We start from the raw sequence: 64,299 nt of genomic DNA on the forward strand, positions 1-64,299 counted from the left end.
GGCAACACACCAGGATAGGTAAAAACCTATGATGTAACTCTTGGAACTCTAGTCAAAATTTAAATTTTTAAAAAATTGACAGAATATTCATTAGTCTGGAAACTGTTCAGGGTACCTAACAGTTTTGTGCCATAACTGCCTCATATCTGAGAAGAGCCCTGTGTGCCTAGAAACTTAATAGGCTATTTTTTGTTGCCTTTTAGATTAACCAAGGTAGCCAACTTCAAGAAGTTCCTGACACAGAGGGGGCCTGGATGGCTCAGTTGGTTGGGTGTCTGCCTTCAGCTCAGGTCATGAACCCAGAGCCCCTGATCAAGTCCTGAGTTGGGCTCCCTGCTTAGCAGGGAATCTGCTTCTCCCTCTGACCATCCCCTCTCCCGTGCTTTCTCTCTCTCTCAAATAAATAAAATCTTTAAAACAACAACCAAAAAAACCCCACAAAATCAAAAAAAGAAGTTCCTAACACCAGACACTTCACAGTGCTGTCCACAGTACTGATGATTGTTTTCTGCTCTTCGAGTGGAAAGGATCAACATTGAGAATATGTCCATTGAATATTTTTGGAAATTAAGGTTTCAGAAATTTTTAAAACATTTTTAATAGGTAATATATGTGGTTAACCCACGCTACTAAAAGTAAGTCTCCCATTTCCACTTTTTCTTTAAAAAAGGTTTTAATGTGGTAAAATATATGTAACATAAAATTTGCCACAAACATCACCATTTTTAAGTATACAATTTATTACCATTAAATACATTCATGATGTTGTACAACCACCAATACCATCCATCTCCAGGACATGTCGTCTTATAAAACTGAAATTCTGTGCCCATTAAACAGTGATTACTATACTCTCCCCTGCTTTCAGCCCCTGGCAACCACCATTCTACTTTCAGTCTTTATGAATTTAACTACTCTTTGGTACCTCATGTGAGTAAAATCGAAGTATTTGTCTTTTTGTGACTGACTAAACTTTATCCTTGTGCTTTGATGCACAATTTTTAGAGCTTTTCCTGTAAGCCAATTGGTGTATTTTGTTGTTGTTGCCTGTGCCTTTGGTGTCACATTCAGTAAAATCACCACCAAATCCAGCGTCATTAAGCTTGGGTCCTATGTTTTCTTCTAAGAATTTTATGTAGTTTTAAGTCTTAGTTTTAAGTATTACCTTTAAGTCATGGATCCATTTTGAGTTAAATTTTTTATATGGTGTTAGGTAAGAGTCCAACTTTATTTTTTTGCATGTGGATGTCCAGTTTCCCCAGTACCATTTGTTGAAAAGACTGTCCTTTTCTCATTGAATAGATGTGGTGCCTTTGTCAAAAATCATGTGACGGTGTATGTGAGGGTTTCTGGGCTTTCTATTTATTTCCATCAGTCTATGCATCTGTCTTTATACAAGTACCATACTATTTTAATTACTCTAGCTTTGTAGTAAGCTTTGAAATTAACAAGTGTGGGGGCGCCTGGGTGGCTCAGTGGTTGAGGCCTCTGCCTTCAGCTCGGGTCGTGGTCTCGGGGTCCTGGGATCAAGTCCCGCGTCGGGCTCTCTGCTCGGTGGGGAGCCTGCCTCCTCCTATCTCTCTCTGCCTGCCTCTCTGCCTACTTGTGATCTGTCAAATAAATTTAAAAAAAAAAAAAAAAGAGAAATTAACAAGTGTGAGTCCTCCAGGTTTGTTTGTTTGTTTGTTTGTTTCAGGGTTATTTTGGCTTTTCAGAATCCCTTTTAGATTCCATGTGGATTTTAAGATTAGTTTCAATTTGTGCAAAATCGTCATTGAGATTTTTATAGATTGTATTAAATTTGCAGATCACTTGGGGTAATATGAACATCTTAAAACTATTACATCTAATCTGTGAATATGGGGCATGTTTTTGTTTAGGTCTTTAATTTTTTAAAATTTTTCATTTTTTTTCAACGGTGATTTGCAGTTTTCATTGTGCAAGTCTTCAGTCTCCTTGGTTATTAATTCCCAAGTATTTTATTCATTTTGATGTTATATGGAATTGTTTTTGTAATTTCCTTTCCATATTGTTCATTGTTTATGTATAGAAATGCACTGGACTTGTGTGTTGACTTTGTATCCTGCTACTTTGGTGAATTTATTTGTAAAGTCCTACCAGTTTTTGTGTGTATTCTTTAGAATTTTTAACATAAAAGATCATTCATCTGTGAACAAAGATAATTTTACTTCTTCCTTTCCAGTTTGGTTGCATTTTTATTTCTTTGTTTTGCCTAATTGCCCTGGCTAGAACATCCAGATCTGTTAAATAGACGTGATTAAAACAGGCAGCCTTGCCTTGTTCCTGATCTTAGAGGAAAACCTTACAGTCTTTCACCATTGAGTATGCTGTGGGCTTTTCATATGTATATGGCTTTTATTATATTGAGGTAGTTTTTTTCTATCCCTAGCTTGTTGAGTATTTTTTTCATAAAGGGTATTTCATTTTGTCAGATGCTTTTTCTTCATCAGTTAAGATGATTAAATGGTTTCCTTCATTCTATTAATAAGGCATATAACATTGGTGGATTTTTGTGTTTAACCATCCTTGCATTCCAGGAATAAAGCCCACTTTGTGATGCTGTATGATTCTTTTAATAAGTGCTGAATTTGATTTGCTACTATTTTGCAGAGGATTTTTACAACTTTGTTCGTAAGGATTATTCTGTAGTTTTCTTGTAGTGCCTTTGTCTGGCTTTGGTATCAGGGTAATACTGGATTCATAGAATGAATTACAAAGTTCCCTACTTTACAATTTATTTGGGAAAGTTTTAGCATTGGTATTAGTTATGTAAATGTTTGGTGGGATTCATCCATATGAAATCATCAGGTCTAGAGCTGTTAGTTTCCAGGATATTTGATTACTGATAAAATCTCCTTTCTAATTATAGAGCCGATCAGATATTCTATTTCTTCATGATATAGTCCTCATAGGTTTTGTGTTTATTTTATTGATTTTTTTTCTATTGATTTTCTTTCTTTCTTTTTTTTTTTTTTTAAGATTTTATTTACTTATTTGACAGAGAGAAATCACAAGTAGGCAGAGAGGCAGGCAGAGAGAGAGAGGAGGAAGCAGGCTCCCTGCCAAGCAGAGAGCCCGATGCGGGACTCGATCCCAGGACCCTGAGATCATGACCTGAGCTGAAGGCAGAGGCTTAACCCACTGAGCCACCCAGGCGCCCCTCCTATTGATTTTCTATTCTGAATTTCATTTGTCTTTAATCTCTTTTATTTTCTTCTATAAGTTTTGGGTTTACTTTGTTTTTTTGGTTCCTTAAGTTGTAAGGCTAGGATGTTGATTTGATTCTTCGTTGTTTCTTTTTTTTTCCTTAGATTTTTAAAATTTTATTTATTTATTTGACAGAGATCACAAGTAGGCAGAGGAGCAGGCAGAGAGAGGAGGAAGCAGGCTCCCTGCTGAGCAGAGAACCCAACTCAGGACCTTGAGACCATGACCTGAGCCTAAGGCAGAGGCTTTAATCCATTGAGCCACCCAGGCGCCCCTCGTTGTTTCTTAATATAAGTATTTATTGTTGTATAGCTTCCCTAACACTGTTTTCACTATGTCCCATAAGTTTTGGTATGCTGTGTTCTTGTTTTTATTCATCTCTAAGTATCTTCTGATTTCCCCTGTGACTTCTTTGGTTGGTTATGTTAATTTCCACAAATTTATGATTTTTTTATTCCAGTTCTACTTCTTTTACTGATTTCTAATTTCATCTTGTAATTGGAGAAGATGCTTTGTGTGACATCTATCTGTTTAAATATGTTGAGACTTAATTTGTGGCCTAATATATGGTTTGTCCTGGAAAATGTCCTGGTGTGTGCTTGAAAAGGTGTGTATTCTGTTGTTGGGTAGAGAGTACTGTATGTCCGTTAGATCTAGTTGGTTTATTGTGTTAAGTCCTTTATTTTCTTACTTCCTACTGTCTGGTTCTGTCCATTATTGAAAATTGATATCGAAGTTCTCCCACTATTATTATTGAACTGAATTTCTGGGGCACCTGGCTGGCTTTCTTGGAAGAGCATGTGGCTTTTTATCTCAGGGTCAGACCCCCATGTTGGGTATAGAGATTACGTAAATAAATAAAAGTTAAAAAAGAACTGTATTTCTCCCTTCAATTTTGTCAGGTTTTGCTTTATGTATTTTGCTAACCTGTTACTAGGTGTGTAAATGTATATAATTGTTATACTTCTTGATGTATTGAACCTTTTATTAATATATAAGGTCTTTCCTTGTCTCTTTTTTTTTTTTTTTTTTTTTTCAATTTAAAGACTATTTTTTCTGCTGTTAGAGCCACCTTTGCTCTCTTTTGGTTTTTATTTGCATGAAATATCTTTCTCTGTCCTTTCACATTCAGCCTATTTGTGTCTTTGGGTCTATAGTGAGTCTCTTGTAGACAGCATATAGTTGAATCCTGTGTTTTATCCATCCTGCCAATCTCTGTCTTTTGATTAGAGAATTTAATCCATTTACATTTAAACTAGTTACTGATAAGGAGAGACTTCTGTCATTTTGTTACCTATTTTCTATAGGCATGATATCCTTTTTGTCTCATTTCCTGTATGTTTCTGTCTTTTGTGTTCTGTTTCTTTTTTGTAGTGAAACATTTCAATTCTTTTTTCATTCCCTTTTGTGTATATCTATAGCTATTGTCCTTGTGCTTACCATGGGGATTACCTTTAACATCCCAGTTATAACACTCTAATTTAAATTTGTACCAACCTCAATGACATACAGACTGTTCCTTTAAACAACTCTATCCCTACTTTTCCCTTTTAGTTGTTGTCACAAAATTGTCTTTATATATTATGTGCCCCAAAACATAAATTAATAATTTTTTTAGGTTTATTAATCTCTTTAATTATGTAGAAAAAAACCCACTCACCTATCCATGGGGCCCTCCCTCTTTGCTGCATGCAGTCTCTGGCACCTGGGGTGCATGGCTCATTGCCAGCAACAGGATGCTACTGACAGGTTAAGGGTAAGGGTTAGAAAGGGAGTCAGCATATTTTCAAAAGTACCTTGGAATATGTCTAACTCAGGGTTTCACAGAAGTAGCAAGAATTTACTGAATCCAATAGAGTGGGTAGTATTGTGGATTTACAAGTATAAGGATATGTGGCTGGAGTAACTGAGACAAAAGGAAATGGCCAACTTCGAGCATGAATGAGAACCAGCTCTGATGGGGCAGGAAATGATGGAGAAGACTCAAGTCAGAGGAGCTCCTGTTTAGCAGCAACAGCTAGTATTCTAGCTGGAGTTGGAAATGCAAGAAAAAGACCGGAGATTAGGAGAACTGCAGAGAGCTCAAGAACAATTAAGAACAATTAGAGAAGGAGATGAGTGGGGCACCTAGATGGCTCAGTTTGTTAAGTATCCGCATTCAACTCGGATCATGATATCAGGGTCCTAGGATCGAGCCCCACATCAATCAACCTCCCTGCTTCTCAGGGGAGTCTGCTGCTCCCTCTTCCTCTGTCTCACCCCCCCCACCATGCTCATGCTCACGCTCTGTTTGTCTCAAATAAATCTTTAAAAAAAAAGAAAAGAAAGGAGATGAGAATGAGTATAGAAAATAACAGTGAAGATGTTTCCCATCGGGAGGATACAGCAGCAGTCTTAGGCAAAACACTAGTTGAAATTAGTGTTCTGTATGGGGCAGCTCACTTGAGCAGAGTGGAAGAACATGATGAACCAGTGCTATCTGATGTTTCACAAAACATTGATCAAGATTTGTATGATCAACCAACCTAAGAGCAATATTTTTTTCTGCTTGTTTCAAGTTTAAAAAAAAAAACTGTAGAAAACAAAAAGTGGAGTTACAAATCATTGTTACAAGAGTGCTCACTTTTTTTTTTTTTTTTTAAGATTTTATTTATTTATTTGACAGAGAAACAGGGGTAGCGGCAGGCAGAGGAAGAAGCAGACTCCCTGAGAACCAGGAAGCCGGATGTGGGACTCGATCCTAGGACCCTGAGATCATGACCTGAGCCGAAGGCAGACATTTAACTGACTGAGCCACCCAGGCACCCGTATTCATTGTTTTTATTTGGGGTTTTGTTACTGTTCTCATAGGCTGTCTCTGTGTTAAGGATCAGCCTGAAGTATAAACTCAAGGTCTCAGGTCTTTTCTGGGCCTGTGCCCTTCCCTGGACATACACAGTCACTTTCTTTTTCCCGTCGGTGTTGTAGTCTTTAGTATCTTAATTCCCAAATAAGGGAAAAAGAAAAAAATAAAGGGTTGGAAAAAATGGCTGTTGGCCCTTTAAGTCCTCTGGAAGTAATTTGGCTGGAGGAAGAGGGGCTTGTAGCAGTGGGGGGAGGTGCAGTAACAATGGCCATCCTGCTTATCTATACCTCTGTGAACCGAAGCAGCAGTCAGTGATGAGAGCACAGATCCCTGACATTTGGAGGATGAGGCCCTTTTTGTCTGCTCTTATTTTCCCACAAGCTGTATATGCGCTCCTCCAGGATCGTGTGCACAGCTGCCTGCCCCTTGAGAAGGGGTGGGGGGAATGGGTAGTTGTTAAGAGCCGAAATTGACCAAAATTAACCAGAGTTTACCATCCAAGGCTTTAGTAGGCTCTAGATTTCCAATAATTATACCAGGCAGATTCTGCCATTGCAGTTGTTGTCTAGGTGGGCCTACATATTTCAGGTGCTTCCTACTCTTCCATTTTCCCAGAATCCTCCACCCCTACTCTGATTTTAAGTTCTTGTGATCTTGGGGCACCTGGATGGCTCAGTCTGTTAGGCACTGGACTCTTGATTTTGGCTCAGATCTTCATCTCAGGGTAGTGAGATCAAGCCTGTTAGGTTCTCTCCCTTTCTCTCTCTCTCCCTTCCTTCCCCCCCCACCTTCCCTAAATAAAGTTCTTGTGGTCTTGAGGTGCTTTATGACTGTATGTTACAATCATTTGTCTCCACTCCCACTTATTAACACAAAGTGCCAAACCCTGCTTTATTTCATTTTGAAACTATTTTAGAGATCTTTCCTTATTAGTTTATGTAGATCTGCAACATCCTTTTCTCTTTTAATAATTTTCCACCACTCAAAATTAATTTAACACAGTCACATCTGCTTCCGATTTTTTTTAACTTTTTTTTTTTTTTTTTTTTGGTCAGAATGAGCACAGGCAGACAGAGTGGCAGGCAGAGGCAGAGGGAGAAGCAGGCTTCCTGCTAAGCAAGGAGCCCGATGCGGGACTCGATCCCAGGACTCTGGGATCATGACCTGAGCCGAAGGCAGCCGCTTAACCAACTGAGCCACTCAGGCGTCCCCTGATTTTTTTAATATAGCATAAATTAAGCTCACATCACCTATAACCACATCTTCCCTCCTCTCACAGTCCCCTTGCCAAAGACAAATCACTATGGCCTAGGCTACTTCCTATACTACTTAACACACCCACAAGATTAACACTGTTTAATGCATGTATAAGACACTGCCAGTCTACTTTCCACATACATACACAGCACTGTGTAGGATACATACACAGAATACCATGTATTGTTACCTACATGTCTGTGAGAGTCACAGTATATAGAAATTTCTACATGCATAGTATCACAAAGCTGGTAAGATACTTGGCTCTGGAGCCAGGCTGGCTAAGTTTGGTTTCTAGCTTTTCATCTTAACCTTAAGCTAGTTAGCCTCTCTGTACTTCTGTTTGTTCATCTCTAAAATAAGACAAATAAAAGGACTTACCTCATAGAGTTCTTACAGAGATTAAATGAGACATTCTCTGTATAGTACTTAAAATGCAAACTACTCAATAGATGTTACCATGGTGATTTTGATCTTCTCTCTTTAACTGTTACTTGGTATTCCTTTGTATTAATGAACCGTATCTATTTCCCTCTGGGGAAACATTCAGGTTATTTCTGGTTTTCCACAATTACAAACTGCAGCAGTGTATGTATCTCCTTGTATATGGCTGTGAGGTTCACTTGTTGGTTTGGTGGATCTTATATATAGTTCGGATAAATTCAGTTGATCCGAAGTAGGCCTGGATATGAATACTTCTATTTTCAGGCTCTTGTCACTTGCACCTGGGATATCAAACTGTTGCTCTCCAGTGCATACTGAAAAGGGCAGTTGCTGGATTAAAGGGAACAGGCATTTTCAGTTGTCCCAGGTGTGAGTGTGCTTATGTGTGCACACCTTCAATGACACCGTATTAGGTGCTGTTTATCAACATTGTCTCTCATGGTTTCAGTCTGTATTTCACTTAACTTAGGCTGAGCATCTTTTCATTTGTTGTGAACTGTAACTTTCTTAGTGCAATTTTAATTTGGGTTTATACTACTAAAAATCTCTTTTCCACATTATTTAGTTCTGCAGGTTATAGTATGTTGCAAGAAACGGTGGTCCATATCAAAAATCTTTATTTTAGGGTATTTTGATTTATTCCAGTTTGAGAACTGTGAAGCCCCCTGGGGATACTGGGGCCCTCTCTTCATTTTCATAGATTATATTGGTTTTGTAATATTGCAGAGTTTGACAGAGACAGTAAAGCTACCTCTAGCCCTGCACTGTCCAAGAGATTACCCACTAGTACATACAACCATTAGATACTTGAGTGTGGCCAATCTAAAGTGAGGTATGCTGTGAATATATAAAGTAGGTTTCAGCGATTTACTACAAAAAAGAATGTGATGTATCCCATTAATAACTTCTTAATATTACATAATGAAATGATAATATTTTGAGTATGTTGGGTTAAATAAAATATTAAAATTTCACCTGTTTTCTTTTTTGATGTGGTTACTAGAAAATTTGAAATAACATATATAGCTTGCATTTTATATCTTTTAGACAGTGCTACTCTAGGTTGACTTTATAAATACCTTACATAAGTTCTAGAACTATGGTGGCAGGTGGGTAACATGCATACTTTGTACAAAAACTCCCTCTAAACTGCTGGTTTTGAAACTGAAGTTCATGAAAGACAGAATGAACAGATAGTCACCAGTTATCAGTCTGCTCACCCTGTGATCCTTCTGATATCCGCACTTGGCAAATATAAACCCCACTGGGAGAGGGGTAATGGGGAGGAAAATACTGGTTATTTGACTTTATTTTAAAGTGGCAAGAATTTTTTTTATCTTTCCCAATACCCCTAATAGTAAGACACCCTACCCTGTATGTAAACTATCAAGGCAGGGACCAAGTCTTCTTATTTGTATTTCCGTGTATAATCAGTGCCTATTAAATGCTGATAGATTTGAACTCCACCTTTGGTTCCTAGCAAGAGAATTTCTGAAGCACCATGATGCTTTTGTCCTTTATGATGGGGATTGCTACTGGTCTCTTGTGGTTCATCCTGATAAATACTTGAAATAAGATCCAACTAAGATAGTGATAGACATAGTTTCAATTCCCATGTCAACTGTTAAACAAGGCCATGGAGGTCCAAAGGACTTTTGAGACAGTTTAGAAACTGGAACTGTGGGAAAGTTCCCCAGCACTCCTGCATGGATCTGCACCTGTAATTCTCGCCGGTGTGCTCCCGGAAGCATTTCCCATCGTAACCCTGACAGGCCCATTACTGACCTGAATATAGGACTCAGGAAAGAGAACATCACACTTCTCTAATCCTCAGGAGTAAAGCTCAGAGAAGCTAGCTGTCTTTTTGGAAAGTGGAGAATAGAAGCAACAGTCATTGAGTGATAATTAGTAAACCATACCTAAGAAGAGGCTTAAGGTTTCTCAGTTTGAACTATTACTTACGAAGACTTCCTTTTCTTTCTCTTTAGGGGCAAGCTGTGTGTGATTGACTGGAAGACATCGGAGAAACCGAAACCTTACATTCGAAATACATTTGACAACCCGCTGCAGGTTGTGGCCTATGTTGGTGCCATAAATAATGATGCCAACTATAGCTTTCAGGTTGGGACACTGAGCCTCTACTTACATAAAGCCTTGCTCGATGCTTATTCATGGCTACTTAACTCCTTGTGATTTTTATTCTGTTTTGGTCCCATTATTCACTCTGTTCCTTGTCCTTCTACCCTTAAAAAGCACTTCCCCTGTTCTGAGCTTTCTGTCATTGTGAATAGTGCTTTAGTGTTTACAGTCCATTCTTCAATATCTTACTTGTCATCTTTGTGTTCTTACGTATCCTGGTATAATCTTTCACCAACCCCTCTTAGAAACAGGAGTTATTACTGTAGATTGTTTTATTCTGAGTTTGCCCTAGAGCAAAAAGGAAATGAACCTCAACTCTGGTCCTACTGTAGAAATATTGGAACTGCCCTGTGTTTCTTCCTAGGTTCAGTGTGGCTTAATCGTGGTGGCCTACAAAGATGGATCCCCTGCTCACCCACATTTCATGGACACTGAGCTCTGTTCGCAGTACTGGGCCAAGTGGCTTCTTCGACTAGAAGAATATACAAAGAAGGAAAAGAACCAGAATGTTCAGAAACCAGATTAAGGGACAGAATGATGTCTGGGAACATTCAGTGGTTCCTCACAATTTGGGAAGATCTGTTGGCTGCTTAAGGTAGAGATGCCACAGGATCTGAAAGCTACATAACCCAAGTGGAAGTATTTGTTGAAATCTATAACAACCAAAAAGATGGAAAAGCCAGAGAAATTTGGATGTTAAGGGTTGGACTTGAGCACATAAAAGAAGCACAAGTAAGCATGGTCTATCATTTACCTAGAAAAGCAAAGCAGGATTCTCACCATGTTGGCGGCTCTTGGACTCCTCTCTATAACCTGTTCCTGAGAAGGATGTCCAGTCCTTGAATTGAGATTGGAGGGCTTGAGGCTTGGCATGCTAGAAGTTCCCAGGGTACCCCAGGAGGGAAGGGGTCACAAGCCCCCAGCTATGTGTGGAGGGAGAAATCGCATCGGCCCACTCCTGCTGCCAATGTGATTTCCTAAAACTAGTTTTATATGTTGAGGTTTTCTGTATATTTCACTTAGGGGAAAAAAACTTCCATTTAATATTTTTGAAAAAATGTTTTTGTTTTTTTTTTTTTTCATACATAATGTGATTCCTTAGCCTCAGGTAAAACATTGCTCTCTGGAAAGATGGAGCATTTTTCACATGGTTGACAATCCCGCTTAACATACCAGTGAATAAACCTTAGGAGTAGCCAGACCCCAGTCTGAGCTTTGTAATTACGGATATTTTAGTAGCTCTGTTCTGATTTGAGTCAATGAACCATGTACATAAAGAAAAAGTATCATTTGTGAGATTCTTCAGCTAGGGAGAACAGTAAATTTTGTGTGTGTGATAAGTAATAAAAAGTATTAGTTGTCATTGGGATCGGGAAACTTAATAAATAAATGCCCACTATAGCTTTGGGGGAAGGGTCCCTGTTTTATGGAATGGGATAGCATTTAAGTTACATTTGTGGTCTTAAAATAGTAGGGTGCTACAGTTTTTTTTTAATTAGCCATTAATTATAAGAAATAAAATATAATGTGAATAAAGTAATGTTTTTGAATAAAGGCTGTTGTTTCAGTTTCTTTTTACTTAGATTAGTGTGTTTATAGAGTAATTTCATAAACCTGGAAATTGTTTAGATTTTGTATTTAGAAGTTCAGAATTCAGCTTTGCCACTGGCCTAGTAGCCCTGGTGTGAATTCTGTGTAAGTACGTACAGGAAGGAGGCATCCTCTGCGATGGCCACCTGGCAAGGAAAGTAAGCTTCAGGTAGGAGGAAGGAGGATTGCAGGGGAACTTTCATACACACCTCTACATTCTCTTCAAGCAGCAGACATTCACATAGCCTGTCATTTCCAAAGTCAAAAGTCAAGTGAGATCATTAAAAGTTGGAAGAGCATGGGGCACCTGGGTGGCTCAGTGTGTTAAAGCCTCCGCCTTCGGCTCGGGTCATGATCCCGGGATCCTGGTATCGAGCCCCATGTGGGGCTCTCTGCTCAACAGGGAATCAGCTTCCTCCTCTCTCTCTGCCTGCCTCCCGACTACTTGTGATCTGTGTCTGTCAAAAAAGTAAATAAAATCTTTAAAACAATAAAAAATAAAAAATATAAAAGTTGTAAGAGCAGATTTTTCCCACACTGCTTTAATAAGCCTCCCTCCAGAATTAAGGAGACTAGGCCCAGCAAGACAGCTTTTTTTTTTTTTTTTAAGATTTTATTTGGCACAGGGAGAGATCACAAGTAGGCAGAGAGGCAAGGGGAAGCAGGCTCCCTGCTGAGCAGAGAGCCCAGTGCAGGGCTTGATCCCAGGACTCCGAGATCATGACCTGAGCCAAAGGCAGAGGCTTTAACCAACTGAGCCACCCAGGCACCCAAGACAGCATTTTAATTGTTTCCTAGGGTTCATAGAAATGTACCTTGGACCTGGCGCTTTGCACCAAATCTCCCAAGCTAATGGCATTAAGAGTCCCATGGAAGACCCTCAGAGTCTGACCAGGCAGACAAGGTTGTATGAGAACAACCAAAGTTAATCCCTGGGCAGACTTCCCAGAAAGACATAAGAACACCAGTGTCTCACTACAATCCTGAAAGTCCTCAGATCTCACCCATTTAAGAAGTCTCAATCCTCTTGAGAGGGAAATGTCAATGAAAAACTATTTTCCTGGCTAAGTCATAGGAGGAGAAAGCCAAATCTGAGTTTCTAAATGAGACAACTTCTTAAGAATTACCATGTATATCACTAAGTTGTGGATACCACCTGTTTCCCTAAGTGATGTGGCATATTAAAATCCAGTGAAGGGGCGGATAACCCACTGGGTGGCTCAGTGGGTTAAGCCTCTGCCTTCAGCTCATGTCATGATCCCAGGATCCTGGGATCGAGCCCCACATCAGGCTCCCTGCTCAGCAGGGAGCCTGCTTCCCCCTCTTTTTCTGCCTGCCTCTCTGCCTCCTTGTGATCTCTGTCTGTCAAATGGATAAATAAAATCTTAAAATAAATTCTAGTGAAGTGAAACACGATTTGTGATGAGGGATTCTCTAAATGAGGATAATTAAAATATATTTTTTAAAATGTTTATTTATTTGAGGGCTGCCTGGGTGGCTCAGTCAGTTAAACATCTGCCTTCTGCTCAGGTCATGATCCGAGTCCTGGGATGAGTCCTGCATCAGTCAGGCTCCTTGCTCAGCAAGAGCTTGCTTCTTTTTCGTGCCACTCTCCCTGCTGTCTGCGTGCTCTCTCTCTCTGACAAATAAAAACCTTTAAAAGGAGCAAGAACACAAGGGAGGGGGGCGGGGAGGCCAGACGGAGAGGGAGAAGATTCCTCAAGTGAGCAGGGAGACCAATATGGGGCTTGATCCCAGGACCCCAGGATCAAGACCTGAGCCCAGGCAGACAGAAGTGTAACTGACTGAGCCACCCAGGTGCCCTAAAATATTTTTTGTGAAGAGGCTCCCTCATAGCCTAGGATATAGTATTACAGTCTTGGGCTTTGAGACAATCCATTAGGTTCAGAGCTATCCACATGCCCTTTTCCTCTGCAGTTCTACACATTCTTAGTGCATTCAGCCACTGACAAAAGCTCCATGCTGGCTGGCACTAAAAACCAATTTTCAATTTTATACAAAGAAGTTTTATCTTCCCTCTTCCCATCCACCCCCCACCCCCCAGACCTGACCTCTTGCTCAGAGCCATTATCCCCTTTTAATTGGAGAGCATTAACCTCCATAAACCTATTACAGTTCTAGGAAAACTTGTCACCATATAACCCGTGATTTCATATGTGTTGACTCTGGTAAATACAGGAAGAGGGTTAGTTGTAAGTCATTGTGTTTCTAGGTAACGAATTTGCCTACTGGCTTTAAATGGAGTTAGAGAGGGGTAATTTGTTTGAGTCACTGTGTCTTTCCACCTGAGCAATTAAACATTTGATTATAACCTGCCTTCCTCTCCACCACCACCCCCCCCCCCCCCCCCCCCCCCACACACACACACACACACACACACACACACACACACACACTCAAGTAAAGCAAAGGAGTAGTTGGAACTTTACTTAAAAAGAAACACTTCAGGGCGCCTGGGTGGCTCAGTGGGTTAAGCCTCTGCCTTCGGCTCAGGTCATGGTCCCAGGGTCCTGGGATCAAGCCCCACATCGGGCTCTCTGCTCAGCAGGGAGCCTGCTTCCTTCTCTCCCTCTCTCTGCCTGCCTCTCTGCCTACTTGTGATCTCTCTCTCTGTCAGATAAATAAATAAAATATTAAAAAAAAAAAAAAAAAGAAACACTTCAATGGTTTGGAGCTGGTGTCCTAAAGAGAACCACTGTCTTAAGTCAGTCACTAAGCACAAGACAACGCTCCCTGCCCCCTCCTCCTTCCCTTATTTCCAACCTCAGAGGCCTACAGGTTTGTGCTGCTGCAGGAAGTCTGAAGGTATGGAACCTCAAGTGATTTACACTATAGAAGGGAGCTTGAGAAAAGCTCTCTGGGGAGATGGCCCTGATGGAGCAAAAGGTTTGTATGGTTGCTTGACAATAACAGTTGTCAGGTTTGAGGAACGAATTTGTGAGGATCCAATCATAAAATGATGTTCTGGGGGTGCCTGGGTGGCTCAGTGGATTAGGCCTCTGCCATCAGCTTGGGTCGTGATCTCAGCAGGGAGCCTGCTTCCCCCTCTCTCTCTGCCTGCCTCTCTGCCTACTTGTGATCTCTTTCTCTCTCTCTCTGTCAAATAAATAAGTAAAATATTTTTTTTTAAGATTTTATTTATTTATTTGACAGACACACCAGGAACACAAGCAGAGGTATTGGGAGAGGGAGAAGCAGGCCTCCCAGAGAGCAGGGAGCCTGATGTGGGGCTCGATCCCAGGACCCTGGCATCATAACCTGAGCTGAAGTCAGACGCTTGACAGCTGAGCCACCCAGATGCCCCAATAAACAAAATCTTAAAAAAAAAAAAAAAAAAAAAGATACTCTGAATTAGAGTAGGGTTTGAGCTTCTGCATTTTTGCTCAGGATACAGAAGGAAAGAGAAAATAATAGCACATTACAGATAAGCTTAAAAGTCCTTGTCTTTTGTTTCCCTCCTCAACCCTGACACACCATTATAAATTTGGTATGCATCTTTCCAGTGTATCCTTTAACAGTTTGAATCTCCATGCTGGTCCCCATAATATGCAGATTTGCTTCCTGTCTTTTTGATAGTTGCTTGCTTTATCTCCACATTTGTTTTTGCCAAGTTGACCACTTGTAGATCTAGTGCGTGGCGTTACCTGCTCTCCAGTATTCCCTCAGGCTTTCTTGTCTCATCAACAGGGTTAGCCTAGCAGACATTGCGGCAGTAAACACCCTTGTGTGTGCGTGTGTGTGTGTGTCTTTCCTGGCGTACACGAGGCACATGCCCTGTACTGGAAGCAGGGCGAGCATTGGAGCTCTGCCACTTACTAGCTCTCTAACCTGAGTCAAGGTGCCTGAACTTTGGGTGCCTGGATGTCCCCTGTATAAAGGGAGAGGGAAATAACCGTGGCTGCCCACATGGAGTTGGGAGGGCTGGATGATGTAAGCACTTAAGGCAGGTCCTGCAGGGCGCATAGTCAGGTCAAAATAAACATTAGCCATCATCATCCTCAAATCCAGATCAAATCCATGATCAAATCCAGACGTGTTGGGGCTGGGTCACATGGTGTGTGCCGCGTGAAAGTGACACTCAAATTCCTCCAAAATAGTGCTATCCATTTATGCTTCCACCAGTGCTTGCTGACATTCACCGCTTTCCCACATAGTCACTAACAAGAGTTTTAAGACTTTTTTCCCCCCTTTTTTTGCCAACATCATGGGGTGAAAACGGTTACTTTTTATCTTGAGCTGCATGATTGCGCGAAAAAAACTTGCTTTAAAACAGGACTGCCATCTAGTGGTGGGAAAAGTAAACTGCACTTATACGGCACAAGCCAAATCTGGGAGTACCTACATGTAGCTTGGGGTACTTTGTCATTAAGGCGGGTCTGGCTGCTTTAATTCCACTGTGTGAGGGTTCTATTATCTTCCCCCATTTTTAAGCAGCTCGTGATTTCCTCCTCATTTTTTCCAGTACGGCAACATGGAGACCCGTCTGCACAACCCTGTGCGTGCGGCCTCACAGCCCAAGGAATCTGGGTCACTGGCTCAGAAAAGAGGAACGAGATAAATTAGGAACGAGACTATTTACAAACTGGCAGGAGACTGTGGCTCCTAGCAGGGCGAGCTTTCCTTGAGCAATCCTGACTCCCCAGTGGAGAGGTGGTCAAGTGCCTGCATCAGCCTCATTCCCTCAAACCCCCACAGAGGGCTGAGCAGGGTCCCAATGACCATCCTTCCAAACCCAGGACTTGGACTGTCTGCTGTGAAGACTTTTCAAATCAACGTCTACAAAGATTTAAAAGTGCATGGCAATGTTAGAGGTTAATCATCAAAGACCTAGACACTTCTTATTTATTTTTTTAAAGATTTTATTTATTTGAGAGAGAGCACGAGTGGGGGTAAAGGGCAGAGGAAGAGAGAGAAGCAGGCTCCCCACTGAGCAAAGAGCCCTATGCAGGGCTTGATCCCAGACCTGAGCTGGCTTAACCGACTGAAGCAGCTAGGCATCCCACATAGGTACATTTTTAAAACTCTGTACAAAAATGTTCCTTGAAAGATAAAGGTATAAATAAAGCAATGTCACTGAAAAGTTTATACAACATGTATTTAATTAAGTACCGTTACTAAAATAATGGGATATTACAAGTTGAAGAAAGAAAACAGTCTCGACAACAAGGAAAGGTGAGTTGTGATTAGAAACACCCACTCGGGCTGATCTAGACTATTCCTCAGCACCAGGCTCCTGCCCATTTCTAAGCTGTTATTCCTGTGGATACCTTTGCCTGAAATAACTTCCCTTCCTCTGTTCAGCCAGATCTTCATCTTCGAAGTGCTTGGGCCTGAACCCCTCTCTCCCCTTAAGTCTCACCAACGCTACAGGGGAGGAGACAAAGTAGTGTAGAAAGCACAAGTCTCAGAATCAGGCAGACATCGAATCTGGCCTGCTGCCTGTTTCTGTTCAGGCTGTGCGCTAACAATTGTTGCTCACATTTTGAAACGGTTGAAAAAAAAATCAAAAGTGGACTCAATGACACAAGAAAATGGTAAAAATTCTAATTTCAGTGTCTAAAAATAAAGCGTTCTTGGAACACAGCGACCCCCACTTATTTACATGTTGTCTAGGGCTGCAGAGTTAAGTATGTGCAGAGAAGGCTTATGACCCACAAAGCCTAAAATATTTGCTATCTGGACCTGTACAGAGGTTGGCTGACTCCTGGTCTGGACGAGAGCTGATGGTGGCTGGGGCAAGAGAGGTGGCGGAGATGCTGGCTAACAGCCAGATTTGAGATGTACTTTGGGAGGCTTGCCTGGCTGCTGGGATGAGTAGGGTTGAGGAAGAGGTGTAAAGGTAGCTCCTTGCTTCGGGGCTGGACAGGTGGGTGTTATTTGCTGGAATGGGAAAGATGAGAGTGAGAGAACAAACCAGGTGAAATCCTAGCTCTTCCCCCATTGCCAATACCATCAGCTAGCTCTGCTGTGTTAAGAATCACCCCGACAGGGGCGCCTGGGTGGCTCAGTGGGTTAAGCCTCTGCCTTCGGCTCAGGTCATGATCTCAGGGTCCTGGGATCAAGCCCCACATCGGGCTCTCTGCTCAGCGGGGAGCCTGCTTCTTCCTCTCTCTCTACCTGCCTCTCTGCCTACTTGTGATCTCTATCAAATAAATAAATAAAATCTTTAAAAAAAAAAAAAAGAATCACCCCGACATTAGTGGCTTAAAACTTATTTCTCATGAGTCAAGGACAGGTTCTGGTGTAGGGACTCCCCTGGGGGCAGGACCCTGGGGGCAGGACCAGCTAGGATGGCCCATGGTTAGCTCAGGACCAGTTGGGGCCATGGAGATGCCCGGCCCTGAATCTCCTGTCCTCCAGCAGCCTGGCTCACTCAGAAGGCAGTGGTGGAAGGGTTCCCAGGAGCCACAAAAGATTATGCTCCAGTGCACTGTACTTTCCAAGCCTGTCTGGGCTATGTTCCCCGATCCCCCAATGCCCAAAGCAAGTCATGTGACCAAGCCAAGATTCTGGAGGGGCGTGGGGGGATGAGCAGGGGAGCTGTTAATTACACTTATCACCTCTCCATGAGAGAAGCCAAAAAGTCACATTGCAAAGAGGGTGTGGATCCAGGGAAGGGAAGACCTGGGTGCATTTTTACAATCTACCAAGCTGACCGGGTGACTCAGGCAAATTACAGGAAGTCTTTGAGCTTTGGTTTTCTCATCAGTAAATGGACAACACAACAACAACTTCATAGAATTTTTATAGGGAATAGAAATAACAAATTTAGGGGAGCCTGCGTGGCTCAGTGGGTTAAGCCTCTGCCTTCGACTCAGGTCATGATCTCAGGATCCTGGGAAATTGAGCCCCGCATCAGGCTCTCTGCTCAGCAGGGACCCTGCTTCCCCCTCTGCCTGCCTCTCTGCTTACTTGTGATCTCTTTCTCTGTGTCAAATAAATAAATAAATAAAATCTTTAGAAATAACAAGTTTGAAGCCCCTGGCATAGAATAAATACCCCGATAGTAGCTATTTTATTGTGATAATGAACAATGATCAAGTTTAATTCCTATTGGGTACTAAGATTTCCTATACTTAAGTCCCTTGCAGCCACTACCAGGATTTTTGCTGTCTTTGAGGACCACTTAGACTCTTATTTACACAATATTTTTCTTTAAACAAGTTCACTCTTTTTATTTAAAGAATTTTATTTCGGGGGCGCCTGGGTGGCCTCTTTGGTTAAGCATCTGCCTTCAGCTCAAGTCATGATCCCAGAGTTCTGGGTTCAAGTCCTGCACCAGGCTCCTTGCTCAGCGGGGAGTTTGCCTCTCCCTCTCTACACCCTTCCATGCTCTCTCTTGCTGTTTTTCTCTCTCAAATAAAATCTTTAAAAAAGAATTGTATTTCAAAGGCAAACTTTATCTCATTACCACAATAAAAACAGGCCGTGCTTGCCATAAATTGAAGGCAACCGCAAAATACAGTGAAAACGAAGCAGTGCTATTAACCCTAACTCAGCTCTCTTGCTTTCAAAAGGCCAAATCTGAGGCCTGCTATCTCTTTGTTAAAGATCATGTTCGAGGGACACCTGGGTGGCTTGGTTAGTTAAGAAGCTGATTCTCTGATTTCGGCTCAGGTCAGGGTTACAGGGTTGTGGGATCAGGCCCCTTGTCAGGGTCTGGGCTTAGTGGCGTCTACTTGGGATTCTCTCTCTCCCTCTCTCCCTCTGTCCCCACCTCTTAAGGAAAAAAAGGCGGGGGGGGGGTTTCCAAGGAATAAGGTGCTGAAGAAAATCTGCAGAGGTTTCCTTCCCGTACAACCAGCAGGATGGATGATTCTTCCGCTGTTCTCTCCAGAGCAGCACATAAAATGTGCGGTACAGAAATGGGTCTGAAGTCATTTAGGAAACACCAGGGCAGACCAGAGACAAGGAGAGACCTGCTTCCCACCCTCATGAAGGCCCAGTGGGCTTCCGAAGGGTAGGAAGAGGAGGGAGACACACGGGACCTGGGGCAAAGACCCAGGGGTGCCTCATGGACCTGCCACTTCCCAGCCATTTAACCTTGGCCCAACTCATTGACATTCGGGGGACCGTGGTTTCCTCAGCTGTAGTCAGGAACATCCTACCTACCTCACAGAGTTGCTGTAGAGACAATCATGAGCCTGTATGTCACAGTGCTTCTCCATCTATAAAGTACTATCTAAACAGAGCAGATAATAAGCATATTCCCTGAGACTAGGCATGAAGAGGTGGGCACGAGGAGATGGGCTGCTGGGCCGTAGAGGAGGGGAGAGGTGGCCTGTCAGCCACTGGGCACAGGGCAGGTGACAAAGTGTTGTCACACTGCTCTCCCATGTGGTCTTAAAATCAAGGAAACAACCAGTCGTAGAGCCCGGATGGGGAGAGGGGGCCAGGGGCCTCCCAACCACCTTCCAACTCCAGGATCCTCTGATCTGTCACCAGGGCCATCAGCCAGCTCTCCCTTCTAGCCTGGCACCTCAGGAGTAACCGCAGCATTGACTGAGTGGCCTCAGCCCCCTTCCAGTGTAGCCTTCTGTGCTGAAGACCTGAGCACAGTTCACAGAGTGGAATTCCAGGCGTCCAACACCCCCGAAAGCAGTCACCACCATACGAGTGCAGTAGTACAGTATGTAACCCCAAATTCATATCTGGTTCTCAAGACTCCACTGCTATTCCCTGCTCAACAAATGTTCCAGTATCCTCAGTGGTGACCTGCCCCCCACAGCCTTCAGTACAGGCCTTTGCATCTGTGTTCACCAATCCACTTTGTAACCATCTTCCCCACTAGACCATGAGCAAGGGTCCGGCTTCATATGCACAACACCTGACTGGGGCAGGCGATAGGCAGTGCTGCTTGGGGGACAGCAAACGCCATCTGGTCCTGCCTGTGCTACCTCAGTGCTTACTGTATGTGATGGGCGCCATGGGCTGGATGTTGGTGTCCCCTGCCCACAAATTCATGTGTAGAACCCTTAATCCCAATGTGATGGGATTGGGAAGTGGGGGGCCTTTGGGAGTGTTAGGTCACGAGGGTGGAGCCCCGTGAGTAGAATTATTAGTGCCCTTCCCGGAAGAAGCCAGAGAGCTGGCTTGCCCTCTTTCCACCAGAATACGAGAAGTTGACAGTAGCCTGCAACCCAGGAGTGGGCGCTCGCTAGAACCCAACCATGGGAGCACCCTGATCTCAGCCCTCCAGCCCCCAGAACGGTGACAGAGAAATTCCCATTGTTTACAAGCTCCCTGGTCTATGGTGCATTGTTCCAGCAGCCCAGACTCAGAGGGCTTCTAGAAACCTGAGAACTGCCTGAAAGTTTGGTCTAGCTGCAGGGCAGGCCTAAGTTCTGTGGACTGAGGGCCTCTAGGCAACCCCCTTAGGCAACAGGAGAAACAGGAGTTGGTGGATGAACCACCCAGGTTCCTCACCCCTCGGATGGGACAGCTCTGGGGCGCACCGTGCCCAGGTGCCCACAGCGGTCACCTGCTCTCGTGGCCACACCACACCCCGTGTAAACTTTCTCCTCTCCCCTGGTTCACTTCCGCGCCACCCAGTCACACTCCCTGAAGTCAAATGAACCAGTCTTAGGGTCTGCTTTTGGGACAGTGGGTGAGCTGGCTGACTGGAGATAGAGGGGGACACTTAGCCGCAAAGAAAGAAATGGAATCCAGCTCGCCCGCTGTCCCTGAGCACATGCTGCAGCTTCCGCAGTGTCTAGACTACGCTGGAGCACGTGCACAGCCAACAGCTCTGGCACAGGAAAAAGCCTTCGCAGCTGTCCCCACCATCCTGCTATTTGTCATCCCATCCATCTGCTGTCCCCACGAAACGCTCACCCACGTCAGCTAAAATGGTGCACTGGGCTTGGAATCAGTTGAGAAAATGTCAGGCCGATGTAACAGAGGAGAGAACCAAAATAGCAACTGTATGGACTGTGGGGACCACACCAATCTGCCCCTTCGCCTGGGAGGAAGGACTCCCTGAGCCCAGAGGCCCCTCCCGGGAGGTTGGCACAGAGTGGAGGGAGCAGGGTTGGGCGGGGCAGGGCGGGCCCTGGGAGTCCTGAGGAGCAGGGGCGGGGCCCTCCCCTCAATCCTCCCACCTGGCCCCTGGGTGCTCTTTGCCCTTCCTAAGCTGGGCTTTGCGTCAGCTCCTGCTTCTTGCCCCCTCTCTGGGGACATGGGGGGGGTCCCCAAACACAGAACTGGAGTTGTTTAAAGTTGCTGCTTATTTTTAAATGTTCATTTTAGTCTTCCAATCAGCATTTCCTGTCAAAAGAGTTCAACAAAAATGTGTCGATTTCATGCCCGGTCAATGGCAGGAGGTACCTCGTGGGACAGCATGTGTCCCCCTGTGCTGGGGAGGGGCTGCTCTTCCTCAGAGGAAAAGGGCCCTTCTGAAACCAAGACTGTTCTGATCTCAGAAGAGTGGATACTTATTACGTTTCATTCAACACGTTCATTCATTGTTATTTGTTCATTCACGAGTTATTCATTCACGGAGCGCCTGAGACTAGCGAGGCACCATCTTGAGCTCCAGGAATAAAGCCGTGAGCCTAAGGAAGAAGATGTCCCACCCTGTGGAGATCATGGTGGAGGGGAGGGAGAGCTGGCAGTAAAAAATGCCCATACTAATGTCAGGAACTGGGAAGGGGAGTAAAGGAAAAGCAGAGGCAGGGAAGGAACAGAGATCATGGCTTGAGCTGGGCGGTCAGGGAATGTTCTGGGTGTCTACTGCTGCATGACAAACCACCTCAAATCGAAGTGCTTCAAACAACAATCTTTGCCTTATCTCCCGAGATGCTGTGGACTGACTGGGCCCAGCTGGGTGGTTCCTCTGTTCACCACAGATTTTTGCTGGGGGTGTTGTCTTCTGAGGTCTATCCCAGTGGGAACGTCCAAGATGACTCACTCACATGTCTGGTGTCTCCACAGGGATGGCAAGAAGGGTGGGCCCCGCTGGGATGTCAGCACAGCCAGGCCCCTGTCTCCAGGTAGTCTCAGAGCCTTTCCCTGCCCTGGTGGCCTGTCCAGATGGCCCTTCCACCTGGCCTTGCCAGCAGAGTAGCCAGACTTCTCCCACAGCATCCCAGGGCTCCCCAAATTCAAAAGCAGGTGCCAGGCCATCTTAAGGCTCAGGCCCCGAGTTGGCACGGCCTCCCTTCTGGCACATTCTGTAGGTTACTGTGGGCCATAAGCTGACATAGATTCAGTGTGTATGTGCAGGGGGCTGCACAGGGGCGGTGGGCACTGGGAGGCAGGGCTCGGTGGCCAGGGCACAAGGGAGCAGACCCCAGAACTGAGGGGATGAGTGAGACAGTCAGCGATCTGCCGCCATACAAAGGCCCTGAGTCAGGAGAGGGCTTGGGGTGTGTGAGGAGAGTAGAGTCCACCATGTGAGGAGCAGGGCAGTGAACCCTGGGGCCCACAGGCAACTGGAGGCCAGACCACCTCCGTGGGGCAGGCCCTACAAAGGGACTTGGGAGCAGCTGTAGTATGACAGGAAGCGTGCAATGTGAGGCCATGGCGGTCCTGACTGAGTCAAGGCATCCCCCTAGCTTCTCACTTCGGCCTTCTGGGATCACACTATTTAACTGTGGCCCATTCCCTTGCTCTCTCCCTGCCACTTCTCTGTCCCAGTGATTCTCTCCCCGCTTTCAGCACATCTTCATCCCGGACTTAGACTCATTTCTCTTAGCTACTGTCCCCCTCTCCCTCCTAGCACGTACACTCGAAACACGGTGCGGTTTTTGTCCATTCTATCTGCGGGCCTGCTGCTTTTATTTGCCACAGGAAGGATAATCAGTGAATCTAGCACACGGCCCCCGGGGAGACCATTTGTCTGATAAATACTGAACGACTGGATTGATTTGGCAACCAACTAACTTTTAGAGCTGGACTGCGCTTATCTAGAAGTTACCTTCCAGTAAGCAGTTATCCAGGGAAAAAGAAGAAGAAAGGGGAAAAGCCTTCAGAGCAGCCTCAGTAGCGACTAAAGGTCACAGGACAGCCCCTCATTTTACGATTCTAGTGAGCTTGTTAAGCCGGTTATCGAGCAAGTGTGGCCCGGAAAGATCTGGTTTGAAGAGAGAGGGCCTCTGCCAGGACAAGAGGGAAAGCAACACCTGCCAACAAGGGGAGGCAGAAAACTCCAAATGCACCGAGCAGGTGTGGAGCCCAGCAGCCCCAATGTGGGCCCGTGACCCACGGAGGCCACGCCCCCCACATGGTCTGATGACAGGCCACCTGTGGAATGACAGCTAAGTCACTTCCAAAAGGTCAGACTGTGCTCACTCTGGGCTCTGTTTAAGGTGAGGAAGTACACCCGAGAAAGATTTCTGTTCCAAGCACCCCCACCATCTCTCACCATCCCCCCTTTCCTAAGCAACTCCTTCTTCTTCTTCACTGGGCGGGGGTGTTTCTTCTTCGTGCAGCAGCTTCTGCACTGGCTTGCTTGCCCAGGTCTCTTCTCACGGCCACAGATGATCGTGGCCAACCTCCTGGATTCATCTTTACTCATCTTGCTCTGGTCAAGCAACATCACATTCCACCTCCACCCCAGACACCCCACCATCTACTCATCTTGTCCTCGTGCTCACGAGACCTGAGGCCATCTCTGATTCCTCCCAACCAGCGAGCGATGCGCAGTCACTCCATCTCAGTAAATGGCACCACGATGCTTCCAGATGCTCGGGCCAAAAACTTGAAAGCCGTTCCTGACTCCGCGCTTTCTTATCATAACTAGAGTGCCATGCCTTTCATGACATAAACTAGAAGTGTCCCAGACAAGCCAGGACGTGTGGGCTGGCCATTAACCCACATCCGGTTCATCAGGAAACCCAGCTGGCTCTATCTGTAAGTTCTTCCCACCTCCTGCTCTACAGCCCTGCCCCAAGCACTCCTCCTGTCCCATCTTGATTTTTGCAGTGGCCTCCTAACTTGTCTCTCCACTTCCACCAGTGCCTCCCACCTCCAAATCTGTTCTCACAGCAGCCACAGCAAGCCCACTAAAACCTAAGTGAGATCACGTTACTCCTCTGCTCAAAATTCTCAATGGTTTCCCAGTTCATTCAGAGGAAAAGCCTCAGTCTTTCCCAGAGCTTTGCCTTTGCTGTTCCCTGTGCCCGGAACGTCTCCACCGGGGAACCACAGTGCATGCCCCCACACTTCTTCCAGGCACGTGTCCCTGCTCCCAGCGTAAAACGCCAATAATCTCCACCACCATCACCTGTGCAGCCCCACCCCAGCCGTCCTCGCCCAATGCGAGAGATTGCATTTTCTAAAAATGGCCAAAGCAATTCGTATGGTCTCACAGACTCTTCTAGAACCACTCCTCCCATCAAAAGGGAGTTTAACTCCCCCTCCCCTTCAATATGGACCCGCCTTAGGAACTCACTTTTAACAGATAAGATGTGGCAAAGTGACACTATAGGGCTCTGGAGGTGGGCTCTTCTTAGGCCATATGTCCTCCTGACTCTGTCTCTCAGGACCTCCTTCCTGGGAACCCACCGCACCAGAGGAAGCCCAAACTAGCCCGCCCAGAGAGACCAGATGGGAAGGAACCAAAGCCGCACAGCCACTATTAACCACCATTAACCAGGAGTGAATAAATATTCCAGGGGTTCTCGGGCCCTGGGCTTCAATTCTTCTAGCTCAGGTTCTGGACATCAGAAAGCAGAGAAAAGCCCCCTTCTCGCCCTGTTCTGTGCCCTGTCCAAAGCTCTGACCCACAGCACTCCTAAGTTTTGGCACTGTTGGCTACGTGGTCATAGTAACTGAAATATCAAACTTGATTTTTCTATGAGCTACCACTGTATACAGTTTTGCTTATTTCTTGTGTCTCCCGGAAAGAGAATGGGAACACCTGGAGGGCAGGGACTTGTGTCTATTCTCCCCCGAGCCTCAGTATCTAGATAAGTACTTGGCACCCAGTGGGCACTCGGTAAATACTTGTTGAACAAACGAGTCTTTGCTAATTAAAGAAAACTGCTCCGTACTATAATTGCAACACCTTCTGCTGAGGCACGCGACCTTTTCCTGAAGAAAGCGTTCTCTGGTGTGTTTTGGACCAGCTCCCTGTTAAAAAATATCTCTTGTCAGCCATCTGGAAAATGATAAAGTTGGATCTATACCTCCCACTATACGCCAGGAAACAGTCCAAACGGATCAAAGATTTATACGTGATAAAACGAAACCATTAAAATCCTAGAAAAAGGCACGACAGAATTCCGATATAACCTTGGAGTGGGAAGGCCTTTCTAACGACGACTCAATCTCTCACAGCCATAAAAGAAGATGGATCAATTCAAACCGCATAAAAATCACAAAACTTCTGTTCGGCCGAGAAAAAGCAGTATGAGCAAAATCGAAAGATAAATGACAACCTGGGAGGAAATCCAGTACCTTCTATCACAAAGAGTTAAACTTCCTGATATCTTTAAACAAACAAACAAACAAACAAACTCCTAGAAGTTGAACAGAAAAAGAGGCCAACAACTCAGTAGAAACTTGGCCATTCAAGGCAATTCACAGAAAGGGCCCTTCGTCACCTGAGAAAATGCTCAGCATCTTTCTCTCATACGTGATGAAAGAAGTGTAAAGTAAAATTACACTGAGAAACTACTTCTCGCCTATCAGATTGGCCCAAATCCCAAACCATGGTGAACGACGTTGGCAGGGTGGCAGGGAGAGGGCTGCTCTCATGGGTTGCTGGTGGGACAGCCAAGTCCATCAGTGTTATGGTGGGTATACCCTTAGCCCTAACAGTGACATTTATTGGGAATTTGGGGGAATTTATCCCACAGAACGGTTGGCATATATGTGAAATAACGTATATATGAAATCACCCACCTAGCGTGTTTCAGAGTGCCCAAACACGGGAAACAGCATAAACATCCATCAGTACAGATCGATACCCTACATTATGGTACATGCGTGCAACACAATACTAGAGAGCTAAAGAAGAAAGAGAACTTTGTTGTCCTATTATAGAAAGAGCTAACAGATGCATTATAAAAAGGAAGACGCAAGGTTCCAAAGAGCATGCATAATGCTATCTGCTAATTTAAAACGACCTGGAGAACAACAATACTTCTATTCCTGTTCGCTTAGACATGAGTAAAGAGACTCAAGAAAGTTACACAAGGGGCTCCTGGGTGGTTCACGGGGAAGACTCTTGATCTGGGGGGTCGTGAGTTCAAGCCCCATGTTGGGGATAGAGATTACTAAAATAAATAAATAAAAACAACAACGAAAAAAGAAAGTTACACAAGAAGCTAACAGTGGGTGACTACAATGGTAGAGATGCGTGGCAGATGAGGAACAGATTTGGAGGGAAGACATGCATTTTAATATATATATTTTTTTATTTCTCCCCAAACACGACATAATTTTGCAGTGAGTGATTTACTCCTTTAGCTCTGAAAGAGGTCCCTTATCCAAAAGTAAATAATCCATGGAGAAATAGCCTGAGCTTACAGACCTCAAGCTTTTTCACCTCTAATAGTCCATTCCTGTGATTAAACCCCTAGCTGCTTAGAGCACTGGCAGCTAAACAGCTCAGTGATCATGTCCTTTACCCTCTCCCTACCAGGATAACCCAAAGCCAATGACTGGTTTCCCAGGCCTCAAAGAGGGATAGCCTCTATAGTACCATTCACTCTCCAGATTCCCCTGGGATCAAGCTGAGTTTAGACTCTAGCTGAACCCACATCTTTGCCTGGCTTCTTCCTGTTGTAACTTGTTTCCATCTCCTCCTTACTGGTTTCTCCCGAGAGCCTCTCTCAAGAAATCACTTAGCCCAGAATCCCTGTCTTGAGCTCTGCTTCTAGAAACTCACCATAAGGGACACCTAGGTGGCTCAGTCAGTTAAGTGCCTGCCTTCGGCTCAGGTCATGATCCCAGGATCCTGGGATCGAGTCCTGGGTGGGGAGCCTGCTTCTCCCTCTGCCTGCCGCTCCCCTGCTTATGTTCTATTCCTCTGACAAATAAGTAAATAAAATCTTTAAAAAAAAAAAAAGAAACTCAACCTAAGATATCAGCCAAATAAACTACCTTAACTGTTAACAGATCCCTTTCTCCAAAATGCACCACTGGTAGGCACTTTTAATTTATTTTATGATTTTATTGAGGGGCGCCTAGGTGGCTCAGTCAGTTAAGCATCTGCGTTCAGCTCAGGTCATGATCCCGGGATTCTGGTATCAACCCCACATTGGGCTCCCTGCTCAGTGGGGATCCTGCTTCTCCCTCTGCCACTCCCCCCGCCTGTGCTCTCTTGCTCTGTCAGATAAACAAATAAAATCCTTAAAAAAAAAAAGATTTTATTTATTTGTCAGAGAGAGAGAGCACAAGCAGGGGGAGCAGCAGGCAGAGGGAGAGGCAGGCTCCCCGCTGGGCAAGAAGCCTGATGCAGGACTTGATCCCAGGTGGCTTAATCGACTGAGCCACACAGGTGTCCCCTGGTAGGCACTTCTGACCAGCACATGTGTGAGTTTCCACACTGTGCTGACCTAATACCAACCAAAAGCAAAAATACTGCTGGCTGGCCTTTGTACAAGTTCATACATGGTTTCCAATGAGGGATAAAAAATATTGACAATAACTCATGCATGCATTCATTTCTATGCCCACCACCCATGAACCTAAGGTCCCAAGACCCCCCAGCCTGAGAACTAGTTCCCCTGAAATCATGATCCCAGACACTTTCGCTGAATTCTGACAATTGGCTGAGAGAGGACAGGCAAACAGGGTTGGGAGGAGAGGGCCAAAGGCCCAGGTGAATGTCAGCTGGCTTTGCCTGCTGTAGCAGAGACTTCGAGATGTCTGCCACGATCCGTTCCTTGGTCCAGGCATACAAGAGTGTTATGACTGAGAAGGCTGCATTTTCCTGCCCCTGCGGTAATCTGGCAAAATCCTCACCCTGGAATGGGAGTGGAAGGGCTGTGTGCAGTATCCAGGCCGGCAGCTTCAGATAGTGGGTGTGACCCTTCCACATCGGTACCGGACCCCGCACCACCCTGCTCAGGTCTCAGCCCTTGGCCAACTCCTTAACTCTGCTTGAGAGCTTTTCCTGGCACAGGAAGCATGCTTGGCTAGGGCAATTTGTAAGGCCCCCAGTGCCAGCACCCTCAACTAAATCCCCAGGGATGGGGAGTTAGTGGACAAATGGTTTCCTACCCTCTCAAGGGGGGTTACAATGAGGCACATATATACTATTTGCTAGAAATCCCCACTAGGATCAAGCTTCAGTTGTCACAGTAGGAACTTCCTTGATTATATTCCCTTTATTGGCTGTGTGCTCTCTCCTACCACATTTCCCCACTCCCACTACAGATGGTTCCTGACTTCAACTTGAACCCTTGCCTCAGAACCTGTGGAGAAACCCAGAGCAAGGTAATTCTCCTACCAGCCGAAATCCACACAGACCCAGTTTCAACCATGCGTATGTTAGAAGTGTCCTAGGGCATGGTAGAGCAACAAAGGAAGTCAGTCCAGGTCTCTCGGGGACCTGAGGGGTTCAGTTGGTTGAGCATCTGCCTCTTGATTTCTGCTTGGGTTGTGATCTCAGGGTCATGGGACTGAGCCGCACATCGGTCTCTGCACTGAGCCTGGAGTCCATTTGAGATTCTCTCCTTCTGCCTCTGCATCCCCCTCCAGCTTGCTCTTTCTCTCTCTGAAATAAGTAAATAAATAAAGCTTTTTTTTTTTTTAAAGATTTTATTTATTCATTTGACAGGCAGAGATCACAAGTAGGCAGAGAGGCAGGCAGAGAGAGAGAGGGAGGTGGAAGCAGGCTCCCTGCTGAACAGAGAGCCCGATGCGGGGCTCAATCTAAGGACCCTGGGACCAAGACCTGAGCTGAAGGCAGAGGCTTTAACCCACTGAGCCACCCAGGTGCCCCAGTAAATAAATAAAGCTTTTTAAAAAGATTTTATTTGGGACGCCTGGGTGGCTCAGTGGGTAAGGCCTCTGCCTTCGGCTCAGGTCATGATCTCAGGGTCCTGGGATCGAGCCCTGCATCCAGCTCTCTGCTCAGCAGGGGGCCTGCTTCCCCACCCCTGCCCCCCGCCGCCTTTCTCTCTACCTGCCTCTCTGCCTGCTTGTGATCTCTCTCTCTCTCTTGTCAAATAAATAAATAAATAAATAATCTTTAAAAAAATAAAAATATTTTATTTATTTATTTGAGAGACAGAGAGAGAGTGTGCAAGCACAAGTAGGGGGAGGGGCAGAGGGAGAGGGAGGAGCCCAATGCAGGACTCTCAGGACGCTGGGATCATGATCTGAGCTGAAGGCAGACGGTTAACTGACTGAGCTGCCCAGGCGCCCCAATAAATAAGTCTCTAAGAAAAAAAAAAGAAGTAGTCCAGGTCTCTGAGTGATGGCATAAGGACAGCCACCACCAACCCAGAACTGCTGGCAAGAAATTATCTTCTCTCTTCTTTAACCCACAGAATTTGGAGGGAATTTTGTTAGAGCAGCTGTGCCTTGTCCTAGCCAGGAAACCTGCCCAACACCCATTTCCTTTCTGGTCATGGCACCTACTTTTCTGTTCGGGAACCACTTTCCTACTCCCAGGCCAGTGACCTGTTCACACCACCCTGGCTTCAGGGGAGGCAGGAGCACACGGCTCAGGCCTGGGCCAACAAAGCCCCTTATATCTCAGAGCATAGCGACGGGATCAGGGATAGACCCAAGAGCCAAATCGGGCCACTCAGAGACAAGAAGCATCAGCCCAAAATCAGACCCTTTTTCTGCTGAGCTGCTGTACTATGGGACAGGAGTCCAGCAGTGGTGGCCACGAGGCCCCCACCTGAACCTGCCTGAGAAAGAAGTCACCTGTGGAAAAACCAGATATAAGACAGAGAGAAAGATGAGTGATACCATGATTTAAGCACCTAGATCCAGCCATCCCTGAAGCTGGAACAACCCTAGATTTGTCAGCCAATACATTCTCTTTTCTGTTAAAGCCATTTTATTATTTTTTTAAAGATTCTATTTTTTAAGTAATCTCTACACCCGATGTGGGCCTCAAACTCACAATCCTGATATCAAGAGTTGCATGTTCCACCAATGGAGCAAGCCAGGCGCTCCTGTTAAAGTCATTTTAAACTGAGTTTCTGGGGGCACCTGGGTGGCTCAGTGGGTTAAAGCCTCTGCCTTCGGCTCAGGTCATGATCCCAGTGTCCTGGGATCGAGCCCCGTATCGGGCTCTCTGCTCAGTGGGGAGCCTGCTTCCTCCTCTCTTTCTGCCTGCTTCTCTGCCTACTTGTGATCTTTGTCTGTCAAATAAATAAATAAAATCTTTAAAAAAATAAATAAATAAACTGAGTTTCTGTCACTAGCAACCAAAAGAGTTCGGTTTAATAAAAATCGGTCCCAGGGTGCCTGGCTGGCTCAATTAGGAGAGCATACAGCTCTTGATCTCAGGTCATGAGATCAAGCCCCATGTTGGGCATAGAGCTTACTTTTAAAAAACAAATTTAAAATATGTAAATAAATAAAAATCCATCCCTAAAGATAATATCTTTTCAGCTGGTTCACAGTTCCCTGCGCAAAACAGGACACAGGCCAGCTGCCCCAGACAGTCGTTTAGATATTCCCTTATCATTTTTGTTGTCAGAATTACCCAGATAACTGTGGAAAGCAAATCAAACACTTTCTAGACTCCCTTCCCTGTACCAAGTGCTAGGAGACACGACAGGATGTCAACAATTGGCCCCCTGCCCCCAGGGCGGAGCCCTCAGTGCTGCCATCCCAGGAGGCCGTAAGAGCCTTCACAACTTCCTACTTTGCTATTCCAGGTCCCAAATGCATCCCCAGTCACCGTGAACACTTGGACGTGGCCATGTAGACCACATGGTGCTGTGGTCTCAGCTCTCAGGTCTTCGTGCGAGGCCGAGCAGGACCACATCAACCCAGCAGTATGGCTCTGGGGCACTGAGTGTCGCCATTTAGAGAAACCAGAGGTGTGAGGATCTCCCAAAGCCTGCCCTAGCCTCATGCCTGCCTCTCCTTTAGTTCCAATTGAACTTGGTGGGGGGCGGGGGAGGTGGTTCTTTCCTTTCTTAAGTGTGGGGAGAGGGAAAGTGGGATTTTGACCGGGTTTAGGATTCCTGGCCCTTTCCTCCCACCACCAGCCGATGGCCCCTGCAGCTGCCTCATCTGCTCCTGGGCACTGGGACGCTGACCCCTTCAGGAGAGCTCTGAGGATTGTTCCAGAGAACGCTGCACAGCCAGGGGTGCCCCACATCATAGATGCTCCACAGAAGGGTTTATTCCCTCCCTTCAGAAAGGGGAGCCGACTCTCAAGACTGATGTTAACTCAAGTTAGAGGCCACGCCACGGAAACTGTCCAGATCTTGGCATGATGCCTGGCCCACGATGTGGGAAAGGAGGACATTGGGGGAGGGAGTGAAGCAGGCAGAGAGGTGGAAGGAGGAGGGAGAGGAAAGGAGACGAAGAAGGGCCATCACCCAAATGTTCCCCAGCCCAAGAAGCAGCCTGGTCCTGATGCAAGATCTTCTTCCTCTTCCGGGGAGGAAATGAAGCTGGGGCTGTCAGACCCAGGGCAACGGAGGAAGCCCGCCGAAGGACTGCGGGGTACAGGAGATGAGCACTCCGCTCAGTTCCCACAGCTCCCTGGACTGGGGAAAATCCCTTTCTCAGCCACCAGGGTTCCCTGAGGGTTTGGGCCCTTCCTGCTACCCCTCCAGTCATCAAAGGACCCTGGAAACTACCTCACCACCCCTCTCATCCCCAGAGGCTGCTGCCTCTCCTTTGCCCTATCTCGGTTTCAGGTCTGCTTTACTGTGAACGTCCTGGGCCTCTGGAGCCAGGCCTCCCAGGTGAGATGATCCAGGTGGCCAAAGGTCACAGTGCTCAGCAGTCACATGCTCTGAAGGAGACTGCTCTCCCTCCCACAAGAGCACAGCCTGCACCTGTAGCCAGCAAGTCAAGTCCCAGCCCCAGAAAGCCAGAAGCAGTTCTACAGTAACCCAGGGCCACGAAAAGTGACGAAAGCATTCAGGAGTGATCTTCCCCGTCCACCCCAGGCCTTTCTGCCCACCTACCTTGGGGCACCTGTCCATTGGCCCTCCTACCCTGTACTCAAGATCTGCTTCTTCAAACCCACCTGCCAATACAAAGTTATTCGCCCCAAACGACCTGAAATCGAAGGTCACACATTAGGCCCTAATCAGGGAGCTAGAACTCAATGCTCTGTTTTGTTTTATAATTTCACAAGAACATTTCATTTATTAAAATAATTCCTGTAAACTCTTTTGGAATAATAAAATCATTTTCCTTGCTTGAGGAGCATGGCAAGTGGAAGTACTTTTATTTCAAGGCACCATAAAATGAGAGTCTCTCTAAGAACACCTCGGCCTCCACATGTGAAAATCCTTAAAAAAAAAAAAAAAAAAAAGGAGAGAGAAAGAAAGAAAAATGCCTTACAGTGATCATGACCATCCACAAACTTTTGTTAATGTGACTGTCAACAGGATGTGGTTTACAGGGGGCCTGACACCACGATTCTCACTGATGACCCTTAGAACAGATCCCCCAGCTCCACCTCCGGCCCCGGAAGGGCAAGAGGGATGAACTGAACCCAAGTGGGGTTGGGGAAACCTTCAAGACCCCAAATCCCTGTAAACGCGGCAGCTCTGGCTTCTTCCTCCTCCTCACTTCTCCTCCTCCTCGCTCAGGTTGGCATTCCCTGGGCGCATGGACATCAGCTTGGTTTGCAAAAGAGCCGCTAGTTTTTTGGACGTCTTTTTGAGAAAGGCGCTGCCTGGGTGGGCACTGTTCACGTGCAGGTACAGGTCCTCCTGGGTGGGGCCCGTGTAGCCACAATCCTCGCAGACGTAGAGCTTGTCCCGGCGTTGCTTGTAGGCATACTGCTGCTGCACCCCGTGGATCTTCTTCAGGTGGGACTCCAAGGAGCAGCGCTGGGTGAAGGCCTTGTTGCAGATGTCACATTTGTAGGGGCGAATGCCTGCAAGGTCGATGGGCAGACATATCACCAGTGGGGTCACGGTCACGCCAGAGCCTCCCAACCATGAAGCCATTTAAAAACATCATGCACAACCCAACAGCAGAAAACCAAACCTCCTGATTCAAAACCAGGCAGAGGAACCGAACAGATCTTTTTCCAAAGAAGGCACGCAAAGAGCCACCAGGTACGTGACAAAGTGCTCCACGCAGTTGGTCGTCAGGAGAACATGAATCACGGCTGCAATGAAATATCACCTCCCACCTGTTAGGATGATTATCATCAAAGACAAGAGATAGCAAGGGTCCTTGAGGATGTGGAGAAAAGGGAGCCCTAGTGCACTGCTGGTGCAAATGTAAACTGATACAGCCATTATGGAAACCAGTATGGAGGTTTCCCCAAAAAACAAAAATTAGCACTACCATGTGACCCAGAAATCTCTCATCTAGGATCTATTTCCAAAGGAAATGAAAAGAGGATCTCAAAGACACATCGGGACATCCATATTCACTGCAGCATTTTTAACAACAGCCAAGACATCCAAATAACGTAAGTGTCCATCAGCGAATGCATGAATAAAAAAGATGTGGCATATTTATACAAGGGAGTATTATTCAGCCACGAGAAAGAAGGAACTCCTGCTATTTGCAATATCGTGGATGAACCTCACGGTATTATGTGAAATAAACCAAACAGAGAAAGGCCAATACTGCGTGGTACCACCTGTGTGTGTATAAAAGTCAAACCCATAGGAACAGAATGTGGATAAATGGTCGCCAGAAGCTGAGGGCCGGGAAAAAAAATCAACCTGACCAGCGACTCAACACGAGGAAAAAGATTCCCAAGGGTTCCCAACATCCACGTGAGCAAAGATAAAAAGAGATGCCAACTTAGCAAAGAAACACCACCTGGCTTTGGGAGGAAAGGTTTTTGGTTTTCCCACTTGTATGCCTCAATGTTTTGATTTTATAGTGGGCAAAGTAAACCTTGTTTTTATTTTACTTGTGGTTTTCCTGGAAACAGACCCTGTAAAAAAGATTCCAGTCTGTGAGTGAAGAAAGAAGTGAGGCGGCGAGAGGAAGGAGCCCTACAAGGTGGGGACAGCAAGGTAGTCACTGCTGTGAGCGACCAGAGTCCAGTTCCACTGGACAAGGTGAAGGGACAAGGTAGAACACTCACCTCTGAGTCATGTCGCCCCTCACAGCTATGGTCTCCACCACCTACTGCCCCCCACCCCCGCCCCCACCCCCTCCAGCAGCCTGTCAGGGGCTGTCCCTGGGGGGTGCCGATTTTCCCTCCCTGTCTGGTGCCAGCAAGAACGCTCTCAGACAGAGTAGCAGGTGTGGGCAGTTGCAACAGGGATGTGTGTGCCCAGAAATGGCAGGAGCCAGGGGCGTGGGCTGGACACGGGTAGCATTTGCCACAGTTATGAAAGCATTTCCAAACCAGATCTCTCACTGGCCTTTAAATTGGGCTAATATCAGTGGGGCTTGCTTTCTAGATGGAGAGTTCCCACGTGCCATCTCCACCAGGGATCATCTTAGAGCCCAGAGGCCAGCAGAGCCATCCCTTACAGGAATCCCCAAAGCCTCCGATGCAGAATTTAAGGGCATGCCAAAAACTCATCAATCCAGTGAGATAATATTTCAAAAATTGAAACACATTTAAAAAAAATCCATAGGAACGAGTTATCAAAAATCTTAAACAAGGACAAGACCCAACAACACCATCCTCGAGCTTGAGGCGAAAGGAAAAACACGCACTCTATGTAGATGTTTTCATGTATTTTTTAAATGGTTATTCCTTTCCCCCATAAAGTTCTAGCTGTTGAAAAAACATACTGCACAACTGAAAAGTAGCTGAATTAAAACTCACACTTAAAAATGTTTCAATATATTTTTTTAAAACACGAAAATGGAATTTATGATGATTTTACTATCCTGGCTTTAATGGAAGCAAACTTATCCAAAGATATTTTCAAAATCTACTTTTTTAGCTTCACAATGCTCTGGAGGATTTCTCCATGTTGGTTCCTATAGCTCAGTTTCATTCCTTTTCAACAGCACCGTGGTGTTTTGTCAGACGGCTATACCCAAATGCCATCTCTCACAAACCAGAGATAGACTGACTGCCTTGTAACAACCGGGTCCTTGCCTTTGCTCCTGGGGCCAACAGTCACACTGCATCCCCTGGGAGCTTCTGGCCATGCAGAGTCACAGCTCCCCCACCCCTCAGACTGAATCGAATGTGGAGCCATGGTCCTCAAACCCAAGGGGCTCATCAGAACACAGACTCTTGGCCCCAGCCCTGGTGTTTCTTGTTCTGGGGTAGGGCTGAGACTCCCGTGTTTCTAGCGAGTTCCCAGGTGATGGTAAGGCTGCTTGTCCGGGGATCTCTTTGGGAGTCACATGTCTAACTCCACGCCAAATGAAGCATGACCAAAACTGAAGCAGGAAGAAACGAACATTCGAAGAGACCCATGACCAGCAAGGAGATTGAATCAGTAACCAAAAAAACTCCCAACAAACAAAGTCCAGGACCAAGCGGCTTCATGGACAAATTCTACCAAAAGAGGCATGAGGATGGTACTTCGGGGTCTGAAAGGAGCCCTGGCCTCAGTATTTTCTCTCCCAGGTTACATGTCCCCATTTTCTTAATGGCAGATGATAAGGGAAGTTGAAATGGAAAAAAACTATTTCCCCCCACCTCCATCCAACCACCCGAAGGGTTTGGAAACCGAACCCCTTCCACTTTTCATCCAGTCCATGTCCAGGAGCACATATGTGAAGCATATCCTGTAACACGCATGTGAAAAAGGTGTATTGGGTCAATGCAATTCTATTCAGGCAGAGTGCAGGTCGATCTTACATTCCACACATTCTAGAACAACTGCCAGAAGTTTAGAAACTCCTTTCTAATCCTCGGCACTGGGCAGGCACATAATAGGTGCTCAGTAAATAATTTTTAAATGAAGGAATTAATGAATGAACCCCCACTGGCCCAGAGAAAGAGATTTAAGAAACAAAGAGATTTAAGAAACTGGCAAATTTAAGTGGGGTGCCTGGGTGGCTCAGTCAGTCATCTACCTTTGCCTCAGGTCATGATCCCAGGGTCCTGGGACGGAGTCCTACATCAGGATCCCTGCTCAGTGGGGAGCCTGCTTCTTCCTCTCCCTGTTGCTCCCCCCGCTTATACTCTCTGTCAAATAAATAAATAAAGTCTTTTTTTTTTTTTTAAGATTTTATTTATTGGAGAGAGCAAGACAGAGATAGTGAGAGAGGGAGGAGAGGGAGAAGCAGGCTACCTGCTGCGCAGGGAGTCCTATGTGGGTGGGACTGGATCCCTGGACTCCGGGATCATGACTGGAACCAAAGGCAGACGCTTAATCAACTGAGCCACCCAGGTGCCCCAATAAAATCTTTTTTTTTTTTTAAAAGAAATTCACCCAGAGACCAGTTACTCCTTTCAATAGTTATTGGAAATAACCCACTACTGTTTTAAAACATCCAAACTAAACACGTGGAGAGAACAGTACACTTCCCCCACATGAGCTCCTAGGCCCCCCAGGAAAGGATGTTTCAATCCTGCTCTAGGAAGCCCATCCCCTTCTGTGACCTAGAAAGGTGATCCGAAGTGGCTGCTGACCAGGGCTTTGCCAGATCCCTATCCCCTGGCAGAGGTAAGCGTGCTGGGAGCACATTTCCTTCTGCATCCAGCAGGTCGGCCGAGCCCCTTCCACAGACAGAACCCCCAACAAGGCCCAGGGCAGCAAAGGCTAGAGATCCCAGAGCCCTGCATCATCCAGATGACAGAGAGAATAGGGATGACCGCTGCAGGTGGGCTTTTCCCAGGGACGGTGGGATGTGAGCCGGGCTCAGAGGACAAGGGACTCACAGACACCAAGATGGACGTTAGACGGCAAGCACCAAAAACTGCAGTTAGGGCAATTCTGACTTTTGCACACCTGCTTCAATTCCCCTCTCTGGAAATACCACATTCATCCGTCACTCACTGATGCAAGCAGACACGGTCATGCAGCAGCCCCCGGGTGACCCTTTCTGGGCTTGGGAACAAAGCCCTTCTTCCCAGAATCCCCAGCCCGCCATAAACTCAGGGGTGGGTGGGAGATGAAGGTGGGCAGAGAGGACACCTGGGCAAAGGGGACTGATGCCAAGGCCTCCCCAACTCTGGGGACTTACCCACCTTAGTGCCCTGGAGCCAAGGCCAACCTTGGCCCTGTCTGGAGTGGGATACCGGAACTCGAAACCACAGCTGTACCAGACATCATTAACCTACTGACACCACCCAGCGAGAGTCCCAGGCCTCTGAAAACCCACGCATCACACATCTGCCACTCATCACGTGAGCCCACGATGGATGGCTGAGCCCCTCCAGACCTCAGTTTCTTCACCCATAAAATGGGGATAACATTCATACCCCCTTGTTAGGCCACTCAGAGGATTAATGGCAACATCACCTGCAAAGGGCCCAGCACATTATTACGTACTCAGTGGGATACAGCCCTGAGAGTTTACAGTCCAGCTCAACAGAACAAGGGTATGCTCTCCTCCTAAACTGGCTGGCGGGTACATATGTAGTATGTATTTACATTGGCTCAACATAGACACTTCACACGCACTTTGGGATGTGTTGTTTATTTCCCAGTGCGGAAAGAAAAGGATAATTGTTTTCAATATGGTCATGAGGGTCTGGTGGAGAGAAGAGTGGAGAGACCTCCATTTTGTTGGTAACCCTCTGGAATGTTGTGCCAAACGGCCTCTCTGACCTTATGCAAAAAAACACTGCATTGGGTCATCCAAAAGGGTTTCTTCTCTTCAAATTTTCTATTCCTATTACCAAAATCAAGCTTTGCATTACACATCTCCAAAGAAAATTCTTGGCTACAGGTACTTTCTGCTTGCTCTCCTTGCCACAGCCTGGTGCTCCCTTGCTGAACTTGTACAATCATGAACTTCGGTAAGAAGCTTTTTACAGTCCTCCTTGTGGGAGTGGGTCTTCAGGGCAGCCTCCCTGGTGGCCATGGCCACCAAAGACTGCCATGTGTGTTGTGGCCGTGCCCACCAAAGACTGCCATGTGTGTTGTGGCCGTGCCCACCAAAGACTGCCATGTGTTGACCTCTGGCCCATTTTAAGGAAATTATCTAAGGAAAGACAGACACAGGTAGACAAAGGAGGTGTAAGAATATTCATGGCAGTCTGACTTATTTAAGGAAAGAAGGAAGGAAGAAAAGAAGGGAGGGGAAGAAAACTCTGAGAATGGAAACAAGTTCATCATTTGGGACAAGGGGAAATCATGGTGCCTCCACACTGGAAATTGTCATAATCTCATATTAAGAAATGCCCTGACAACTATTAAAAAGAGGCGTGTCTGCCTGTATAGATATAAAAGAGGATCCAAGGTACATATGACATGAAAAAAGCAATGAAAAAAAAAAAACAACTTTGGGGGATAAATATTAATTGGTGGTTTGCTTTAAGGTGTGGAACTTTAAGGACTTGGAAGGGGAGGAAGGCTTTACTTTTCTTCCCTTTCATTTCCACCCCCCACTTTTCTATTATTTCTTTAGCTAAAAAGTAAGTCAAAATGAAATAGAGCAGGGACAGCCTGATGAGCCCAGGAGGCGATCCCACCAGACATCCTTGAACTCCCTAGCCGTGGAGTTTATACTTTCTTCTTTCTCTGCCATCTGCCCCACTCCAAACTTCTCCCAATCTGCATTTTTCCTGGACGAGTCAATCCTTCCCTGTAGGTTCCAAACAAAGACACTATTGTTTCCTCTTCTTCAATCAAGATGGGATTTGTTTGCCTTCCAGTCCCTCTCAAAGTGGCCTGATGGAAGATAAGGCCAGAGGGCGTCCCAAGGGGTGGGGCAGATACTGCGGTGGGCCCATGCCCCCTCCCCACCTCCCTGGCCTCCTCAAGTCTACATTCCTCAGCTTCTCTCTCTGGAACTCCAGAAGCTTCCTCAGGAATGGCCGGCAACAGGAACGGCCTCCTTTATTCCAGAGTCAGAAAGTTATAACCAAGGTGGGTTACACCTCACAGCATGAGACCTGTGAAGTCTGCGCTAGGGACCCCACAGATGCATGTGGCCTTCTCAGCTCTTTAGAGTGGCTTACAAGTTCTCATCTTCACCGGCTGGAGTCTCTTACAGAGTCAGTAGCCATTTTCCGAACAAGAAAAAAATAAAAGACTTTCAGTAAATGCTGAACTTGTCTGAGGGACCTTGGCACATCTGGCCATACCAGTCAACAATGCCCGGGCCACGCTGTGGCCCTGGATGAACGTGGTTCTGCCTGACAGGCGCCCACATGCCACTGGTGGTGCTGGGTCCCGAGGAGTGAAGTGGGGTACTCGGTGCTGAGTGCGGCACGTGCAAATACTGGGTATTACGTTTTATTCTAGAATACGGATTCCCCCGCTACAAGGCAAATCATTTTCTTCCATGGATGGCCGTTCATAGGAGGCATTCCAGCTGGTTCAAACTAAACATTGAAACAAACCCAAAAGAATCTTCTCTAAAAACAGGCCCGTGATATGATGTTTTTCATAGGCAGCGGACTGAATATACATTCGTTTCTTTCTCCTTCTTCTTCTTCTTCTTTTTTTTTTTTTAGGATTTTATTTATTTGAGGGAGAGTGCTTGAGCAGAGGGGGAGGGGCAGAGGGAGATGCAGACACCCCGCTGAGCAGGGAGCCCAATGCAGGACTCGATCCCAGGTCCCAGAGATCATGACCTGAGCTGAAGGCGTATCTGGAACCAACTGAGCCACCCAGTCATTCCACATTCACTTCTTTCAAGCTCATGGCCCCTTCTATTTTGACCAGAATCTCCCACACTGGCCTCAGTGGTCCCGTCAACTCCAAAATAGAGCAGTTTCCTCTACTATGTGTGTCGGGGAAGCTGCTGGTCCATTTGCAGACCCCCCCTTGGCTAGCTAGTGCTTCATGCTGCATATATCCTGTGTGGCCCACTAACGGCCCCCGACTGCCCCCTTCTCCAAGAAATGGGCACTGGGCAACTGACCTCCCAGCCCAGGGGAGAGGCGGCTGTCTGACTGACATCCAAGTGTCCCCCACTTGCCTATAGTGTTTTCACACCCCAGAGCCCCCGCGGGACCAGGCTGAAGGCCACATCTCTGCTCACCCCCTGCCCCTGCTCTGTCCAACTCCCCTCCCCCCTCCCTCCAGGTTTCCTCTGACCCCTCCCTCAAGAAATCAATTTTATAAGAAGCACATCTCAGAATCTGCTCCTAGGGAACCTGACCCAAGACAGTCTGGATTGAAAACAGCCCTTGTTTGCAGATTTGTTTTCACAAAATGTTAGTTTTTTGTGCATCAGTTTCTGTCTTCCAACCTTGAATAAGATGTCATTTGACTAATATCCCCTCTCCCCATCACACACACACACACCCTCTGAGTTACTTCTTTCTTGGTGAAGTAAAAACAAAACAAAACAAAACAAAACAAAAAACCCCTTAATCTTTTCTTTCATCCACTTGGATATTAAGGTAAGACATTCACAGGCTCTGGTTTCCCTGGGTCTCTTTCGAGGTGTCTCTTTGTGTTCTGAGTCTTTCCTTAGAGGCCCTGTCCCTCCCAGCACAGGACAAAAGGAGACCTGGGGGAAGGAGAGATTAATCCTGGCTCTCTCCACCACTCTCTTTGCCCACCTCATTGATGCTGTAGCCACAGTTCTCAATAGAAGGGTCCTGTGATCCCAGCTAAGTCTTTAAATGAGTCATGACTGGTCCAGTCAGAATCTAAGCAAATATAGGCTTCGCTCATCTACTGTCTCCCATATCTGTGTTCACACATCTTTGCTTCTGGTCAAAATACATTTACTTGTAATCGTCAATAGCAAAAATCCAACCTTCACGTCTTCATCAAGACCCAGCATTCTGGTAAGGTCTTTTGGAACCAGAGAGGTTATGTACACGAACTTTGAAAATGATGATGAGAATCCTAGATTTTTGCTCTTTTTACTGACTAACCCTTTTGTGTAGAGCTTGAGGGAAGGCAGGGCAGTCCCTCCCACCAGGAGGCTATGGCTGCTCCTTCCACTGCTGGCGTGGCTGCATCCCCAAGCCAGAAATCCTTTTTTCCGTTTGCTACCGTCTAATTTGCCAGTAAGCCCTTTGCTCTCCATTCTGGTCCCTTATTACCTGGAGGCACATCTCCAGCAGCAAATAAACCAGGGCAGGAAAAACAGGTTCAAGACATTTCTGTAATTCTATTTGTTGATCACTTAAGGAAGCAAAATTATGTTTGAAAAAATTTTAAATTACTTGTAGATTTGATCTTATAGTCAATGCTGTCCAGCAGACATTAAAGTGCAAGCCACTCTGTAATCTTAATCCAGTAGCCTTAATCCAGTAGCCTCATTAAAATAAGTAAAAAGAGGGGCATCTGGGTGGCTCAATCAGTTGAGCATCCAACTCTTGATCTCGGCTCAGGTCATGATTTCAGGGTCATGAGATCGAGCCCCACACGGGCCATGCTGGGTGTGGAGCCTGCTTAAGGTTCTCTCTCCCCCTCTTCCTTTGCCCCCTCCCCCACAAATGTACTTTCTCTAAAAAACAAACAAATAAATAAATAAGTAAAAAGAAAACAGGTGAAATTAATTTCAATGATATATTTTAACCCAATGTATTCAAAACATTACCATTCCAACATGGAATCAACATCAAAAACTGAGATGGTTTACATTCTCATTTTGCATTAAATCTTCCAAATCTAGTGTTTTCCACTTAACACCACATCTCAGTCGGACCAGCCACACACTGGGGGCTCGGTGGCTACCCGTGGCCAGGACGGCTGCAGCTCTTCCCCTTCTAGATGCCTCCCCTTCATGGAGTAAACTGTGAAGCTCTTCAGGAAAAGCACGAGGTGGAAGGCATTATGATTCACCAACTTTAGTAATTTTCAGCCCCTCTGAGTCACTAGAAATGTCACCTTCGAGGAGCAAGAGAGGGAGGAGCTCAGGAGTCTGAGATGCCAGCCATCTTCCTCCTTGCTCACCCTGCGGGTATCCTGGTGCCACGGAACACGCACGCTCAGACTCCCGTGCTGAGGAAGGCACTGGGAGGCAAAGGGGACAGAGAAGGAACTGACAAAATGGAAGACCATGAACTCCAGCACCAGCTGGTCTGGTTCCCTGCTCCACTGCCTCTGGTTATCTGACTTCCCTGAGCCCCATCTGATCATCCATCAAGTGGGGCTCGCTGACTCCTTGGGGATGAGATAGCAGCGATAAGTGCTGAGGGCCTGGCATGGAGGAAAGTGACTACTCGGGGCTTGCTGCTGTCTGAAGATGTGTGACCTTCTGCGGGATTCCCAGCCTCTGCCAAGCCAACCCCCTCGATTGCTGACCCTTCTTGTCCTGAGAGGACACTGTCAACACCCGCCACCCCTGAGCCTTCCACCGGGTCATCTCAGTTCCAGGAAAGTCAGTTGCTTTCCTGCATCTGTCTTCCCAGAGACCTGCAAGAGGCTGGGGGGAGGAGCTGCCTAGGAAACGAGGGTCCCAGGTCCCTCCCCATCAGGGAGAAATGGGAGTTACTGGATAAATAGCCCAGCTTCCTCACCCCTGGAGCAATTCTATGGAGCATTCTACATGGTTCCTCAGAGGGTCCCCAGTGGGGTCGAGCCCCAGCTGTCCACAGTGATAACCCGCCCATTAGCTGGTTCTTATCGGCTGTCTTCCCCTCCCCATCTCCTCTCGTAGCCCCTCATTATGCTTCCTGAGATCACCTCCCAAAAAAGACAGCTTACCCAAACCCACAGGACCCTCTCCAGCCCACTGCTCCCTCAGCATTCTCCTTGCTCCAGCCTAAGGGGCCTGCCTGGCCACACAGAGATCAAACTTTTGCTGATTCACTGGTTGCTAGGGACTAAAAAAGAAGCCTTACTGCCAGACCCAGGAGAGGACACACTACATGATTCCATCTCTACTATGCTCAAAACCAGGCACAGTAATTAATGCTGTTACAAGTCACACAAGTGGTACCTCTTGGAGGGAAGGGGATAGTGACACAGAGAGGAGTGGGGCCTTCTGTGGGCTGGACAAATGTTAGGCCCCTTATCTGTGGGTTTGCTTTCAGTGATTTCAGTTACCCATGGTCAACCACAGTCCAGAAACAGATGATCCTCCTCCTGACCCATCAGCAGAAGGTCAACAGTAGCCTAACACTACGTCATACGCCTTGCTTCATCTCATCGCGTACGCATTTTATCATCTCACATCATCACAAGAAGGGTGAGTATAGTACGACAAGGTACTTCAAGATACAGAGACAACATTCACTTAACATCTATTACAGTAGATCGCTCTAATTGTTCTATTTTATTAGCAGTTATTGTTGTTAATCTCTTACTGTGCCCAATACATAAATTAAACTTTATCATAGGTTATGTACATATAGAATATATAGGGTTTGGTGCAACCTGTGGTTTCAGACATCCACTGAGGTCTTGGAATGGATCCCAGTGAATAAGGGGGACTCCTGTAGTCTGTTTCGAGGTCTCGGTGCTAGTTATCTGGGTGTGTTCACTTTGTAAAAATTCCTCAACTCGTCAAACTATACATTTATGATTTGCGAGCACTTCTCCAGCGTGCTACATTTAAATGAAAAATCCACTTCAGAAAAGGTTTTTTAAAAGGAAAAAAGGAACTTTTGAGTAGGCCAGCCCACTCTCTCAGACGGAGGACCCTCTTCCCAGGCCAGGGAAAGAGCTCCTGGCCAGCACTCTCAGAACCAAACAGTGTGATGAAGGTTATAAAAGAAATCCAAATAGGCAGGATCAGAGAAGGGCCCTGGGTGAGGATGGAAGTGCTGGGATCTCCCTCTGGAGGGAGCAATGGACATCTTCCTATCCCACCAAGATGCCAGGGAACCCTGAACTCTTAAAGGGCTGGAGGATCGGGAGACTATCTACAGTAAATTCTATGAGGCTGTAGGGAGAACAGGTCATGACCAGGACGGGTCTGAATGGTCAGGACAGGATGGGTTTACATGAGATGAAATGGGACAGGATGAGACGGGGTGGGGATCTGAAGGTGGGACCCAGAGTGTAAGGAGCTTACATGAAGTCCATCAACATGAGAAGTCTGGATTTCATCTCATCTAGAGTTGGAGAATTTTCAGAAGGGAAATGTCACCCTCAGAATTGTCCTCAAAAGATCCCTCTTTTGAGGTGTGGAACTGTGGGCCTCAAGGGGAAGTCTAGGGGCCAGATGTTTCTAAATTAAAACTAATGAGGCCTTAACCGATCAGAAGGGCTGGGAGAGAGGCCAATGGGCACCCCCAGGATTCTCTGTGAACTGAGCTGGTAAGGACCCAGGTCCACGCTTCATCAGTCAGGAAACTGAGGAAGGACCAAGGGGAGGAAGACACTTGGCAGCCTCACACAGGAGATGAACATCTCCTTTTCTTCCTGAGCTCTCAGGAGCTCCATCTGAGACAGGCTTACATCCCCACAAAGGAGCAAAGGACACCACCTGTGAGACCACAAGAATCCATTCTAACAGTCAGCCCAGTGACAGCTGAACTCTGCCCCTGGGGAGTCTTGTGTTGGCGGTCACAACTCCGAAAACACTTCCAGCCCGTGACCCATCTTGAGGGGCCCTAGAACTTGGGCCATTACCACACCAGACAGAGGCGAAAACAGCGTCTGAAAAGAGGCTTTGCCGGGCTCAAGGTGACTCAGCTGCCAGTGGCACAGCCGGGAGCTGAGCCCAGATGCCCCAACCTGCCCATCTTTCCAGAAATGCCACCCTGCTCCACGCTCCCGATGTGGTCTTCTGGTGGCCGAGGAGCAGGAGCTCCGCCAACAAAAGCAACCTCGAGGGGCACACCCCCCTCCTCACCTGTGTGTGTACGGACGTGCCTCTTCAGGTCAAAGGTGTCATTGAAGCCCTTGCCACAGAAGGTGCACAGGTGCCTCTTCACCTGGTTGTGGCACTTGAGGTGCCGGTTGAGCATGCGCTGCAGCCGGAAGGCCTTGCCGCACAGCTCGCAGCTGTGGGCCGCGGGGTCGCTGCATGTGCCTGTGGTGAACTGGGGAGAGAGAGAAGGAGGGGGTGAGGGCTCCAGTGCAGATGGGCACATGAGCTCAGCCCAGGGGTGCACCTTCCCCATGTTTCGCCTGGCTGGGGCTCCTGACCCCTAACCCTAAAACTTCCAAAGGGGATTGGGAAAGAAAGAACCAGAAGCCCTGTCCCACATTCATTCACCCCGCCTGCCTCAGAACAGACTTGTGATTTCTGGGCACAATGGCTCCCCCGAACATCTACACTTGCGGGCCTGGCGCAAGTCACTGGAGGCTGGATGAGGGGACTGATGGTGGGTACTCCTGCGGTGGGAGAAGGTGGTGCCCTCCTCCTCCTTTGCTCCTTCCTGCTGGCCGGAGCTCCATCAGCCACTCTGGACCATCGAGGGGGAAGCCTGTGCTGAGGATGGAAGGGCAGAAAGAAAGGAGTCCAGGGGCGCCTGGGTGGCTCAGTCGTTAAGTGTCTGCCTTCAGCTCAGATCATGATCCCAGGGTACTGGGTTCAAGCCCTGCTACAGGATCCCTGCTCAGAGGGAAGCCTGCTTCTCCCTCTCTCACTGACCCTGCTTGTGTTCCCTCTTTGGCTGTGTCTCTCTGTCAAATAAATAAATAAAATCTTTTAAAAAACATTAAAAGGGAGTCCAGGTCCTGATGAGGCATGGAGCCTGTTGTACAGAGTCCCCCAAGACAGACACGGTCAATTCCTTCTTCCCTGTGCCTGCTGCTCCCTCCATCAGCAGATGGAGACTCTTTCCTTTCCCCCGGGAGCTGGGCAGGGCCTAGGTAATTTCTAGGTCTTAAGACACTCTGCAGCTGGGGGCACCTGGGTGGCTCAGTCAGTTGAGCGTCTGACTCTTATTTTGGCTCTGGTCATGATCTAAGGTTGTGACATCGAGACCCACTCATTGGGGCTCCATGCTGAGCGAGCATGGAGCCTCCTTGGGATTCTACCCCTCTCTCTCTGACCCTGGCCACTCCCCACCACTGTGGGCCCTCTCTCTCTCTTAAAAAAAAAAGAGAGAGAGACTATGCAGCTTCCACATGTTCCCTCTTAGAAGCCAGCTGCCTTGTAAGACTATTATGCTGCAAGGAAGCTCAAGCATCCATGGGGAGGACAAGACCACTGGCAGAGCCACTGAGATGCCAGATAAAGCCTCACTGGGCCTCCCAGCCCAGTCCATGTCTGTCATCAGCTAAGGGACTCTGGCCAATGCCACCCAGGGTAGAGCTGCCTTGCCGGGCCACACCCCAGCCACACCCAAACCTGACCCACAAAAGTAGGAACACCTAACATGATCACTTTGGGAAGTGACTTGGTCAGGACCCCACAGCTTCATTCTCACAAAATAAACAAAAAACCCAGGCCCTGGGCTTCTAGTCCCACATGCCCTCAACGATGCTGGCCACTTCAAAGGCAGAAACTTGAATCTATAATTAAGTGGTGAAAAACACCAGAGCCAATATATTCATCAAAGGTTTCCTAGTTACCAAATCAAATCCTTTAGAAGCTTGAGCCAACTGCTCCACTATTTACAAAGGGGGCTCATAACCTGATTTTCATACAAACATCATTAACAGGAAGAGTCGGTCCTTGCTGGCTCAACACCTCCACAACCTCCAACACCCTTCAGCTTCCCTCCACCCTTGGTATCACCCTCCTCGAAGACCCAGCTCAGCTACTCCCCCCTCCTCGATGCAGCTTCTCCAATTACTGCAGCTTCTGCCCCAGCAGTTTTCTGTGCCAGTGAGACCAGGGCCATCAAACCCCAGTGTGCACACAAATCCCCTGAGGCTCTTGTCAAAACTTAGGTTCTGATTCAGCAGGTGTGGCAGAGTCTAGACTCTCCCGGGAGATGCCACTGTGGCATAGACTGTACTGGGGACATGAGGCTAGGGTACGGCCCTCCCACAGTTCAGCACTTTATCCCACTCGTTCCAGAGGGTTCTGAACTGCACAGATGTTTCCTCAGCGTTCATCTCGTCTCCTCAAGTAAAGGCCTTTGCAGAAGTCAGCAAGGGTTTGTGCGGCTTGCTGCCCCCCCCCACCCCCCAAGCTCTGACTCGGGCCGGGGCACAGGGGGTTGATGGGCAGTGGCTCACAAGTGGCAAAATACAAAGGGACTTGGGGAAGGCACAAGACCCCAGAACACAGTTTTTCGGTCGGCCTCCTCGTCTGCATGGGGCTTCATTTGTCTCAGCGAACTTATGGAGTGCCAGGTCTGCAGCAGGCCCTGTGGTCAGAGCTGGAGGCAGCACAGTCACCAGGATAGCTTGTCCCCAAGAAGCTGCCAGTCTAGTGGAGAAGCAGACCCATCAGAAGGCCACTGATATTGGGGAAGCTCCAGGCGCAAAAGACACCTCGGAGAGGCACCTACGCCAGGAGTAGTGAGCTCACTCCTCAGCCAGGCAAAGATGAGTAGGAAAAGAAGGGCAACAGCAAAGAATATTCCAGAAGAGGGCACTAGGCAACAGGGAGACTGCGTGTGGTTCTGCATGACGAGCCTGAACCCAAGAGAGCAGTTAAGGAAAGAGAGCTGGGGTAGCAGGGAAGGAGAAACTCAGCTCTATTCAAAAGGCAGAGGGGCCACTGGAGGGCACATAGGAGGATGGCCTCAGGGGTCGGGTTGTTGACCCAATGGGTAGCCCCCTGGGGCCTCCCAGCTGCTCACAGCCTAGCTCTGCCCTGTATCCCCCAAAAGGGTAGGGCCTGGCCCTCATCCTGAGGGAGACCCAGGTGAGCCCAAGACTTTATTTCTGTCACTAGGATGGGACAGGTCTTCTCCTTGCCGGGAAGTCCCCATTCTGGGCATTGCAGCCCTTGAAGGGATGTGAAAGACTAAATATGACCCAGAGTGCCTGGGTGGTCCTGGGATCAAGTCCTGAGTCCAGCTCCCCGCTCAGCAGGGAAGCTGCTTCTCCCTCTCCCTCTGCTTCTCCCCACTGTTGGTGCTCTCTCCCTCATATAGATAAATAAAATCTAAAACAAAAACAAAAAAAAAAAAACAAAACAAAACAAAACAAAAAAAACAAGACAAATATGACCCAAGTCTTGGCAAACTGAGTATCTTGAGCTTCTGAAGGCCGAGTCTACACAGGAGAAAGGTCACTGAGAGCTGGTGACAGAACACAGACAACTGACCCAGGCAGTTTGATTAAGAACGTGCAGAAAGCTAGAACTGTTCCTGCAGAATGTTCTTAAGGCCTTGCCAACTTACAGTCCAAACCCGAACTCCTGTTTACTTTAAGCCTTTTGGTAAATTCCTATTTTTAAAATGCTCTGCATGTAATATGGATACCTTCTATTAGAGTCCAGGATGAAAACCTTAAATCCCTGGCATTATTTTGCTTGAACAGAATAAAATCTTGAAGGATAGAGAGAAAAGAGGTTAGTGACAGTTTAAGGGAGTGCAGGCCCAGTGGATCATCTGACCAAGATACAGAAAGCCTTTTAACACAGGGGAGAACTTGAGAATGGGGGAGGAGACTGGGCACTAAGCTCTCCCCTCCCCCACCACCTGCAGTCCCAGGAAGAGTTTTCCTCTGGTTTTCAAAACCAGAAAAACAAAAACAAAAATAGAAATTCTTCAGGTGTGCCTCCACAAAGGCAAATTTTCCATTTCTCTATCTTCCTATACATCCCCCATTCCACAGGATGGCAAACTGAGCCTGCACCAAGGGGCTCATTTAGGGAATCCATGAAGCACTGTTTGCCACCTCTCTATGACCAATCCAGCATCCGGACATTAACGAATTGTATCTGAAGCCTTAAAGGGGCCTTGGTGAAAGATGTGTAGTTAATTAAATGGCAAAAGACCATGGCTGATGAAGCCAGCTTCTGCCAGACTATTTCAATTCTCAGAAAGGAAGGACTATTTGTAGGATAAATTCCTAAATGAGAAATTTATCCCAGAGTGTATTTCACATGTCAGGTGCCCTGAAATTCTGTCTGTAATGGCAAAAGACCAGGAACTACCTATACGTCCATCCATAAAGGCTTTGAAAAGACAGTAGAACCATGTAACTAAAGCAGCTAGAAAAAGGAAACAGTGTCAGCCGTCAGATACCTGATCCAGCCCAGTCAAGCCTCCAGAAGATTCCAGTTGGCCACCATCTGATCATAACCATGAGAGAAACCTCAGGCAAGAATGGCCCAACTAAGCCCAGTCATTCTGCAGAACTAGAATACAAAATAATAAGTTAGGCTGCTAGGGGTGCCTGGGTGGCTCAGTCTGTTGGGCGTCTGCCTTTGGCTCAGGTCATGATCCCAGGGTCCTGGGATTGAGCCCAGCTTCAGGCTCCCTGCTCAGCTGGAATCCTGCTTCTCCCTCTTCCTCTGTCTCTCCCTCCGACCCTGTGCTCAGGTGTGTGCGCTCTTTCTCTCTTTCTCAAATAAATAAAGTCTTTGGAAAAAATACACTTAGGCTGCTAAATGTGGGGTTATTCGTGAAAGCGCAATAGGGAACTGTAATAGTAAGAAATGGGTCACATTCTCTCCAGAGTACCAGATCTGCCACATTTCCTAATGTTCTCCCCCAGGATCGGCTGCAGGATACAGACAACATATCCGATTCCCGGAATGACATCCCAGGGGCCTGAGTACCAGCAATCCCTCCCCAGGTCACTGGGCCATCTTTACAATGTTTACAGAGTTTTACACCTAACACCCGACCTCCTAAAGGTTCAAAATAAGGTTAACCAAATCTGACCTCATTACCCTACTTTGCAAGTAGTAGACCCAAACTAGTTATGTCTTGGCCATCTTGGTTACAGAATGAGAGGGGAACAAACAGACAAGGAGTGCTAGGGATCAAATAAAAATCTACTCCTGCCATCACCCACTTGTGGGATGTCATTTAATATCCCTGAGCCACAACTTCCCTTGTGTAAGGATGATAAAATGGCAGGGTGCCTGGTGGGCTTGGTCGGTGGAGCATGTGACTCTCGATATCTCAGGGTTGTGTGTTCGAGCCTCACGTTGGGTGTAGAGATGACTTAAAAAAAAAAAAAAAGATAAAATGGTATTAGGTGAGCTGTCTTCAGCAGTACAAGGATCTGAGAGCAGAGTCTGTTTTCCTTTTCCTTAAGTTCAAGCCCTGCTTTGCCACTTACAGTCTGTGGGGCGCAGGCAGGTTACTTCCTCTCTCTAAGCCTGTAATACGTGCACAGTAACTGTATCTGCTTCTCAGAATTGTTAAGGAATTAAATAAGAAAAACTATGTAAAAAACACCTGGAGGGGGTGCCTGGGTGGCACAGTGAGTCAAGCAATGAACTCAGTTTTGGCTTTAAACTCAGCTCAGGATCTCAGGGTCCTGAGGTCACCCTGAGTGGAGCTCCATCCTAAGTGTGGAGTCTGCTTAAGACTCTCTCTGCCCCTCCTGATTGTGCTCTCTCTCTCAAATAAAATAAATAAATCTTAAAAACAAAAACAAAAACAAAGGACCTGGAGGTCGGTAACACATAACTCATAAGACAGGTTCCAAAGTTCTGTGACCCTGAATAAAAGATAATTGGTCCAAATCTCTCGTTTCTCTGTAGCCCATTTGAATTTTCTCTCTCTGATGGGGAAAAAAAAGGGGGGGAACTAACCTTCAGTATGAGCAGACAAGGCCCAATCCTTCATCCACAACTCTGAAATCCAAACAGCTCTGAAAACCAACGTTCTCACCTACCTCCCTTCGGCCATAAAAGTGGGCCCGAGCAGATATGGAGCTACGAGGCAGACTTCATCCCCTTTGGTGTCAATATTCCTGTGTTTTGATATGGAACTCACTAAGATGTTTAATTATAGGGCACTGCTCCAGACCTGCCGTGGTGGTGGGGTGGGGTATATACACCATGCTACCTTCTGGAAAAGTTCAACAGTCTCACCCTTTATCCAAAATTAATCCTTCGCAAAAGGCTTCTTTTTTTTTTTTTTTTTAAAGATTTTATTTATTTGACAGACAGAGATCACAGTAGGCAGAGAGGCAGGCAGAGAGAGATAGAGGAGGAAGCAGGCTCCCTGCTGAGCAGAGAGCCCAATGTGGGGCTCGATCCCAGGACTCTGGGATCATGACCGGAGCTGAAGGCAGAGGCTTTAACCCACTGAGCCACCCAGGCACCCCCGCAAAAGGCTTCTTAAGGAAATGTGGGAGCTACCATGGATGGTGGGAGGTGACATCGGTCTGGAGATTGATTCAGGGCAAGAAAGACGAAGAGAGACTGAGTGATTCTCCAACCCCATGGTTGGGGGGCACTTTCTTGCTTGCTGTCCTGTTTCCTGCAGGATCTCTACTTTCATTTTAAAAAACACACAGGTTTCCCTCTAGGTCTTCTAAAAAGAACAGGTCTTTGCAGCAAAAACAAACCAATCATTGTATCAGGGCTGCTGAAAACTGCAGGAGTGTCTGGGGAGGTAGGGACGTTGACTGGCCCTCTGACCAAAAAAAAAAAAAAATGCTTTACTTTCTGTTGATGCTTCCACCAGACAAGTTTATTAAATTATTAATGGTCCTATTTCCTGTGGGAGAGTACTGTGAAGGTGGTGGCCATTTGGATAAGATTTTCACACTAAGCAAGGGGCACCTGGTTGGCTCAGTTGGTAGAGCATGGGACTCCTGATCTTGGGGTCGTGAGCTGGAGTCGCATGTTGGGCAAAGAGATTACTTAAAAAAACAAACCAACAACAACAACAAAACAAACAGGGGCACCTGGGTGGTTCAGTCAGTTAAGCGTCTGCCTTTGGCTCAGGTCATGATCTTAGAGTCCTGGGATCGAGCCCCACATCAGGCTCCCTGCTCAGAAGGAAGTCTGCTTCTCCCTCTGCCTCTGCCCCACGCCCCTGCTCGTGCTCTCTCTCTCAAATAAATAAATAAATAACATTAAAAAAATCAAACAAACATGCTAAGCATATTACCCAATTCCCTTGGAATAAAAAATTCCCTCCTGGTCCCTGTATCACTTACTTCTTTAGGGTTCACAACTCCACTATATGGTAGAATGGAGAACCTTTTCAAACACAGGGATAATGAAGAGCATACATTCTTATAATCCAGGAAAAAACTGTGGCTCCAAGAGATCTAACCTGCCCTTGGTCGCATACTTGTAGGTGCCCACATCGAGATTTTAGGTGTGCTCTGTTACCTACAAAACTTATATCTATACTTCCCCTGGACATGCCCAAGGATCTGGGCATGATGTGGGGGAGACAGAGAGGATGAATCCTATTGTTTGTCTCATATCATGGTGAGAAACAGCTTCATGTCAGACTGTCAACCCTAATGGCTACAGTGTCAAAAATACCTCCCACAATGCAACACAACAACCCTAAAAGAACAAGGACTCTTGGGTTGGACTTGGCTACTAAAAACTGTGTCAAATTCAAGGAAACCCCTCTGGGTTTTCCCCTTCTTTCCTTGAAAATGAGGGGATTGGACCACACAAGCTTTAAGGGTCTCTGTAGTGGTTCCTATGGATGGATACTCTTCTCAGCATCTATTCCGACTTTTTCTGGTGGGCCTTCCCATACTGTGGAGGCTAAAAAGGCATAAACTACATTTCCCAGGCTCCCTTGCGGTTTTAGATGTGACTTGGGTTCCACCAATTTACATGAGCTACTAGGAGATTTGAATTTGGGCCTGAGTTCATTGGGCAGAGGCATCACGATGCAGGAGCAGGCAGCCATAGAGGCCATTGGGTGTAGCTCCCTTAGTGGCCAGTTCTGCAGGGTGTCTCTGGGATTATATCCTGGTCTTTCTTTTGGTCCATTTATTAGTCTATCGTTAACCATGCTCAGCTGAAGCTAACGACAATGGATTCTGTTGTCTGCAACTAAACCCATGTTCAAATGAAAAGCCAGTGCAATGAACACTTACATGGTTCTCTTATTCCTTTTCCCCCTCTTCATTAATTTAGCCTTTTTTGAGCATCTCTTCCAGATATTTTCCCAGATCTATATTTCTTCTTACTCCCTATCTCCTTCCAAATGTTGTCATTTACATCCTGCCTGTACTTCTATTCTATGTTGACTTCTATCCTCCTATGAGTCAGGCATTACTGTACCAGGTGCTGGGGATACGAGCCCGGTAGGAATGTTCCCTGCAGTCGGTGGGTCTAGAGTCAAGAAGAGGAGTCTGGTCAGCCAAATGTCAGACACACAGTCAGTGAGTTACAATGGGGGCGGGGGCGAGGGGAAGCCAATTCTCCCTCAGGAGATAAAAGACAACAGGCAAGGAGTTAGAGACAGAGCTTATGCTCTCTTACAAAAATCAAATGGATGGGTTTTTAAAAACCGCTTAAATCCATGATTCACAACAATATTTTAAAAATAAACAAGTTGGCCATCGCTGTAGAATTCTGGTGAACCAACAGATTAGCTGGAAAACTGGTACACGAAGGGAATCTTATTTGGCCTTTCCTAAAGGAACTGTCTCACTGGGATCCAAACAGCAGGGGAGGGGAAATATATCTCTATACAAGAATATTGGCTAAGAAATGAAGGACAGACTATCACAACCACTGATAACCTAAATCACTTAGACTCTGAGTATTGACAGCTGCTAACATCACAGAGAGGCAACCAAATACCGTGTGCTTCTTGATGTTAAGAGATGACCCTCTCCCCCGACATATTTTTTTAGCTAAAATAAATACACTTGAGCAAGCATCTAAAGCAAGTGTTGTCCAACAGAACTTTCTGCAATGACAGAAATGTTCTAATCTGTATTGTCTACTACAGTAACCGCTGATCTCACGTGGTTACTGAGCACCTGAAATGTGGCTCGTGCAACTGAGGGACTTAATTTTTAATTTTACTTAGTTTAAATTTAAACAGTCATGTGTGACTTTGGCTACCATGGTGGGCAGTGCAGCTACAGAACCAACTACCCATTTAGAGAAAACACAGAAGACCAAGGAGTGTTAGACTCCGTGGTGATGCATTCCTCAAAATCCAGACTGTTAGCAACACTCCAAGCAAATTACTCATCTCTTCAATAATTAACTTATAAGGACATGGAAAAGAGATGGAGGGAACGTGAACAAATTATAGAAGAAATGAAAAACATGTCAGTCGATTACATGTGTAGACATTGTGTGGTCCTGATTCAGCAAACTGAAAAAAATACAAATTTATAAGACAATCAGCAATGTAGGGCACCTTGGTGGCTCAGTGGGTTAATCCTCTGCCTTCGGCTCAGGTCATGATCCCAGGGTCCTGGGATGGAGCCCCATATAGGGCTCTCTGCTCAGCGGGGACCCTGCTTCCCCCCACCCCCCTGCCTGCCTCTCTGCCTACTTGTGACCTCTCTCTGTGTCCAATAAACAAATAAAATCTTAAAAAAAAAAAAAGACAATCAGCAATGTGAATACTGCTGTTAATGTGGGTGTGATCATGTATTTTGGCCTTTATCTATCAGAGGCACATTCTGAGGTATTACGGTTGAAATAATATGATAAATGAGATTTGCTTCAAAATCATGGGTCGGGGATGGGCGGGGGGTTGGATGGGCAGGAATGGCCATAGATTACTGGTTGTTGGGGCTGGGTGACAAATGATGGAAAGAAAGGAAAAAGACTACCACACGTTCCCACGTCCGGAACAACTTGAAGACTTGGACTACAGAGCCAGGTAAAAGACCAAAAATACTTTAGAAGGAATGCTACATTCAATTCCTTTTAAAGTACCCTTGGGAGAGGCCAAAGGAAGAGAACCAGAAGGGGAAAATGGGAGAAGACAGATTCACTTGCTACTCTACACTTGCACCTGGGTCCCACCAGCCACTGAGTCAGGAAGGAAAAATGTCTGTCAAGTAACTGATTTAAATTCAGAGTTACTTAGCTCCTGATAAACCTTCAAAGGAAGGGCAATGGTGGTCAGGATTCCTGGAGGTCTCTGCCCTGCAGCTGAAGTCCTGCGAATGGGGCCAACACAGAAGAGACGTAAAGCCACCTGGATCTGTCACTACCGCCCTCTTGGATACACATGATCTCTCCACCTCAATCTGTTTGGAAAATTACTGAATCCTTGGTAGTAAAGAGACAATTTTGCAAACTGCCCCGAGGCACACAGCCATAGGCAGATAGGCTGGAAAATGCCAGTTTCCTAACCAGCACCTGCAACTCCTTTCTAGATCCACTTACCAGCACAGCAGGATTGGCAAATCCCTTGTTCCCACTGTAGGCAACAAAACGTTGCACCTTATGGAAACCTGCCATACATCACTGTTTGCTAACTCCCTTGAGTTAGCGAACACGCTTGAAAGTGCTAGACACTCTGCACCCTCATTTCATCTAACTAATCCTTGTGAGAGGCCGATTCTATTGCTTTTCCATTTTACAGGTCAGGAAAACGAAGACTCAGGCCAGATAATGTGTTCCTAACACAGCTAGTGAGATGGACCCAACTGATGTCTTCCTTCTCAGGACCCTTCCAGAACCCCTCCTGTGCAGGAACATCTACCCCTCTCAGCTTGGCCCCTTCAGCATCTCACCCTGGCCCAGCTCCTCACCTTCTCCCACTCTTCTCTCTGACCCTACCAGGTCCATTTTCCATCTTCAGGGACCAGAACTTTGAGTACTTTACCTACTCAAGCTTCAGGCTCAGCCCATGCCCCTGCTCTAAAGCCTGCCTCTCCCTTCCCCACTGCCCTCAAATCCACACCAAGAAACCTTCCCTGGCTCAGAATTTATTACATCTTTGCTTGTGCTTTAGCATTCCTTTTGCTGGAACAGAATTATTAATTAATTGTGTCTTCCCACCAGCCCAGATAATTCTAGCTAGAGCTAATGGGCACCTACCACGTTCCCCTCTTCACTCACTTACTATGTTTACCACTCTTTAAGGTAGGTATCATTATTATTCCCATTTCACAGACAAGGAAACTGAGGCCCAGAGGGATTAGCCACTTACCCAATGTCAGGCAGCTAAAAAGTGACAAAGCCAGAGCCTAGGTGCTTAACCATTACTGTTAGATAATTCTAGAATACGAGGCAGGGAACATTTTTATCTCCTGGCTGCCCGGCACAGAGCAGGCACCCCATAATGTTAAATGGGACTTTGCCTCTCTCGGGGGCACTGGCTCAAACCTGCCCCTCCCCTAGTCCTGTGAGCCAACTGCTAGGTGAGTGCCTTTAAGTCATACAAACTCAGTCATTATGCATCACCAATGGGCCTCATCCTGGAGAAGCATTCCTTTTCTTCGGGTTAAGAAACTAATTTTTAAGAGAGCAGCGGGGTTTGTGTGGAACTCTAGAATTAAGCAATATGCTAAGTCACAAGCAATTTGGACAATCCTCTGAAACCGGCCAATACTACAGAGGATAATTCTGGAGGCTTGGAGCATCTTAATACCAACATGTCTCCTATTTTCAGATGGAGGCTGAGAGGGGAAAGGAATCTAAACATCCTTAGTAAACAAATGGAACTTATCCGGAAGTTGTGCGAAGGTTGCGGAGCTAACACTCTACCCCAGCCCCCAGCCCCAGCCCTGGGGGCAGCATGTAGGCAAGATCATAGAAATAATATTGTGGCTTATTTATTCCTTTAATCCAGGGCTCCAATGGCGATGTATGCCTGGGACAAGAGAGAGCTCCTAAAATACTGGTTAAGGGACTGGATCTTCCTCCCCTGCCACTTTCTCCCCAGGGTAATCTGGGAAATTGGGGGACGGAGGGGCAAACAGACTACATGCAATCCCAAAACAACGTTGCAATTGTCCTTCCAGGCCGGTGATAAATATGCAAGTGGGACACTTTGTAGAATTTCCTGGAGGGCAGAGTTACCAGCCTCAGGCAAACTGTCCCCTCCCACTTAACCCCATCGGGCCCACAAAGCCTCAGGCCGGCTGACTTTGAACCTCAGCGGCCCACTTAACACCAAGCAGCATGAGCCGTAGCAACCTTTAAAGACGTCTTTCCAGAGGATTTTGGCTCCAGCCACTAGCCTCAATTCATAACCAAATGCACCCTAGGCAGCCCCCAAGCCAAACCCCAGGAACCAGTAATATTCATAGGGAGGGATGGCCTCGCCCAGGAAAAGTAACCTAGTCTTACCCAATCCACAGCAAACACTAGAGTTCCTCCTCCCCATCCCCCCATCCCCCTCCTGGGCAGCAGGGCTGCAGGACCGCCCTGGCGCGCGCAAGAATTATCGCCCACCACCCAGGGCCTGGAGCCCGCAAAGTCCCACTAGGCTAGGAAATGGGGTCATGTGATTACTAAAACACCACTCTGAGACTCCAGCTGACTAAATCAGTGGAATGGGATTCCTTAATCTTGCGGGTAGCGGATACATTTGAGCAGGGGATCATGTAAATTCTACCCAGAAAAGCCAGATGAATGTCTCGATAAGATGTCGCCTACCATTCTAGAAGACTTGAGGTGGGAGGGAATGAAGAATGATAATGCGGGGTAACGAAAACTCCAAACCACTGGGGGCGGGGCACTGAGGCAATTTGCAGTTGAACCCCTTTATCCATCAATTTAATTCAGGAAGATTTGAGAGAGATGACAAATTTAAAGTGCCCACCACAGACCTCCGGTCTAACGGGCACTCCATAATTGTCAATGGGAATAGCTGTTACCGTGAGAGGTTCACTGTGTGCCAAACAGCCGCCACTGCCTCCAGAACGCAAGGAAGAGTGTGAAACTCAGAATTATAGCGCTAGGAATGCGCCGCAGAGAATGGAATTCCTGAGAGCCTGGATCCTTCCTTTCCGAACCCGGGAACCCCGACGGCCTGGTGATTCTTCAGGCTCTGCACACAGAATGGGGTACTAGAGGGCCGAAACTGGGCCTGGTTCTTTTAGGCAGTTCCAAGGCCACCCCCGCGGACCATGCCGGCTCAGGAGCCGGCCTCCAGGGCTTAGAGGCGCGGGCCGTTGGCTACCCAGCAGACAGGAGGACGCGCAGAGCCGCCCTGGCCGAGACCCAGAGGCAGGTGCAGGAGCCGCGCAGAGGGCGCGCTCGGTGCCCGGGTGCACGGGTGCCCGGGTGCGCCGGCGGGCGCGGCAGGGAGGGGCGCCGGCTCCCGGAGCCCGACGCCAGGGCGTGGTGCAGGTGGCGGCCGGGGCAGAGTCGACACCGTACCTTGATTTTCGACCTGGCGACCGGGCGCTGCATTACCGCCAGGTGTCCGCCCGGGCCCTCGGCGTCGCCGGGCTCGGAGATTTCGCGTTCGGGGGCGCGCGGGGACGAGCTGCTCTCGGCGCCTCCAGGCTCCCCCGCGCTGCTGCTGCCGCCGCTGCTGCTGCTGCTGCCGCCGTCGCTGCGGCAGTCCTCGGGGGGGTCGTGGAGCAGACGGTCCAGGCCCACTGCGGAGGGAGGGGCGGTGCCCCGACACAGACACGCGGCGTCAGGCCCGGGCGTCCGCGGCAGTTTGACCTGCGGGCGGTGCCGCCGCCGCCGCCCCGCCCTGGACCTGGGCACCTGGCCAAGTGGGCAACACGCGGGGGTGGACGAGCGAGTCCCCGGCTGGGCCTCCGGAGCGAGCACGGGATTTGGGGGGCGGCTCCTCGGTCCTAATCTCAGCGCCCACAAGGAACCGAGGGCCTTGGGTTGCTGCGGACCCCGCGCGCCAACTTCCCTCTCTCTGGGATAGGGGGTTAGGGGTCTGATCTCAACCCACCCAGCCCGAGGGGCTGACGGATCCTGGTGCAATCCCATGAGGACGTGGGACTAAGAGTAGCCCCTACTGGCCTTCGGTCTCCCCTCCTTCGGTTCACCTCGGCCCGCGCGGCAGCCAACGGTCCCGCCGCCGGGCAATTACTGGCGCCCACTAGGGGGAAGGGGGCGCAGGGCGTCCCGGGTTCCCAGCCTCTCACTCTCCGTCTTACCGCTCCTCAAGAAGCACCCCCCTCCCCGCCGCCCCGAGAGAGGCGGCAAGGGGTGGGGAGTCCAGGCCCGGCGGAGGAGCGGAGGGGACCCGACCACCCCTGCCCCCACTCCGGGAGTCCCGCGCCCAGGCCCGGCCCCCGCGCGGCGCTCACCTGGGATGTAGGTGTCTGCCCTTTCCTCATCCGGGAGCTCATCCCAGCTGCGGACGGAGACTCCCGGGCTCCTCCTCTTCACCAGGAAGACTTTGGGCATGGCGTGGCCCCCTCCCCGGCCGGCGGCCCCCTCCTCCCGGCTGCTCCCCGCTAGAAACTGCGGCAGGGACTCGATCCCCGGCTCCCGGCGGCCAGAGCCCACCTTCCCGCCTATCCTGCCCTCTCCCTCCGCCCCCCGCCGCGGCGCGGCCCAGGCCTCTCCCCCGCACACCCGGCGACTCCCAGCCTCCAGGCTCCGCGACACCTATGCCTTAAATCGCGGGTGAGACCACGCCGAGGAAAAAGTTTCATAAGGTGGAATAGAAAAGGCACCAGGAAACTTGGGAGTGAGCATGCGCCCTGCAACATAACGGTGTCAACAAGCTCGCTACCTGTCCGACCGGTTCCGGCGGCCGGGGCTGCCTGTTTCAGCCCTTCCTTAGGCATGAATGTTTGCAAAAGAATTTAACGTCTGATTCTCCCCCCCCCTCCCCTTTTTAAAAAGGGAAGAACATTTTTTAATCAACCTCTCGCCCCAGTCCCCATCACATGCATCTCAGGGCAAACTCTTAGAGGTAAGCCCCCAGGTCTGCTTCCCCGCGCATCCATCCTAAGAGTTGGAGCTTCCTGCGAGATGCACCCCCCCTCCCCACCCCCAGGTGGATTGTCTCCGACAGGCAAGCAAGAAAATGGCTCAGTTCCTTCGGTCTTGGTGGATGGTTGCCGCGGCTAGTTGAAATCTCGGCGGGCGGAAGGTGGAGGCGGCGGGGAGACTGCAGGGCTCATCTCGTAAGGCGGGGGCGACTTGGGGGCTTAGGCTCCCCATCATTTACAACAGTCCCCCAAATAAACACGGTAATAATATAATTTAAAGTTCGGCAGCTTTAGACCACGTCATTATTGATTTGTGCCGTACAATCTAGGAAAAACAAGTCGGCTAGCTCTGCTAAAGCAGCTTCCACTCCAAGACCTACCGCTCCAAGAGCCCCATCAACCCAGATAAACACACAATGGAAACAAAAGCCAAGCGCATGTTATGCAAACGCGGCTTCATAACAAATTTCTTATCCTTGCCCACTCCCATTATGGTCTCCCTCCAACCGCCCGCTCCCCAAATTCTGAGGTTGGGAAACACGTTTCCCAGCAAAGTGAAGTCGGCTGCTACTGGGGAGTTGGCTGGAGAGCTTTGTATTTATTTTTGGTTTTGGCTTTTCCTCTCTGCCTTTATACCTGGAGGGAGAGTTGGGAGAGAAGGAAGAGGAGTTGGTAAGAGAAAGATGCCAAGTTTCTAAGAGCAGCAGTGCCGGCATTTGGGGAGCGCGCGCTGTCCCTCTCACGGCCGCTGCTCGGGTGCCCCCGGGGACGCGCAGCAGTGCCTCCACGGCTGCGGTGGGAGCACTCCTGTGGGTAATCAGACTTGCGCGGGCTCCCGGGGCTGTGCAGGGGCGCGTCTAGCCCGGAGCTCCCTGGCGCCCGCAGCTCGCCCATCCGCCAGACTCACCTGTCTGTAACCTGACCCGCTGCGCGCCCAGCCCAGAGGGCTGAGGAATCAACACAGCGGTTTTCCCCCGTCCTCTTCCGCCCTGGAATGGCCCTTGGGGACACAGCAGCCTGGTAACGGATTTCTCGGCTCGGCTGGAGTACTCTCCCCGCGCACGGAGAGGGGGCGCAGCTCTCCTGGGTCTGAGGAGCGAGGAGACGCGCCATGCCTCGGGGTCTGCCCTCAAGAGGTCACCCTCTCCTGGCTCAAGCCTGTCTGGACTCCAGATTTTCTGAGAACAATCAACTAAGGACGAAAGAGACTTTGATCCGGTTAAGCCCGGAGTGGAGAAGGAAGACATTTCTATAGCGGCACGAGGAAACGAGGCTTCTTTTTAGTGCATGAAGCTGATGGCGCCGCTTCTGGGAGAATCTGAAAATGTATTTTTATCTACCAACAAACGAAGATTTTCTAGAAAGGAGCTTGGTTGAATGAAAGTAAAATAAAGTAAAACTATGAAATCACAGAATGACCTCTATCTCATAAAAATCTTTAAAACTTCCCTTAGTTCAAAATTCCTTCTATTGCGAAAAAGGCGGCCAACCCCATTAACAGATTTTTTTTTCTTTTATTGAGTTTCAAATCAATAAGTGCCTGAACCTGCTTGCTCTCTCTCCCTTTCTCTCTCTGACAAATAATAAAAATAAAAAAAAATAAAAAAAAAAAAATGGGACGCCTGGGTGGCTCAGTTGGTTAAGCAGCTGCCTTCAGCTCAGGTCATGATCCCAGCGTTCTGGGATCGAGTCCCGCATCGGGCTCCTTGCTCATCAGGGAGCCTGCTTCTCCCTCTGCCTCTGCCTGCCATTCTGTCTGCCTGTGCTTGCTCTCTCTCCCTCTCTCTCTCTGACAAATAATAAAAATTAAAAAAAAAAAAAAATAAGTGCCTGAACCACTTTGTCCTTTATCTGAAAAGAATATAAAATGACAGATTATAAGACTAGAAACTTCAAGAAGCAGTGCATCGTTCACCAGATTGGGGATGAAAATTAACAGGAATAACTACACTTTTTTTCAAGGATTGTTGGATGCACACTTACTATGATATTTGAGGACTGTTTCTTCGGGGGGAAAGGAATTCTAATGTGCTATCTTCCTCTCTCTTTTCTTGATCGGACTTGAGAGGGATTTATCAATATTATTAACATTTTCAATGTTTTGCTTTTGTTGGCTCTTCTTTATTTTATGATTAATTTTCTAAGTATTATGAATAGAGCATCCCCTAAAAGTAGAATAAGAAATAAGCTCAATTTTTTAAAAATCTCAAAGCTGGTATTTGAGAGAGGCAGAAGTCTTGATCTGACCCACACCCTGCCCCCCATCTCTCCCCTGGGAGGACAGGGTGACCCTCCATAGAGTCCTTAGTAGGTGTGTGTGTCCTGCCCTGCTTGAATGCTTAAGTGCTGGGAGCTCGCTTTTTCAAAAAGCAGTCTATTCTGGTTAGGTGACAATATTGTTAGAAAGCTTTTCCTTCTGCTTTATGGAAGTCTGTTTCCCTGCAATTCCATCTCTCCTCTGCATTCTGCCCTCTCCCGAAGCTGAGACAATGCCTGTGCCTCCCCCCCCACCCCCCAACCCCCTCCGTAGTTCTTCAAATGCATGGAAACAGGCATGGGAGTTCTCACTTAAGACCTCTTTTCTCCAGTAATATGTAGTCAGGTTGAAAATAGACAGGTACGAACCTGCTCAGTGGGATCCTTAGAGGATAAAGAGAGGTTAGGATGATGGGGAAATGGATGATGGGGGAAAATTTTTTTTTTTTACTTTTTACCAAAGTATAACATAGTGTTTTAAAAAAATGCACAAATCATAAGTTACATGGCTTGATCCATTTTTACAAAAAAAAAATTCTAGCAGACAGCACCCCAGAATGAGACCAAGCTGCCTACTCTCACCACTCCACATCATGTGACATCAGCTTTTTGTGGGTACAGTAAGGCAGAGAAGAAGAAATAAAGGTATAAGGATCATAAAGAAAAAAAGCAAAACTATCATTATTTGTAATCAGGATATTAGCTATGTGGAGAAGAATCTACAGATAAATGTCTAGAATTAATAAAGTTTAGTAAAGTTGTTTTATAGAAAAATCTCGATGTGTGTCAATTGCAATTCTAAACGTCAATAACACTTAGAAATCTACCCAGAGTCATCTGTGGATTTAATACTTGAAGAAAAGATCTTTTTGTGAGAATAACAAACTTGTTCTAAGCTTGTAACCAAAACATTCCTGAAGAACAAGGCATATAGATTCATTCTATCAGATATCAGTGCAGAGTAGAGAGCCCATGTGGACTTTTGATTTATGAGATAGGGCATTTCAGAAAGATGGGAAATGGGACTGACTGGTAATGCATTTGGAGGAAAAAAAATAAAGGAAATTGAATAATGCACACACATATGGTCGATTTCCAGTGGATTAAACATTTAAATGTGTACGTGCATACATATGCATAGATGAATAGATAATGGAGAATATCTTTATGACCATAAGATAGAGTAGAATCTTATTTATTTATTTATTTATTTTTCCTATTGAAGTATAGTTGACACACAATGGAGCAGAATTTCTTTTTTCTTTTTTTAAATTTTATTTTATTTTATTTAAATTCAATTACTGTTAGCTTCAGAGGTAGAGTTCTGTGATTCATCAGTTGTATATAGCACCCAGTGCTCATTACATCACATGCCCTCCTTAATGCCCATCACTGAGTTACCCTATCCCCCCACCCTGGAGCAGAATTTCTTAAAACACAAAGAACAAACCATTAAAGAAAATATCTGATAAATATGACTGCAGAAAAATTAAGAATGACTATTAATTAATCAAAAGACACAGTAAAGAGAATGAGAAACTAAATCGAAAGTTGAGAGAAATTTTGCAATACATTTACCTTATAAATCATCAGAATTCTGGTGATATAAAGAATTCAAATGTTAGAAAAAGAAACATAATTTTAGGTCCGGGTGGCTCATCGGGTTAAGTCTCTGCCTTCTGCTCAGGTCGTGATCTCTGAATCCTGGGATTGAATTGGGCTCTTTGCTCAGCAGGGAGCCTGCTTCCCCCTCCCTCTCAGCCTACTTGTGATCTCTCTCTCTCTGTGTCAAATAAATAAAGAAAATCTTTTTTTTTTTTTTAAAGATTTTATTTATTTATTTGTCAGAGAGAGAGAGAGAGT

The 64,299-nt window shown here is 47.1% G+C and overlaps 2 protein-coding genes and 1 pseudogene across 5 annotated transcripts in view; 2 read left to right on the forward strand and 1 right to left on the reverse strand.

The window, feature by feature from the left end:
• The window catches only part of LOC111141468, a 5,954-nt pseudogene extending 197 nt beyond the window's left edge, over positions 1–5,757 (forward strand).
• LOC111141595 (mitochondrial genome maintenance exonuclease 1) overlaps positions 1–11,456 on the forward strand; it is a 17,780-nt gene extending 6,324 nt beyond the window's left edge. For both annotated transcript variants that reach the window (XM_022494262.1, XM_022494263.1), the window contains exons 4-5: positions 9,763–9,895; positions 10,278–11,456. In XM_022494262.1, coding sequence (XP_022349970.1) covers positions 9,763–9,895; positions 10,278–10,439 — 295 coding nt within the window. In that variant the 3' untranslated portion in view covers positions 10,440–11,456. The remainder of the gene's footprint in view (positions 1–9,762; positions 9,896–10,277) is intronic.
• Positions 11,457–32,939: 21,483 nt separating this feature from the next.
• Positions 32,940–59,647, reverse strand: LOC111141835 (ovo like zinc finger 2). Of its 3 annotated transcripts, none has more exons than XM_022494669.1 (5): positions 59,548–59,647; positions 58,988–59,110; positions 58,649–58,872; positions 45,401–45,590; positions 32,940–33,512 (listed from the first exon to the last, which is right to left on the reverse strand). In XM_022494669.1, the coding sequence occupies exons 1-5, from the start codon at positions 59,645–59,647 to the stop codon at positions 33,199–33,201; spliced, it is 951 nt and encodes a 316-aa protein (XP_022350377.1). In that variant the 3' UTR covers positions 32,940–33,198. The 3 variants fall into 3 exon arrangements, with proteins under 3 accessions (XP_022350377.1, XP_022350376.1, XP_022350378.1); XM_022494668.1 differs by lacking the exon at positions 58,988–59,110 and adding an exon at positions 59,187–59,336; XM_022494670.1 differs by lacking the exon at positions 58,988–59,110.
• Between the last annotated feature and the right edge of the window lie 4,652 nt (positions 59,648–64,299).

This window comes from Enhydra lutris, unplaced genomic scaffold, assembly GCF_002288905.1.
Source record: "Enhydra lutris kenyoni isolate GAN:26980312 unplaced genomic scaffold, ASM228890v2 scaffoldscaffold6, whole genome shotgun sequence".
Lineage (NCBI taxonomy): Eukaryota > Metazoa > Chordata > Mammalia > Carnivora > Mustelidae > Enhydra > Enhydra lutris.

Coding starts and splice junctions, on each gene's coding strand:
- LOC111141835 (XM_022494668.1), bottom strand. CDS start 59,647: ATGCCCAAAGTCTTCCTGGTGAAGAGGAGGAGCCCGGGAGTCTCCGTC. Junction 59,337..59,547: donor GGCAGACACCTACATCCCAG/GTGAGCGCCGCG, acceptor CCTTCCCCCTAG/TGGGCGCCAGTAATTGCCCG. Junction 58,873..59,186: donor CCGTCAGCCCCTCGGGCTGG/GTGGGTTGAGAT, acceptor CTCCCTCCGCAG/TGGGCCTGGACCGTCTGCTC.